Below are 66,557 nucleotides of genomic sequence, written 5' to 3'. Positions count from 1 at the left end.
TGCGGTGCGGTCGCAAAACACAGGCACTAAACTTATTACAGTGAACAGAGAAGTCAGTGAACGAACGGACAGATCATAACTTTGGGAAAATAAAGAAAGCAAAATTTTCACTCGATGGAAGACTTGAACCAAGGACCTCTACTTCCACAGCGGCTAACGCTAATCACGGGACCACGGCGCTCCTACGCTGACAGTGTCTTTCGTGTTGCCTATCTTCCACGTGGACTACTCAGTTGGTATATTTTGCTTACTTTTTTCATAGTTCCACACAACTTCTTCCTGTTTTCTCGATTGATCTGTGTTCAGTTTTTCAAGGCCTATCCACTGTGCCAAATTATAACTGATTCTGAGGGGGGTGCGATGGGGAGGTTCCCTTGTAAGAAAAGAGACATACTCGCGCCCGAGGCCACGCTAGTTAGTACTGCCCGCTGCGGACGGCGGCCAGTCGCGTACTCTGCGCCGCAGTGCGGCTGGACGCTCATCTACTGGCGAAGCAAATTGTCAGCATTCCAGACAGGTCGGCTGGCGAGCGCGTGTTACGTACCGTATGGCTGCGCGCAACCCGTAGATCCTTACAATATTATGTATTTAGTATTTTCTACTATGTCCACCATTTCACTCAGCCATCAAAGTATACACTTGAGTTTGTAGTTTTCATAAAAGCAGCCCGTTCTCAAAGCTGTACTTGTAGAACCATACAAGAATAAGACGACGTATAGGAGTGTTTGATTAAAGTGTGACTTGTGTGTGGTTATCTATCAGGACTGACGTGGTACTTGTGTATAGTGTTATACCATAATCTTCCAACAAGAACTGTGTTTCAACAAAGCAGTTGCTTCTACCATACAGCTATTACCAAATACTTTCATTCTGCAGATTCAGTAAGGTGTCTGTTAATGCAACTGTGTCGATTTTTCTACCAATTAGAACCTCTTCCTTTTACTTCAAATCCTAAAATAGACACAAATATTACAAATAGTTTAATTACAACCAGCATTAAATAGAAAAAAATGTCTGTTCTACATAATTAAGGAACAGACAGGGTACTCAAGGGTAGAAGAGAAAATGTAATCATTTGCATTGGCTTAAATAAAAGATAAAATCAAGCTATTAGAATCATAAAACAGTTGGTCCTATGTGTCTTAGCCAATGTGTGTGAAAGATAATGTTGGAAACTCACATGTTGATCACGATTTCAGTAATCCTACTTGCGACCAAGATAGTATATGAAAATAAAATCTCAGTAATTTTTTCCTGTGTTCACATAAGGTCGCAAACATTTTTGCGGCTACTTAAAAAGATGTTATAAATTCCTTGAAAGCAGTCAGCAATGGATTATTACAGCACTGTTACCATGTCTTTAACAACAGAACACAAAAGCAGGACAATGCTGATGTCATTCAAATAGAATTACGATGGGTACACGTGCATAAAACGACGCAAAACGCTAGTTTTATGAAATTGTTGTGAAAATTTTAGTACAGGAAGCAGTTAACTGTTGATGGTGCACTATAAATGATAACTTCAATTAACGTTTCGAATCCACACGAACCACAATAATTGACATAAATCGAAGATTAGTACACTATTATTGCAGATAAAAAATCAATTGCTGAAATCCTTTCATGCATATTTTATGTCTTTGAAAAGTCTTTGTACTCATTACAATAATTTTTAAACTTAATTAAGATACTGATAGTGATAAAAACAACATTTAACTGTATGTTTCGTGTCAACGTAAGCCACAGCCCTCCACTGACTCATTTGTCCTAATAGTGCTATTCCGACATACCCTGTCGGACAGAACCTCTGGTAGTGGTGTTCGAAAATCGTTCGTGGAAACGTTAGTGTCAATGAAATTTTGGACCAGGCATGGAGGTGTGCTCAGATAATGTAATGGGTAAACCACCCGCTAACGATAAGTAGGAATTTGCTACACCTGGGATCGATAAAAATGATTTTCAGTGAAATTCGCCAACAGCCATTCAATATGACATGGCACAAATGCGCTTTGTGGATTTTATCAACGTAATGTGATAATGAATTTAATGGCTGAAGTCGGTTTCAGGTCTCTGGTCCCGAAGATCACTTGTGCTATCACGTTTCTGTAACCATATGCAATGTAAATATTGATAAATCAAAACATGTCTTTACAGCTCAGTATTTATTTCATAAACAACTGCTGCCAACATCCATTTAGTTGGTATCCACAGAACTAGGAAGTATTACAGGTTTGCATGATGTACCATAGCTTGGTTTCTCTCAATAATTCATTTAACGAGAGAGAAGTGAGGTCATAAAAACTAAATATAAAAATATATTTAACAATAGAATTAAGTTGCTTGAAGGCCAGCTCTATTTTCGTTTATACTAGTACTAATGTAAAAGAGTTTTTCTGTTGTATATTAAAATTGTGTGAATCTAAAGGCTTAGCCTAAACGATTCATTGGGTTTCAAAGCACTGTTTATTTGCAACTATACAACACACAGAGACGGGTGATACATGGAAAGGTAGATACATCCACCATGTTTTTGGTACATTCTACAAATATTCAATATGTGCATCCTTGGTCACCTGACAAATATCCCAATGTTCCACACATACTTTCACTAGCATGTCTCCGCCAACGTCGGTCGCAGCATCAAAACTTTATTCTTAACATAATCCAAGAGGAAGATATCACATCGCGTGAAATCCGGCTGAACTGTAGCGGGGGGAGGGGGAGGGAGGGGGCATAGCAACGCAGGAACATCACACAGACCAGCGCGCTCTGTCAAGCGATGTGGAAGATCTCTGTTGACAAAGGCATGGACAGCTGTGCTCCACTGAGGTGAAGCTCCGTCCTGTTGACGGATGGAAGTCGAGAAGTCAGCAGTCAGTTGTGGCAACAACCACTACAGCAGCATATCCAGGTGCACGGAACTTGTCGCCATCTGCTCTATGAAGGAAAAGGGGCCACACATCTTTGTCTAAATTGTGACACAGAGGACATTCACTTCTGGTGAATCCCTTCCCAACTGCACATGGACATGTAACAACACAGCACACCACATTCTAACATTGTGACAACTTACGTTTCCTGACAGATGGAAAGTCGCCTTGACGCTGAACATCGATGTCCTTGCAGTCGCCATCATCTTCCATAGCTTGCTACATTTGCGTACAAAACTACATTTGGCAGGCATAATCATCTAGGGTCAGCTGTTGTAACAGTTGCAAATGGAAGGGTTTGAAAGGCAAACCACCGCAAAACATTCTAAACGGTTTTCGGCGGAATGCCCAGTTCACAGCTTGCATAAGTGGTTGATTTTTGTGGGCTGTACACAAAGCCCTGTTCACACATTCCATCATTTCCTCTGGAACTCACAGTCGCTATATGCTTTTTCCTTTACACAGACAACCAGTATCACGAAACTGGCGAAACCAACGCAAAATGCACTGGTGACCAGGTGTAGCTTTTCTACTCGTATATTTGCGTATGAATACACGCTTTTAAACTTGGTGAGTGTGTCTATCTTTTCATGTATCGTCTATCTTTGTATGCCATGTACTTGTCAGTAAACAGTGCTTTGAAACCTAATGAATCATTTAGGCTGACTCCATATTTAATGTGGTAGTGACCATACCAGAGACGACTATAATTTTTACACAGATGTCTGCCATCTTAGCAAAATAAAATCGGCGAAATTTTTGCGAAGCTTAAAACGACTGGGAATTTGTGTATAAAATGTCTTATCTTAAAGGCATATTTACGCTGATTCAAAAAATGGTGATAGATTTTGCGAGGCTGTAATATTTCCGAAGATAATTTAGTATTAAGTTTATATTTTAGTAATATTGACTCAACTGATGTGTTTCGAATATAGTTGTATTTGTACAGCTGCCCATGCAGCTTCAACGCGATACCACAGTTCATCGAGAGTAGTGACTGGCGTATTGTGACGAGCCAATTGCTCGGCCACCATTGACCAGACGTTTCAAATTGCTGAGAGATCTGGAGAATGTGCTCGCCAGGGCAGCAGTCGAACATTTTCTGTATCCAGAAAGGCCCGTACAGGACCTGCAACATGCGGTGGTGCACTATCCTGCTGAAATGTAGGGTTTCGCAGGGATCGAATGAAGGGTAAAGTCACGGGTCGTAACACATCTGAAATGTAACGTCCACTGTTCAAAGTGCTGTCATTGCGAACCGAGACGTGTAACCAATGCCACCCCATACCATCACGCCGGGTGATACGCCAGTATGGCGATGACGAATACACGCTTCCAATGTGCGTTCACCGCCACGTCACCAACACGGATGCGACCATCATGATGCTGTAAACAGAACATGGATTCACCCGAAAAAATGGCGTTTCGCCATTCGTGCACCCAGGTTCGTCTGGTGAGTACACCATTGCAGGCGCTCCTGTCTGTGATGCCGCGTCAAGGGTAACCGCAGCCATGGTCTCCGAGATGATAGTCCATACTGCTGCGAACATCGTCGAACTGTTCGTGCAGATGATTGTTGTCTTGCAAACTTCCCCATCTGTTGACTCAGCCATGCGGACAAGATGCCTGTCATCTCGACTGCTAGTGACACGAGGCCGTTGGGATCCAGCAAGGCGTTCCGTATTACCCTCCTGAACCCACCGATTCCATATTCTGCTAACAGTCATTGGATCTCGATCAACGCGAGCAGCTATGTCGCGATACGATAAACCGCAATCGCGATAGGCTACAATCCGATCTTTATCGAAGTCAGAAACGTGATGGTACGCATTTCTCCTCCTTACACGAGGCATCAAAACAACGTTTCACCGGGCAACGCCGGTTGAGCTGCTGTTTGTGTATGAGAAATCGGTTGGAAACTTTCCTCATGGTAGCACGTTTTAGGTGCCGCCACCGGCGCCAACTTTGTGAGAATGCTGAAAAGCTAAACATTTGCATATCACAGCATCTTCTTCCTGTCGGTTAAATTTCGCGTCTGTAGCACGTCATCTTCGTGGTGTAGCAATTTTAATGGCCAGTAATGTAACTCCCCTCAGAGAATATTGTTTCTATGTGTTACAACAAACTTAATATTCTTTTTATATCTGGGTATATTTCCGGCACCGCCTTCGACGGACACTTCAACGGGGAAAGGAGGTGTAAGAGCATAGTGGCATCAGAAGTAACATCCACTAAACAGTGAAAAGTTGTTCATCGAGTATAAATGTTGATCTAAATGAACATAAACGATGGGCTAGTTCTTTTCATTCCAATAACTGAGTAAAACATCGCTAAAGTCTTTAAAAACAATCTATTGGGCGAACTGTTCCTGATTAATCAAACTTGCAAAAATTCTTACACTTAATTAGAGAACTTTCCACAGGTACACACTTACCTGTACATGAGCCAGACTCCAAAAGACGGCCACACTATATTCCGATAAATTTCTTTCAGCCCTTCGGCATGTTTGGCTTCTAGATCTTCATGCTCAGCAATACATCGCACCTGCACCTGAAATAATCCGTCTTCTAGGGATGATTCAACTTCCGCGCACTGCTCCTCTAGCTTATATTGTCTGCTACTACAGTCGTCGCTAACCTTTTGTTACAATGAATCACCATCACTTGAATCCAAACATACAGTCTTCTTACACTTTCTCTACCTTTTGTTCTAGCTTACAACCTCAAGAAATAACACTTCTATTATATTCCTTTGTGAGTGAGAATTTGTTTTAATTAAGATCATTTTTAAGATCAGTAAACATGTGGTACACACTTCGAAACAATTGGTTCATACTTCAGAATAACTGCTCTGAGTCTTATTGCAATGCTAGTAAACATTCGGTGCAAAGTTTCCAAGACTGACTGCAACATAATGTTATTACGTACTCGCACTGCCTACTCTAAGTATCTAGACATCTGACACTGTTTGTGCATCAGTTTTCAATTACAGCTTAGCACTAAACTCAAATACAGACCCACACTTCCCTTCAAAAGTATCGATTATTATACAGAGTCCGCCAGTAAAATGAATACACCCTTTGTCAGGTTCTGTCGAGAGATCGATATTGTTGTTCGATTTGAGTCATGAGTGTGTTTAGTACGGTCTTTGGCTCAACAGATGTTAGTACTTTCATCTCGATGTTCAGAAAACACAATGGTTGGGGCATGCTTGACATTCGAGTAACGAAAATGTATTGTGAAGTGGTTTTTCAAGTTTGATAATGCCGTTGAAGTGCAACATCAATGGAGACGGGAGTTTGAAACAGAACTAACAACCTGCTTAACAATTAAACGTGTCACTGTCAAGTTTTAATTGCATAGGACGATTTGCGATATCCACAAAGGAAGGTCAGGAAGACAGCATACAGCTACAAGTCCTGCTTCGGCGGCTCTCGTGTTGGAAACGTTTGTTAATTTTTCACAAAAGTCTGCTACGCAATGTGCAAATGAAGTGGGGGTTAGCAGTACTAGTCCAGAATGAGATTTTCACTCTGCAGCGGAGTGTGCGCTCACATGAAACTTCCTGGCAGATTAAAATTATGTGCCGGACCGAGACTCGAACTCGGGACCTTTGCCTTTCATGGGCAAGTGCTCTACCAACTGAGCTACCCAAGCACGACTCACGCCCCCTCCTCACAGCTTCACTTCTACCAGTACCTCGTCTCCTACCTTCCAAACTTTACAGAAGCTCACCTGCGAACATTGCACTCCTGAAAGAAAGGATATTGCGGAGACATGGCTTAGCCAGAGCCTGGCAGAAGTGAAACTGTGAGGATGGGGCGTGAGTCGTGCTTGGGTAGCTCAGTTGGTAGAGCACTTGCCTGAGAAAGGCAAAGGTCCCGAGTTCGAGTCTTGGTGCGGCACACAGTTTTAATCTGCCAGGAAGTTTCACAGCAGTACCAATGTACGAAGAATTCTGAAATCTGCAAAGTGGAAAGTTTACATTCCACGATTACTGCACGCGATTAATGATGACGATCCTGATCGCCGAATGCAATATTGCGAAGGGCATCAGCAAATGGTGATTAATGAGGAACAATTTGTGACGAAGAAGAGTGGAGTGACAAGGCACAATTTAAACTTAGTGGAACCGTGAAACGGCATAACAGTTTGTACTGGGCACCGGAAAATCCGCATGTTTATGTGGATAAAACAGTCTATCTACCAGGGGTTCACGTGTGGTGTGGACTATCATCTAGAGGCTTAGCAGGACTCTTTTTCTTTTATGCTACTGTCACTGGAAAAGGGTACCTGGAAATGTTATGCACCTCAATTTTGCCAGGTATACGTGCGCTTTATGGAGCTGATGAAGTGGTCTTCTACCAACAGGTCGGTGCGCCACCACACTACCACCACCTAGCTGTACGAGCTTTCCTAGATGACAATTTTCCGGGGCATTGGATTGGACGAAGAGGGCCCATTGAGTTCCCTTCACGGTCACCAGATCTAACACCTATGGACTTGTGGGAAACTGTGAAAGATAACGTCTATTGACACAAGCAACGCATGCGAGAGGAACTTCGCCAGGGGATTACAGCGACACGTGCAGCGGTTTCCACTGACGTAGTTGCCGCGACCGCTCATCGTTCTGTTATTGCGTATAGCCGCCAGCGGTGAACATTTTGAACATTTAAAGTAACCATGTGCTAAACTAAAGGTTATACAACATGTGCGATCAATTATTATATGTAAAATAAAACATAAGTAATACTTCTCCTTTCTTACAGTGGGTATACATTTTTCTGGCGGACTCGATATTTTGGGATTTTCTGCAAAGCTCGATAGCAACTCGGTTTTGGAATCATCGTTATATCATAATTCGGCAGTTTTTTTTTTTGATCAGAGTAAACCATTTGATCAACAATTACATAAAAAGTCTTAGTTTTTACCTTAGACCTTATTCCGGGCGCGATTTTACATCATCCTTACCCGTATCTTCCACGCCGTACTCTGACAGCTTACATACGACTGCAGTGCTATGTACTCTGGCCAGAGAGTTTCGCTTTTGTTCTGAAGCTGCTAGACTTCTGCGATGCCGCTACTCTTCTCTAAAAATCTTGCGTACAAGTACATTAATACCGTGCTTCCAAAAATCAGGTCACTACACTGAAACTCCAAACAAACAAATGCCATTATTACTTTATTTTGCAGGGCGCATGTACTAAAATTATGACATTGCAGGATTTGTCTTTGTTCTTGATAGCAGAAGTATTTGTTCATTAACACGCGGATATATAAGAATTTCAAATTCTTAGCAGAAATATTGGCAACTGTCATCGGTTGATGGCTAAACGCTCGTCCGCTTATGATACTTCCATTTTACCGTTAAAAAATACTTTCTCAAATGCGACTGTGTTTCACGTACAGAATACGGTTTCAGACTCTTGCTACAATTCATAATAAAAAAACTAACATTCCAGTCATTCTGCATTTTCACTTTTCTTCCCCACTCGAGATACAACGTGAATTCTATTGTTGTTGCTTCCAACGTTACGAATTTCTAGAACATAAGAAAAAAACAGAGCTCATCTGAATAAAATTACTTCTATGGTACGTAGACTACAATAAATTGTTGTTCCTTCTCCATTATTAATGAAATCTAAAAAGGCGCTTAGATTAAATATTTATGAATAATTAAAATTTTCCCATACCAAGCGTTATGGTCTTCGAACTTTGACTTGAAGAGATGTAATCAGCTTGAAATTATCCTTTCCATTTGTCGTTGGATCTGATCAAATTTCGGGGAATTTTAGATTCGTGAGCAAAATCATTTCAACCTGGATAACGGTACATTGTGATTTTAGTGTGACCGAACGATCTTGCACAATGATTTATCAAAATAGGTGTAATCTCATGCATCTGTACGACCACTCCAATTTAAATAGATCGCAGTTTTTCCACATATCATCAAATTAATGACCACAGTTCCGTCGTCTACTTCTAAATTTGCAGCTACGTCTACATAACTACCCTGCAGTTCACAATTAGGTGTCTAGCAGAGGATTCATCGAATCACCTTCACACTATCTCTCTGCCGTTCCACTCTCGAACAGTGTCCGGGAAAAACGAACACTTAAAAACTTTCCAAGCGAGCTGATTTCTCTTACTTCATTACGGTGATCATTTCTCCCTATGTAGGCGAGCACCAACTTAGCTGGGGACTGAAATTTCATGAGAAGATCATGCCGTAACGAAAAACGCCTTTGTTTTAATGATTTCCAGGTCAACTCGCCTGTTATATCCATGACACTGTCTCTCCTGTTAGTTATGTGATCTACCCATCTAATCTTCAGCATTCTTCTGTAGCACCACATTTCGAAAGCTTCTATTCTCTTCTTGTCTAAACTATTTATCGTCCACGTTTCACTTCAATACATGGCTGCACTCCATACAAATACTTTCAGAAATGACTTCCTGACACTTAAATCTATACTCGATGTTAATAAATTTTTCTTCTTCAGAAACGCTTTCCTTGCCATTGCCAGTCTACATTTTGTATCCTCTCTACTCCGACCATCATCAGTTATTTTTCTCCCCAAATAGCAAAACCCCTTTACTACTTTAAGTGTCTCATTTCCTAATCTAATTCCCTCAGCATCACCCGACTTAATTCGAGGTATTGAATAGAATTGGGGAGAAGAGGAGTTTGTGGCACAACTTAACTCGAAGAAGGGATCGGTTGGTAGGACATGTTCTGAGGCATCAAGAGATCACAAATTTAGCACTGGAGGGCAGCGTGGAGGGTAAAAATCGTAGAGGGAGACCAAGAGATGAAAACACTAATCAGATTCAGAAGGATGTAGACTGCAGCACGTACTGGGAAACGAAGCAGCTTGCACAGGATATAGTAGCATGGAGAGCTGCATCAAACCAGTCTCAGGAGTGAAGAACACAACAACAACAATATTTGATTCTCGATGGATTTTACAAAGCACGAATGTATTCTCATTTCTGAAAGAGTTTTGATTATTATCTACGGCTTTGATTGCGCCAAAAGAGGAAAATCCCAGTCTGTTTTGTTTGAGTGGCATTATCTGTTGTGTCAGCACATATGCGGCACAAAGCCGGGGAACGAATTAGGGCGGCTAACAGATGGCACAGGTGCTTCGTCATCGTTCTCTCCACCTGCACGACTTGCAGTAATGGACGCGGTGTACAACTAGAGTACCGTCTGCAAAACCTACTTTTCGATTGCGCAAGAACATGTAACATAGTTTGGAATAAGCTAGTATCTTGTCAGTTCGACATAATATAGAGGTGCAGAGGAATTTTAACACCCTCGAAACAAATATTACATATACCGAATTCATTTGTTTGAGTTGTTTCTAAAATAATGTTACTTTGCACTTGTAACATTAAACCTGTGGAAGTGTTTCGATGCACTACTACGTCTGAATTGCTGTGCTGTTCGGCTGATGTTTCGTAATGTCCGCTAAAGCTTCCTAACCGTTTATCGCAAATTCGTGGTTGGATCCTTTGTAAACGGCCGACCTCCTTTCCTACTCTCCACCAATATGCGCACCAAAGTGCTCTGTCACCTAACGAACTCGCCGTCTACCGGACGTTAAAATATAATCACGTTTCTTCTTTAAGTCATGTTCCGATTGCAGATGTTCATCGGGAAATGAGAACGGGTACTCGCTTAGCGAGATCTTGACTACCCGACACCAACACGCTACATGTATCAACAGCTGGACCTAGTGTCAAAGGCACAAGGAGAGTTCTGCCGCCTCCTACCCACAATAGGGCAAGAGAAACCAAACTACATCTACATTATTACTCTGCAGTTCACTGTTGAGTTCCTGTCAGAGGGTTCACCGAACCACATTTAAGCTATTTTTCTACCGTTCCACTTTTGAACGGCGTGCGGGAAAAACGAACATTTAAACCTTTCCGTATGAGCTCTGATTTTTCTTACTTTATTGTGATAATCATTTCTGCCTATTTAGATGGGTACCAACAAAACATTTTGAAGCTCTGAGGAGAGAGTTGTAAACTGAAATTTCGTGGGAGGATCCTGCCACAACGAAAAACGCCTTTGTTTTAACGATTGCTATTTCGATTCGCGTATCATACCCGTGGCACTCTCTCCCCTGTTTCGCGACAGTACGAAACGAGCTGCCATTCTTTGAACTTTTTCGATGTGCTCCGTCCCTGCTACCCGATGCGGATCCCACGCTGCTCGGCAATACTCCAGAAGACAAGCGTAGTGTTGAGCGGTCTCTTTAGTAGACCTGTTGCATTTCGTAAGTGTTCTGCCAATAATTTGCAGTCTTTGGTTTGCTTTCCCCACAACGTTATCTACGTGATCGTTTCAATTTAAGTTATTTGTAACTGTACTCGCTAAGTATTTAGTTCAATTTACAGCCTTTAGATTTGTGTGATTTATCGTGTAACCGGAATTTAACAGATTTCTTTAGCACTCACGTGGATGATTTCACGTTATCATTATTTAGAGTCAGTAGCCAGTTTCCGCGCTAGCATACATCTTGTTTAAATCATTTTGCAATTCGTTTTGACCATTTGATGGGTTGACAAGACTGCAAATGACAGCATCATCTGCAAACAATCTAAGAGGGCTGCTCAGACTGTCTCCTAAATAGTGTATGTAGATCAGGAACAGCAGACGGCCTATAACACTTCTTTGGAAAACGACAGGTATCACTTCTGTTTTACTGGATGATTTTTCATCATATACCACGAATTGTAACCTTTCTGACTGCAAATCACAAATCCTGTCGCGTAACTGAGACGATACTCCATAGGCATGCGGTCTGACAAGAAGTCTTTTCTGAGAAACGGTGTTAAAAGCCCTCTGGAAATCTAAAAATACGAAGTCAATTTGACACCCCATGTCGATAGCACTCATTACATCGTGAGAATAAAGAGCTAGTTGTGTTTCACGTGAACGATGTTTACTGAATCCGTGTCCATGGTTGATACTATAGCAATGTGTAGTAGCCTAATAACCTGTTATCAGTGTTATTCTACGTGTAACTAATGTTCATAGTGCGTTTTAGCGGCAGAACGCATGTCTTGTACCTTAATTCATATACAGGTTTAGAGTGCAGTATTACGGTAATTCGCCTCCATCTCTTCTGTGGCATCCGCCGAGAGGTCGGATATAGACTTGTCTTCTGTGGGCTCGTGTCTATTTATAGTTTATGTTTTGGGTATTACCAGGATAATACGCCAAATACATGTGCTAAACCCTCAGTAGCAAACGTATTGCAACCCTGGGCAAGCCACTGTGGGGGCTGTCGTATGAATTCCATATTATCATACATACACTGGTTAAATGCTCAGCATTCTGGAAAAGTAAGGACATTGTAGAAAATACCGTTCTTGTGCAACACAACTAGTTCTTTATTCTCATGAAGAAATGGGTGCTATCGACAGGGGATCTCAAATTGATAGCATATTTTTAGATAGGTTTTTGAGACCGTGCCTCAGAAGAGAATTCTAATCCAATTGCGTACCTATGGAGTACCGTCTCAGTTGTGCGAGTGGCTTCGTGATTTTCTGTGAGAAAGGTCATGTTTCGCAGTAATCGGGGGAAAGTGATACAGTAAAACATAAGCAATATCTGGCATTCCCCAAGATAGTGTTATAGGTCCTTTGTTGTTCCTAATCTACATAAACGATTTAACAGACAATGTGAGTAGCGCTCTTAGATTGTGTGCACATGAAGTACTCATTTACCGTCCAGTAAAGTCATCAGAAGATCAAAACCAATTGCAAAGTGCTTTAGAGAAGGAATTTGTATGGTGTGAAAAGTGGCAATTGACCCTAAATAATGAAAAGTGTGAGGTCACCCTCACGAGTACCTGCTAAAAGTAATTCGTCACTTTTCGGTTGCACGATAAATGACACAAATCTGAAGGCCGTGAATTCAAGTAAATACTTAGGGGGTACAATTACGAACAACTTAAACTGGAACGATCACATAGACAATGTTGTGGGGAAGGCGAACCAAAGACTGTGATTTACTGATACATCATTTAGAAGGTGCAATAGAAGCCTACATCTCACTTGTCCGTTCTGTGCTAGAGTACTGCTGTGCGGTGTGGACATGGAAAAAATTCGAAGGGCAGCTCGTTTTTTACTGTCGCGAAATAGGGGAGAGTGTGTTATGGGTAAGATACACGAACCAGTGGTGGCAATCATTAAAACGAAGGCATTATTTGTTCCGGCGAGATTTCTTTCACGAAATTTAAATTACCAACTTTCTGCTCCGAATGCAAAAACATCTTGTTGACGCCCACCTACATAAGGAGATTATCGCAATGAAACAAGAGGAATCAGAGCTCTCACGGCACGATTTTCGTTTTCTTTTTGCCCACGCGCTGTTCGAGAATGGAACGGCAGAGAAATAGTGTGAAAGTGGTTCGATGTACCCTCTGCCAGGTGCTTAGTTGCCAGTTGCATGGTAGTCACGTGAATATAGACGTAGATTACTATCAGAACCATTTCCGATGAAATTAAGTCCACATCGACTCACTGGTTTTAATCTGTAGATCAACTTACTAGGAGCTGCGAGAAAGCCTCGTTTCTTCTCGTTCGCCTACGGTAGCCGTTAAAAACTGGTTTTAGAATTGAAAACCCCGTCAAATACTAAATCCGTTATAATAATAAATGAAAAGCACCAGTTTGCTTTCGTTCTACAATATTACTTTTATTGCTAACCGGTTCTCGGCTTACAAGGCCATCTTCAGAAATTTACTTGTAAGCCGAAAACCGGTTAGCAATAAAAGTAATATTGTAGAACAAAAGCAAACTGGTGCTTTTCATTTATTATTATAATGTTGTTATACCAAGAACCGACGGAAGATTCTGTTAATATGACTATATCCGTTCTATAATCGTGTTCTTAGTGGCAAAGAATCTCAAAGCTAAAGATACCAATTGCGAAATTTGTACTGTATACTTACGGAATCTCGTCGTCATCGTCTTCCTTACAAAGCACAGCCTACTGCCTTTACCCAACTGTTTTTCTATTCCGCTTGTAGTTCAGGATCTAGGTGAATCCTACGACTTGTCATTCTCATGAGGTCTCCAATTTTCATGATACTTTTGAATCTTTTTAGTGCTGAAAATATATAATTCTGTTCAGATATCTTCATTTATACATAACCATGTCTCTTCACGTGCAGCCCTTCGTCCTCCCGAGGCGGAATTCTATTGTATTTTTTCTTAATTTTTTGGTAACGCCGTTTTCGCTTCCATAGGGTAAGACAGGAGCCGCCATCACTTCATAAATTTCTTGGTGATCTCTTATTGTAGTTTATGGCTCATTACTCTGCTGACTGTACCACTGGGAACTTGAAATCTGTCATTTTCAATATTGGAGTCAAAATCAAAATGTAAATTGCAACCCAAGTAAGAGAGTCGAGATACTTGTTCTGAAACTGAATTATCTAAAACAGTTTTTGATCTGACTGTATATTTCCCTTGGATTGCCAATACTTTCGTTTTATTACCATAAATTTTAAATTGCTTGCATATTTCTTTCAGCTGGTATACTGATCATTGTACGTCTTTCTCATTCTTGTGAATGATAACGATAACCTCAGCAAACAGAAGAACATTTGTGATCTTAATTCCCTTGTTTGTATTACATTTTCATTTACAAAGAGTGAAGTCACTGTAAATATCAGAATGAATAGCAGATGTCACGTCCTTTCTTACACCTTCGTTAATACCTATTTCTTCTAATACATACCTACCTATGTTTGTTACAAAGCGTGTATTTTTAAAGACTTTTCACTACCTCTGTTAGGTGATAAAGGTTATCCACATTCAGGGGCAATCTTCCTTTGGCTATCATGACTGACGTGGTCGAAAGTCTGCTCAAGTCCAAAATGGCCATATGTGTTTCTGGATTAACATCACTGTGTTTTTCTAAAATCTTCTTCATTACAAACACATTGTCCATGAGTGTATGATATGATATAAATCAATTTCGTTTCCCAGAAATAACAGCTTCTGTAATATTTTTCTTGTGGTCATTAACTATCGTTGAGTATAGCTAGTAGCCAGAGTTGAGAAGAATGACGCCACGATAGTTTCAGTAGATATGTTGTGCATCATTGTTGTCCTTCGTGTAGGAGTGAAAACACGAATGTTCACGGCGCTGACAGAAGTTTAAGGTGGGCCGTGCTATTTGCCATGACGATTTTCTGGAAGTTTTGGCCCTAAATGTGAATGAAGTTACGAATTTGATAAATGTATTCAGTCTCTGTAATATCGATAAAATCATATTCATTTTAAAACTGTGTTTGACACCGGCGATGTCGGTCAGAGAAGTTAACTTTGCATTGTCAGAGTACGTCGGATAACAGCAGTAGCAGAGTGTGTTGAACAGTCTGGCAAAGTATTTGATTTGAAAAGGATGGAAGCTGGTCTGCTGTGTTGTGGAGGCAGCATTATTCAAAAAGGATTTTGTATTAATATGTTTTAAGGAAAGATAGAGAGAAAATGAAATTATATTGAATGAAGTTTTAAGGTAATTTAGTTTTTTTATATTTGTAACTGTGTAGCTTCTTGTTGCTAGAACATTGCGTATGGTTGAAGTTTGCTGTAGAAATTTTGTAATGGAGCATATGGTCCTGTCTTATAGTTGAAACAAGTGTCAGGGGAGGCAATAGTATACAGGGGAGTTATTAAGAAATATTTTGCTAACTTGTCTAGACGTGAGGACCTTACGAAAAAGTGTATTGTTGTTGTAGCTTAATGAAGCACAGTTAAACTTGTAGCCTTTCTTCTCATTTAACAGTAGTTAAGATTAGTTTCCCATTTTCATTTACTTGCTCAATCGCATTGCACATCGCGAACTGTGCACTGACAAGCGGTTATGAAAAATGGTAATATACTATCTTGCACTGCACATAGCAAGTACGATTAATGAAATTTGATTTTTAACAGTCACATCATTATTCCTGGTAGCAACAAGTTGCGGAGCAGATGAGCGTTCAGTGCGCACAGGTAGGCCAGTAAATTTAAGTACCACCAAAGTTCATGTTCCAATGTAAGGCACGGTGTTTGGCAGAGTGTATTTGTGAAAATAATATCAGTATCACTTCAGAAGTTTTGTACCAGTAAAAGATCTTGTGAATTTTCATCCAGTTTTATCAGGAAGTCAGATGCGTTAATTCTTATGTTAATTTGCTGTTTAATTACAATAACAGTTCCAGTACAGTGATTTTTTATAAGACTAACGATAAAGATTAGTAATATTCAGGGCCAACGTTTTTAACTGAGTAAATTTGTTTTGCACTGAGATGGTGTATGTAAATTTCATTGAAAACGGATTGCCCTCTCACAGACCAATTGTTTGATGTATGGGCTAGTGTGTATCTTGCATCGTGTAGCGTGAGATCCTCAAATTTCCCTTTAAAAATAAATTTTCACATAGTTACGAACTTCACATTGACAAACACGAGGTTCAAAAAATAAGTTGCTTCCAAAAGTGATCGTCCGTTTTCCGTGACCAACGAAATGATGAGGAAAACTATCCAAACAATTCGTGGTAACCGTCTTTTCAGGATGTATCATTTGTTGGACAACTATTTGCATGTTTCTCGAATTGTAAGTAGTTTGTTGCCAATAGTTCTGTGCTCGTTGGGTTAACAGTCATGTGGTAGAATTATATTCAGAGGGAGTTAAGTAACTCATGAAGAGATATGATAAATGCTTAATTCTGACTGGTGATTATGTAGAGAAGTAATGCAAACATCTATTGTAAATCCCCACTAATTCCTTCCCTTCCCGACAAAAAAATAAATAAATAAAAAATTGAAACGTATGTGAATTCCTAAGGGACCAAACTGCTGAGGTCATCGGTCCCTAGACTTACACATTGCTTAAACTATCTTACACCACACACACCCATGCGGGAGGACCCGAACGTCCGCGGTAGGGGCCGCGCAATCCGTGACATGGCGCATCAAACCGCGCGGCCACTCCGCGCTGCTTCCCTTCCCCTCCTATTCACCTGTAGGCCGGAAAGGTTCCGGATGGTAAAACCATGAAAACATTGGTATAGGTTTAAATGTTGATGTGTCACTTAATAATCGTTCTTCTGTTTACACTCTTGAAATAGCTAACTAATTCGTATGAGCATGAAGATTTATTACGTAACTGTCTACAGATGTGCCTTCTGAGCGGAGGTTTAATTCACACTCAATCTTTTTCCAAACATGTTTAAACATCCGATGACTCGTGATTTCATCTACTCCGAGGCTCCCTTTTAATCCAAGCGCCGTGCCCCGCTCAACAAGTGTCTCAAACAAACAACAATGCAACACAAAACAAATGTTTGACCATATAAAAATGTCCTTTGCATTAAAATGACTCTTTCATGTATTTTTTAAACATCATTAACACTATTATAATATTCGCTGTAGAAACGTTTTTTTTTCATTTATATACGGCAACGAGGGTTCTAACTAACAAAAAAATTGTTTTTTTTTTTTAATTTTACTATTCACGCTTAAATATTGTACGTGGTGGGAGATTATGATTACTTTTATATAGCTATAACAATGAAATCCTACACGAAGCTGAAATGCAGTCGTACTGCACCTTTTGTTCATAAATGGTTATCAAGAATACTTTCTTTCGTATGAAATGTTAATGACATAAAACACTGTAATATTCCATAATTTACTACGTAAAAAGTCTTAAACTTAAGAAAAGAGGGGCCACAGGCTACAGAAACTTCATACGTCTAATGATTACGCGACTAATCCAGAATTACATTTCGCAAAAAATTCTGTATCTTCACAGGCCGACAACGATTAACATACGTATCTGTGTTGCATACAGGGACACAACAATTTAGAAACCAGCTCAGTTTGCTTTCTCAAGCTTACATAATGAGTTACGCTAAATTCTATCTCTTTGATCGCTTAAAAAGGTATTAAAATGCGGTAGTGTATTCATCAAGTTTGTTAAATGTTTGAATTTGCTTTGCAAACTTCAACGCATTTAATCCAGTCGCACATTTTTGTGATATCATTACATATCTTCTGAACTCTGGCTACTAGCTATACTCAACGATAGTTAATGACCACAAGACAAATATTACAGACTAAAAATACACGCTTTGTAACAAACATAGGTAGGAATTTATTAGAAGAAATAGTTATTAACGAAGGTGAAAGAAAAGGACGTGGCAATCTGGTATTCAGTCTGTTATTTACAGTGACTTCACTCTTTGTAAATGAAAATGTAATATAAACAAAGGAATTAAGATTACAAATGTTCTTCTGTTTGCTGATGATATCGTTATCATTCAGAAGAATGAGAAAGACGCATAATGTTACATTTCAACTTAACTACTACGTCCACGGTTTGTTAGATTCATTATTACAGCTGCAGATAACTATTTTAGAAAACATTTATGTGATCCCGACTTTCTACAATTCGGACTAGGACTGGCCCCAACTATACAAGTTTCGCTGTAGTTTTAAGACTTTTCTACTATTTAGTAGATACAATTTCAATATTTCATTTATATCTGTAGCCACTTTCTGGGTTACTCTCGTATTATGTAAACACCAAGCATGGTCTGGAGCACGCCAGAAGTCACTGAGGTACGAATTACCAAGCAAAACTTGGTTTAATCTGAATAGAGTTGAAATTCCAGACGTATTTCCCCAAACAAATGGGAAAAGTTCGCACCCGCTGGACATGGCTTCGGCTGTGGACAGATCAGAAGACACGTTGTGAACACGTGGCTCACGCTTCGCCTTGAGCTTTCAGTATATCATTATAATGCGGGTTCGAGTCAGCACGGATGACAGAAAAACTAGAACTGTCCAAATCACGGAAGTTTTTACCGGAATCTACTGTTTGCTGTATTAACAAAGCATTTGAAGGCACGCCGTATTACTTACATCCTTATTCACCGGAAAGTGGCAACATGCTTGCAGAATTACACTTGAGACACACCGTAGTTCCTACCACATGCTGCCAGTTCTCTTGCAGGAAATAGTCGTCCAGTTCGTTCTATTTCTGTCTTTCAGTCAGTTTTTCTTGACGACGGTTTTCGTTTTCCGGAGAGTCTGAACACCGGTACGTTGAAACGGATTCTGTCCCGCATACTGCAAAAGCAGATGGTCGTATTTTAGTTCGTCTATCGCCTCGTTTTCGCTCGCTTCCTCTATCAAAAAACACTTGTCACTATTGCGTTGTCACTTGGTTGCTCAGATTCCGGTTCATTGGCATCTCTATTTAACCAGCAGCGGATGTTCCGTCATCTTAGCAACCAGAAATTTGTACTCTAAACGAATATATTCTTCCTAATCATAACAAAATACCTTAAGGCTAGTTCTATATTTGTTCAAAAATCGCGGATGATTCTCAAGCCCGATTATCCACAGCCAGATAATCGGGAGCTTGTCTTGCAACACACTTTCTCAGTGTAAAATACGACACCATGCTGACCCTTTGCGTGATTGTTTCTTACACTGATCTTAGACTACATTCAGTTTTTATTTATTTATTTATTTATTTATTGTTTACACACACGTCTATTTGTAGTTAACTGTGTTCAATCACGTACAGTGAGGTGACAAAAGTCATGGGATAGCGAGCTGTACATATATACAGGATGAGTCACCTAACGTTACCGCTGGATATATTTCGTAAACCACATCAAATACTGACGAACCGATTCCACAGACCGAACGTGAGGAGAGGGGCTAGTGTAATTGTTTAATACAAACCATACAAAAATGCACGGAAGTATGATTTTTAACACAAACCTACGTTTTTTTAAATGGAACCCCGTTAGTTTTGTTAGCACATCTGAACATATAAACAAATACGTAATCAGTGCCGTTTGTTGCATTGTAAAATGTTAATTACATCCGGAGATATTGTAACCTAAAGTTGACGCTTGAGTACCACTCCTCCGCTGTTCGATCGTGTGTATCAGAGAGCACTGCAACATACATCGCGTTTCTACAGAATGATCTGCCAACGTTGCTCGAAAATGTCCCACTGGAAACGCGTCGACGTATGTGGTATCAGCATGATGGTGCACCTGCACATTCCGTAATTAACACTAGGCTGACCCTTGACAGGATGTTCGACGGGCGTTTCATAGGACGTGGAGGACGCATAAATTGGCCAGCCCATTCTCCTGATCTTACACCTCTGGACTTCTTTCTGTGGGGTACGTTGAAGGAGAGTGTGTACCGTGATGTGCCTACAACCCCAGAGGATATGAAACAACGTATTGTCGCAGCCTGCGGCGACATTACACCAGATGTACCGCGGCGTGTACGACATTCATGACGCCAGAGATTGCAATTGTATGCAGCAAATGATGGCCACCACATTGAACATCTATTGGCCTGACATGTCGGGACACACTCTATTCCACTCCGTAATTGAACACGGAAACCACGTGTGTATGTGTACCTCACCCATCATGGTAATGTACATGTGCGTCAGTGAAAAAGACCAATAAAAAGGTGTTAGCATGTGGACGTAATGTGCTGTTCTAGTCTCTTCTGTACCTAAGGTCCATCACTGTTCCCTTTGGATCCCTACGTAATTCGGCGCTCTCCGATACACACGATCGAACAGCGGAGGAGTGGTACTCAAGCGTCAACTTTAGGTTACAATATCTCCGGATGTAATTAACATTTTACAATGCAACAAACGGCACTGATTACGTATTTGTTTATATGTTCAGATGTGCTAACAAAACTAACGGGGTTCCATTTAAAAAAACGTAGGTTTGTGTAAAAAAACGTACTTCCGTGCATTTTTGTATGGTTTGTATTAAACAATTACACTAGCCCCTCTCCTCACATTCGGTCTGTGGAATCGGTTCGTCAATATTTGATGTGGTTTACGAAATTATCCAGCGGTAACCTTAGGTGACTCACCCTGTATATGTTCATATCCGTGTGAATCCCATAGGGGGATAGGACGACATATACAGACGGCGGTAGTATCGTGTACACAAGGTATAAAAGGGCAGTGCAATGATGGAGCTGTCATTTATACTCAGATGGTTCATGTGGAAAGGATTCCGGCTTGATTATGACCACGCGATGGGAATTAAAAGGCTTTGAAACCGAAATCGTAGTTAGAGCTAGGCACATGGGGCATCGTTAGGGAATTCAGTATTCCTAGATCCACAGTGTCAAGAATGTGGCGATATGACCAAATTTCAGTTATCACCCGTCAGCACAGACAACGCAGTGGCCTTCACGTAACGACCGAGAGCAGCTGCATTCGTGTGGAGCTTTCAGTGCTAACAGATAACCAGCACTACGTGAAATAACCACAGACATCAATGTGGCAAGTACGACAAACATGTCTGTTAGGACAGTGAGGCGAAATTTGGCGTTAATAGGCCATGGCAGCAGACAACCGACGCTTGTGCCTTTGCTAACAGCACGACAATGTTTCCAATGGCTCTGAGCACTGTGGGACTTAACTTCTGAGGTCATCAATCCCCTAGAACTACTTAAACCTAACTAACCTAAGGACATCACACACATCCATGCCCGAGGCAGGATTCGAACCTGCGACCGTAGCACGACAATGCCTGCAGCACCTCTCCTGGGCTCGTGACCATATCGGCAAGACGGCTGGAGAAGCGTCACCTGGTCGTACGAGTCCGGATTTCAGTTGGTGAGAGCTGCTGGTAGGATTCAAGTGTCGCGCAGAGTGCATGAAGCCCTGAACCCAAGTCGTCAACAAGGTATGTGCAAGTTGGTGGTGGTTCCATAATGGTGTGGGCTGTGTTTACATTGAACTGAAACGGACATTGACTTGGAATGGTTACGTTCGCCTACCTAGAGACCATTTTCAGCCATTCATGAAGTTTGTGTTCCCAAACAACGATGGAATTTTTATGGACGACAATGCGCCATGCCACCGGGCCACAGTTGTTCGCGATTGGTCTGACGAATATTCTGGACAATTCAATCGAATGATTTGGCGACCCAGATCGCCCGACATGAATCGCATCGAACATTAATGGGATATAAGCAAGAGCTCGGTTCGTGCACAAAATCCTGCACCGGCAACACCTTCAGCATTCTGGACGGCTATAGAGGCGGCATGGCGCAGTATTTCTGCAGGGGACTTCCAACGGCTTATTGAGTCCGTGCCACGATGAGTTGCCGGCCGGCAATAGGAGGTCCGACACCGTATTGAAAGGTATCCTGTGACTTTTGTCACCTCAGAGCAAATCGCGCTGACTTAAATTATTGACTGTGAATAAAAGTATATTTCTGTTCGTCTCATTGCGTATTTCTTTCATTTACCTTCCGTACTGTACTGTAGCAACACTTTGTGAAGAGTTGCCCCAGAATTTGGCGAGAGTACGAGGTGCATTCAAGTTCTAAGGCCTCCGATTTTTTTTCTCCGGACTGGAAAGAGATAGAAACATGCGCAAATGAGGCCGCGTTCATTGTCAATATGTCCCAGAGATGGCAGCACCGTATGGCAGATGGAATTTTACCGCCAGTGGCGAGAATGAGAACTGTTTTAAATACTTAAAATGGCGGCGTTTTCCTTACTTGAACAGCGTGCAATCATTCGTTTTCTGAATTTGCGTGGTGTGAAACCAATTGAAATTCATCGACAGTTGAAGGAGACATGTGGTGATGGAGTTATGGATGTGTCGAAAGTGCGTTCGTGAGTGCGACAGTTTAATGAAGGCAGAACATCGTGTGACAACAAACTGAAACAACCTCGGGCTTGCACAAGCCGGTCTGATGACATGATCGCGAAAGTGGACAGAATTGTTTTGGGGGATCGCCGAATGACTGTTGATCAGATCGCCTCCAGAGTTGGCATTTCTGTGGGTTATGTACACACAATCCTGCATGACGACCTGAAAATGCGAAAAGTGTCATCCAGGTGGGTGCCATGAATGCTGACGGACGACCACACGGCTGCCCGTGTGGCATGTTGCCAAGCAATGTTGACGCGCAACGACAGCACGAATGGGACTTTCTTTTTGTCGGTAGTGACAATGGATGAGACGTGGATGCCATTTTTCAATCCAGAAACAAAGCGCCAGTCAGCTCAATGGAAGCACACAGATTCACCGCCACCAAAAAAATTTCGGGTAACCGCCAGTGCTGAAAAAATGATGGTGTCCATGTTCTGGGACAGCGAGGGCATAATCCTTACCCATTGCGTTCCAAAGGGCACTACGGTAATAGGTGCATCCTACGAAAATGTTTTGAAGAACAAATTCCTTCCTGCACTGCAACAAAAACGTCCGGGAAGGGCTGCGCGTGTGCTGTTTCACCGAGACAACGCACCCGCACATCGAGCTAACGTTACGCAACAGTTTCTTCGTGATAACAACTTTGAAGTGATGTCTCATGCTCCCTACTCACCTGACCTGGCTCCTAGTGACTTTTGGCTTTTTCCAACAATGAAAGACACTCTCCGTGGCCGCACATTCACCAGCCGTGCTGCCATTGCCTCAGCGATTTTCCAGTGGTCAAAACAGACTCCTAAAGAAGCCTTCGCCGCTGCCATGGAATCATGGCGTCAGCGTTGTGAAAAATATGTACGTCTGTAGGGCGATTACGTCGAGAAGTAACGCCAGTTTCATCGATTTCCGGTGAATAGTTAATTAGAAAACAAATCGGAGGCCTTAGAACTTGAATGCACCTCGTACATTTGTAGAGAGAACTAGCTATTAATTTACACAACAAACGGATGTTAAATTGCAAGACAGTGGTGGAATTTGCATCTCATCGCCTCTCAGACGCACAGTGATTCAGCACAGTGAGTCTGACGACCTTCCATCTGGGACCCAATACAGATAGCGATGACAACGCGCCAAGGCCTCGCGGCGCGGCCGCGTTATATAAGCGGCGTGCAGCGACAGCGCTTGCAGTAGGACACCGGCAGCCATGGTGAAGGCGCGCAAGATCGTGATCGCCCGCGTGTTCCAGGGAGAGCCGCGGCTCCAAGACTTCCGCATCGAGGAGGAGGACCTGCCGGCCCTCCGCGATGGCCAGATACTCGCCGAGGCAGTCTACATCAGCGTCGATCCCTACCAGAGGGCGTACAAGAACATGCACCAAGTCGGCGCCACCATGATCGGCTCGCAGGTGAAGTTGCTGTCATATGCCTCCGTTGCTAACCAATTCTAATTAACTCGTACTAATTACTGTCCTGACAGAAGAACACCATTGCGAATGACAAAATTATTACAGGTACGCCATATTGAAGAACACAAGTCCACACACACACGCTCACAAATAACATCACTGACTTTCCATTGGCACCCCCTGTTTCTGTTCACCACTGATGCAAAAATAAAATAAAAACGATTTGCTGTGCTGAAGTCAATGAATCAATTTACTTTTGGGTAATGACAGATGATAAAACTTTGCAAAAAATGTTGTACATGAACGAGTTCAATTTTTTGAAAGATAAAAGCCTTTTCAGGCGTTTTGACAGATACTCGTATTTCACTTTTATCTTTTTTTTTTATTACTTGATTTAAGTTTGGAAATTTGTGGTAAGCTCCTATGCGACCAAATTTCTGAGGCCATCGGTCCCTAGGCTTACAAACTACTTAATCTAACTTAAACTAACCTACGCTAAGGACAAACACAAACACCCATGCCCGAGGAAGAACTCGAACCTTCGACGGGGGCAGCGGCGCGAACCGTGGCAGATTTAAGTTGCTTACAGGCGATGATGAATGAGAATAATATTATCACATGCTTATTTCTAATAAGTAACAAAGCTGAAGTAATCAGATCGATACGGAAACTGCTTTGTGAGTTGGTATTAATCTCAAATGATAACATTATGAATAATTAGTTTGTTGGTGTACGCCTTTTTTTATTTACTTGATCATAAAATGATAGACATAAATCTATCGTTAACTGAATGCGATTTTTGCCGTGGTCCTTTAGTTACGATCAATTTTATCTTCTCCTTCTTCTGTCCTTCAAGGCTGAGTCGTTTGTGCCTCTTCCGGCTTCACCTTTTACTGCCACCTCTTTCTGGGCCATCGTACGTCCCTTCTTCCTCTTGGCTGGTACAGCGTGGCCACTCATTCTTTGTTGGTGATGTTAGCATACAGTTTTATTTTGTTCAGTCTTTTCATTAGCGTTATAAATATTTAGTTCGTTCCTAACAACTTCATTTCTTATGCGGTCTTCACTGGGAACAACTCTCACTTCCCTAAAAAAAATCTCATTTCTGATGCTTGTGGTTTGCTTTTATCTCGTTTTTAAGGATCCATGACTCTCTTCCCTACAACAGTACACGATCAATTCATATGTCGTTAAGTAAACCATCAGTCTCACTGTATAAGAAAGTTGCCATTACTGTTTTACTGTAAAAGTCATCTTGTTGTGAACTGCTACTTATCACACACATTAATTCGACATTTACAGATGTTTATGGTCTATAAGAAATATCCAAATTCCGTGTGTTTAGAAAAATAGGAATAGTCTGACTTGTATTTATGTTATTCTTAATATCGTTGACAACTGGCAAGTGCGTTATACGATCTTTAGTCAACAGTTACTTTATGTAATACCAATCGCTGTGACTAACTGACACTAGTTCAATCACTCCTTGTCCATCGACATATTTCATAAGCTTTATGTAACAAGAAAAATTTAATTTCTCTGAACCGACATCTTGCATTTTCCTAGAAGACGTGTTGTCAACAGAATCATATCACTCTTTTGAATACATAGCAGTTGATAAGAGTACAGCAGCCCTTTGGTTCAAGGTTTAGTTTCTTCTAACTTACACTACAGCTTTCAGCCGCTTGTGCAAACGCAGAATAGTATTAATTGATGTGATATCTACGTATAAAAAGCATTGTTAGATCACTAATTCACCTGAAGACGAATGGAACGACAGGTATCAATGACCTGGGGGGGGGGGGGATATTTTTGGGTTCTGGAGAAATGTAGGATCATACGAGAAAATTTATCTGGGCAGATAGATTCAAAAACGGCAAAACAATATTTATAGCATTTGTATATTTAGAAAAAAACAATGACATTGTTGACTGGGATACACTCTTTGGAATTAAAAAGTTATCGAAAATAAAACACGCGGAGGAAAATGTATTTAGATTGCACAGTAACCAGACTGCAGCTGCCAAGAAGAATACGAAAAGGAAATCAGTAACTGCCTCTCCATCATATTATTCAGTCAGTACACTGAACAAGCAATGAAGGAAACTCAGGAGAAATTCGGAAAGCAAATTAAAGTTGAAGCAGAACAAATAAAAAACGCGTCAGTTCTCTTGACAGCATTGCAGTTCTACCAAACAGTGCAAAAAACTTGGAAGATTATTTGAACAAATGGATAGTGTCTTCAAAAGAAGTTGTAAGATGAATATCAACAATAGCAAAGCAAAGGTAACGAAGTGTAGTGGAATTAAATCAGGCGATGATGAGGGAATTAGATTATGAAACAAGATACTAGAAGTAGTAGACGACTTTTACTATTTGGACAGCAAAATAAATTACGATGGCAGAAGTAACGAGAATATGAAATGTATACTAGCAGTAGCAATGAAATCTTTTCTAAAAATAAGAAATAGGGAGTGGAAACAGTTGTCGGGTGTGAGGTCGAATGTCGTTGTGAATTTCGACAATATTTCATCAAACGCAACCGAATGACATCTTCAGGTGCGACTAATACATTGCTGAATAATGAATGTTATCACTGTCATAACTCAGCAGTGAGTTCGACGCACCTGCAGATGTCGATCAGCTGCGTCAATGAAACATTGTGCCTATTTCACAACGACAGTCGACCTCTCTTCCGACAACCTTTCCTACTAATCCGTCGGGTAAGCCTCAAGCAAAGCAAGAAAAACGTTAATACCGTGCACAAATTTGAAAGTCAGAATGTCTTCCACGACAGTATTTGCTGGATTGTAGTAACCTTATCTGTAATCGATTCGTGTAGAATAAACAGAGCAGACATGAATAGAATAATGTCGGATGTTACGGAGAATGCTTAACATTAGATGAGTAGACTGGATAACTGATGAAGAGAAACTGAATCGTGTTGAGCAGAAAAAAGTGCATGAGCAAAACTTAACTGTAAGATTGGATCATGAGGCATCAAGCAATAGTCAGTTTGGTAATTCGGAGAAGTGTGTTGCTACAAATTGTAGAGGGCGGCCAGTGTTCGGCTATGGAGTTTCATGCGGACAAAGCTTGCATTAGGTATGCAGAGATGATGAGAGTTAATCAGAAGGTCTAACAGATACAGACGCATCAAATCAGTCTTTGGAATGAAGACCCCGAAACAGCATATCATTAAATATTACTGTGTTGGCAGACTATATTTTACCATACACTACAGTGTGACGTTAATATTACGAATGTAAATCGATGGAAAGCACTGTGTGATAACTATTGAACTGTATGAAATGAAATCGTCATTACTTCTGAACGGTTTGCGTTAGCACGTTCAAACTGTACGGTTGGCCGCAGGGCACGGTGGGAATTAGTACTCAGATGCATGGTTTGGTTTAGCGAAGAAGCGCACTTTCATTTGGATGGGTTCGTCAATAAGGAACATTGGCGCATTTGGGGAACTGAGAATCCACAATGCGCGATCGAGAAGTCTCTTCACCCTCAACAGTTGACTGTGCGATATTCCTTGATGCCAAGGTGACTACCGAACAGTACGTGAAGGTTTTGGAGATGATTTCGTCCCCATTACCCAAAGTGACCCTGATTTAGACAAGATGTGGGTCATGCAAGACAGAGCTCGATCCCATCGAAGAAGGAGAGTGTTTGACGTCCTCGAGGAGCAGTTTGGGGACCGCATTCTGCCTTTGGGATGTCAAGGGGCCACTGGCATGAGCCTCGATTGGCCGCCATATTCTCGGGATCTGAATACATGCGATTCCTTTTTGTGGGGCTATATTAAAGACAAGGTGTATAGCAATAACCCCAAAACTATTGCTGAGCTGAAAACAGCTATTCCAGAGGCCATCGACAAGATCAATGTTCCGACACTTCAGCAGGTCATGCAGAATTTCGCTATTCGTCTGTGCCGCATCAACGCCAATGAAGGCAGTCTTATCGAACATGTCATAACCTATATCCGAATATATGTAGTAACGTTTAAATGTTGAATAAGGTGTGTGCACGCTGTAGTTTGTAACTAAATTACGTTTTTTCATATAGTTCAATAATTCTCACGCTGTAATTCCTTTCTGTTATGCAGTCTGCAGTAGATCTTTCTCGAGCGCTTTGTAGAGAACTTGGGTGGCAAGAAATCAACAAGTGATTGAGAACTCTGAAGAAACTTTCAAACGCCAAGATCGCTAGTAAAGCTGATACAATGTCCGGAACATATAAAATGATCAATAAGTCACGCCTAAGACAGTAACAAATTATCAGCATTTGGCTGTGATTTCAGTTACATTCAGACTGCGTGCCACCTGTTTTATAGCATCCACACTATCATGAAACTCACAGGTTATTATATAAGTCACAAGTAACAACTAAAAGCAAGGTTATTCTACTAAAAGAGGCATTATAACTTTCAACGTCATACGCCATCTGTTGACCGACGTTCGTACTTCGTTCTGAGAGTCTTGTGTCTCAGGCTATCGATGTATAAACTGTCTATGGTCGAAGAAGTGGTCCACGTATTCTAAACACAAACTCGAACTGTAGTGCATGGCAAATTGTGTTATTCTCAACATCCACCATTAATATTCACACTTGTTTCAATACTAAAAAATTGAAAGCCTGAGGAAGAATACATTTAATCCATACTTGCTATAGACTGTTTCGTTGGGGCAAAATTTTCTCTGTGCACAGTCGTGTCCAGTTCTCAAGTAACTTTTGTTTATCGTGTAGTAAAAGTTATGTAGTAGTCCTGTCCATTATCTGAGAAACGTTTTCTGACTTTACCTTGCAGTTTTAGATTTTTTGATGAAAAGTGCGATAAACGTAGCAAATTGGGTGAACGTAAACATCAGGCTACACTGTAGGTCAATCTTTTACCACAACTTTTATTTGCCATTTTCATTCGTTAGCTCCGCCAATTCACAAGCAAACTATCGCCTTCCAACCTAATCCAAACATCAGGCTACACTAGAGATCAGTCTGTCTCAGTCTGTCATTACAACCAAGATTTTGTGGAGTTCTAATATCACACTCTAGCCTGTCAGCAACAACTGAGGATGAATGGTTCTAAATACGAGTATTAACAATATCATATCACCTAACATTTTGTCTCGTCGGTTATCGAAAACGCTAACGTTAGGTCTAAACAAGTAATCGCCTTTACAAGCGAGAACATATGGCTTCCGTCACGTTGTTACAATCCACCTGGCTAGGTATACCAGTTAGCAACGCACTTGTCAGTGACTGTTAGTCCTTACAAGTTACTAATCACAATGTAATAGGTCAGACGATAGCAACAGAAATATTTTAATGTTGGTGGATTGTGGAGGGATGTGTTTTGGTCTTCAGTCCTGAGACTGGTTTGATGCAGCTCACCATGCTACTCTATCGTGTGCAAGCTTCTTCGTCTCCCAGTACCTACTGCAACCTACATCCTCCTGAATCTGCTTAGTGTATTCATCTCTTGGTGTCACTCTACGATATTTACCCTCCACGCTACCCTCCAATACTAAATTGGTGATGCCTTGATGCCTCAGAACATGTCCTGCCAACCGATCCCTTCTTCTAGTCAAGTTGTGCCACAAACTCATCTTCTCCCCAATTCTATTCAATACCTCCTCATTAGTTATGTGATCTACCCATCTAATCTTCAGCATTCTTCTGTAGCACCACATTTCGAAATCTTCTATTCTCTTCTTGTCTAAACTATTTATCGTCCACTCCACGTTTCACTTCCATTGTGGAGGGATACAGGTTGTGAATTCGCAAAACCGTAACAAAACACTACTAAAAATACCAGTTATTGCAATTAACAGAAATCACAAAGAGAAGTGTGTTAATCTCTGCCCACAGGTGGCCCGCATCGTGGAGAGCCGTGCGGCGGGCTTCCCAGTGGGGCGGTACGTGGTCGGCTACTGGGGGTGGCGCGACCGCACCGTGGCCGACGTGGGGCCGGATGCGCCCTACTTCATGTCGCCGGTCATGCTGGTGCCAGACCTGGGGGAGCTGCCCCTCTCCCTCTCTCTGGGGGTGCTGGGCATGCCCGGAATCACGGCCTACTTTGGACTGCTGGAGATCTGCAAGCCTAAGGAGGGAGAGGTCGCCGTAGTCAGTGGGGCAGCAGGTGCTGTGGGGTCCGTAGTCGGGCAGATAGCGCGCCTCAAGGGGTGCAAAGTAATTGGCTTCGCAGGATCAGACGCTAAGGTAAGACACCGCTTCCATTTGCGATTCCTGCACCTATGACACTGTGGTGTGCGTACTGTAAGACCTTCAGTACACACACCATCAGATTATTTGACATGTCGCTCTAACGAAGTAGTTGAGTGTCAGCAATATGTCTCGTGGTCTTATCGTGGCGTGTTTATCTTCTGCCGTTAGGTCGGACGATAGAAATGCCACTTGCACGCTTAGAGTAGCAGATTTACGGTGACCAACCTAAAACAGAACTTGATTAATTTTCACACACATTTATTAAAATAATAACAAACATAAAAATTACTTAACTTGGTTCTGGATGCTAGTTACAATTGACAATCTGAAGTTCCTTTGGTATTGGTACGTTAGTCTTATTCTCGCATATATCTCTGATACTTGACAAAAGTGTGTATACATTTATCTTCATGGCTATGTACAGGAATATAGTAATCTTATTAGGCGCAGACTGAAACTTGACTATAGACTGGTACAGACAAATGTAGACTGGTACAGACTAATGCGGACTGGTACAGATTAGTGCAGACAAATGCAGACTGACTAATCGGAGGTCTGTACACTCGTTATAATACCACGCGCATTCGTGTATCACTGCGCGAGTGTGATCCGCGAGTAGAAAAAGTTCTACTTTAGCAGCAATCTCATTGGCTGCGTTACATATTAATACACAGATCTGTGGAAGCAGAATTTGGTCCGTCTCTATGGCAGCGCCATCTCGTAGTGCGGAGATGGACGAGCGCTGCGCCTGCGCCGTTGTGCTTAGCGGGGCGCGCTCTAGTGGGAAAGTTGTGTATGCGCTGACTACGTGGAACTATGTACACAACAGACGCAGGTGAGGTCAGTGCAGCATAATCTCATCAGATCAGTGACACTTGTTCGTAAGTACTGCTGAGTTTTCCTCAAAATCCTTACATTCTTCAGACATAGGAAGGCTGCCCAGAAAGTAATGCATCCCATTTTTATCTCAGCTGAAAACAATGCTACGAATGGGAAACGTTACGTATGTATTATTTGAAGTCTCCTGAGTGAGCGCGCCAAGTTTCCATCTCTTCAGACAGATAGCGTAGCTGCAATACAGTTTCAAAGTGGCGTCTGAGGGTGACACACGTTACAAGCAACGTGCCGCCATTGAATTTCTCACTGTAGAGGAGAAACAGTGGGGAATACTCACAAACATTTGTGCAAAGTCTATGCAGCATCTGCTGTCGACAGGAGTACAGTTATTAGCTGGGCACGGAGGGTGAGGTCATCAGAAGGTGGTTCGGTGAAGCTCGACGATTTGCAGCAGTCGGGGAGACCATCCACGGCTGTCACACCTGACATGTTGCAGCGAGCTGATGTTGTCATTCACGAGGACAAATGGACAAATGGTTCAAATGGCTCTGACCACTATGGGACTCAACATCTGAGGTCATCAGTCCCCTAGAACCTAGAACTACTTAAACCTAACTAACCTAAGGAGACCACACACATCCATGCCCGAGGCAGGATTCGAACCTGCGACCGTAGCAGTCGTGCGGTTCCAGACTGAAGCGCCTAGAACCGCTCGGCCACACCGGCCGGCTTCACGAGGACAGACGCATTACGACTCGGTAGTTGGCGCTGCATCTGTCAATCAGCAAAGGAAGTGTGGATGCAGTTATCCGCATTTTTGGATATTCAAAAGCGTGTGCAAGATGGGTCATGCGGTGTCTAACGGTGGATCACAAATCGCACAGAAAAAAACATTTTGTCTTGATTTGCTGCAACGTTTTGAAACTGAGGGGGAGGCCTTCTTGTCCCAGATTGTGACAGGTGATGAAACCTGGGTTCACCATCTTGAGCCCAAAACAAAACGACAGTCGATGGAATGGCGCCGTTCTCTTTCCCCGCAGAAGAAAAAATTCGAAGCACCTGCTTCCGCCAGTAAGATCATGATCATCGTGTTCTGGGGCTGTTAAGGTGTGATTCTCATTGATATGATACCAAGAGGCGGTACCATTAATTCAGGAGCATATGTCAACACATTAACAAAACTGAAGACGCGCTTCCGGCGACTTAGGCGCCACAACAATCCAGCAAATGTTTTGCTGCAACACGATAACGCTCGGCCCCACACAAGTATGAGGACTGCTGAACGCATCGCAGAACAGGGTTGGACAGTGATACTCCATCAACCCTACAGCCCTGATCTATCCCCTCGGGCTTAACACTTGTTTGGGCCAATAAAAGATGCCATTCGTGGAAGACACTTTGAGGACAATGAGGAGGTGATTCACACAGGGAAGCACTGGCTCCGTCACCAGGACAAGGACTGGTACCGACAGGACGTTTTGCGCTGGAGGAAGACCATAGAACGGGATGGAGATTACGTGAAAAAATAGGGTATGTAGATAAAACACCATTCTTTCGTGCGTGTAATTCTCATTATGTCCAAAAAAAATTATTGAAGAAAAAAAATGCGGTGCATTAATGTCTGGCAACCCTCGTACAAAGTGTAAATAAAGACATGTGCATTACCTGGTCAAACGTATTCGGACACCTCTATGTAATGGGAAATTGACGACTAAATGTCGCTAGAGGCAGACGTGCCAGTATAAAAGGAAGTGGGGAGAGAAGCAGCGACAGCAGGATTTATCAGTCGGGAGAGCTCTGTTACTTCGAATTTGAAGTCGAAAAGCGATGGAACAGCCACAGTAAGCCGAGACCAGGCAGGGCTCACACACTGAGAGACAGGTACCATCGAATATTGCGGAATGTGGTTATAAAAATCGCGTGAAATCAGCGATAGATTTCACTCGTCAGTTCCAAAGTGCTACCAGCAGTACGGCCAGCACATTGGTTGTGCACAGGTAGTTAACAAACATGGGGTACAGTCATCGAGCAGCTGCTTATAGGCCACACGTTTCTGCAGTCAGTACAAAGCGACGCTTGGAGAGCTGTAAACAACAACATCACTGGATAGTGGATGAAACTGATGATTTGGAGTAATGAATCACACTATACCTTGTGACAATTCCGTGGGAAGTTTCCGGTTTCCTGGATGCCTGGAGAACGTTCCTGTGATCAGCTATTACCAACAGTAAAATGCGGAGGAAGTGATTTTATGCTACTGGGGTGTTTGTCATGGTTATGGAGTGGTCCCCTTACTGGGTTTAAGAAAACACTAAATGCGGAAGGATACGAACACATTCTGCAATATTGCATACTGTGTACAGTAGAGGTACAGTTTGGAGACGATGAATGTTGTATCAGCGTGACACTACACTCTGCCACAAAGCAGCGTCCGTGAGCCCATGGTTTGTGTACAATAACGTTCTTAAAATTGACTAGCCTACCCAGAGCCCCTATCTGAGATTAGTGAATCACCGTTAGGACGTCGACTTCGCACCAGATCCCACTGTCCAACTTCACTATCTTCTTTCGTTACTAGGAGGACTTCTCGCAAAAACTGGGGCCTAAGCCCCAGGGGTATGCACTGGATATACAACACAGTGGTTAGACCTAGGATTTCCTATGGGGCCATAGTGTGGGGAAAGAAGGTAGAACAGCGGGTTGCTGCTAAAGAGCTTGCTAAGGTGCAGAGATTGACCTGCTTAGCCATGTTGTTGTTGTGGTCTATGTTATTTGTTAAGAAGAAAATACTCATGTATATGAGCCATGCTGTTGTTGTTGTGGTCTTCAGTCCTGAGACTGGTTTTATGCAGCTCTCCATGCTACTCTATCCTGTGCAAGCTTCTTCATCTCCCAGTACCTACTGCAGCCTACATCCTTCTGAATCTGCTTAGTATATTCATCTCTTGGTCTCCCTCTACGATTTTTACCCTCCACGCTACCCTCAAATACTAAATTGGTGATCCCTCGATGCCTCAGAACATGTCCTACCAACCGATCCCATCTTCTAGTCAAGTTGTGCCACAAACTCCTCTTCTTCCCAATTCTATTCAATACCTCCTCAGTAGTTATGTGATCTACCCATCTAATCTTCATCATTCTTCTGTAGCACCACATTTCGAAAGCTTCTATTCTCATCTTGTCCAACCTATTTATCGTCCATGTTTCACTTCCATACATGGCTACACTCCATACAAATACTTTCAGAAACAACTTCCTGACATTTAAATCTATACTCGATGTTAACAAATTTCTCTTCTTCAGAAACGCTTTCCTTGCCATTGCCAGTCTACATTTTATATACTCTCTACTTCGACCATCATCAGTTACTTTGCTCCCCAAATAGAAAAACTCCTTTACTACTTTAAGTGTCTCATTTCCTAAACTAATTCCCTCAGCATCGCCCGACTTAATTCGACTACATTCCATTATCCTCGTTTTGCTTTTGTTGATGTTTATCTTATATTCTCCCTTCAAGACACTGTCCATTCCGTTCAACTGCTCTTCCAAGTCCTTTGCTGTCTCTGACAAAATTACAATGTCATCGGCGAACCTTAAAGTTTTTATTTCTTCTCCATGGATTTTAATACCTACTCCGATTTTTCTTTTGTTTCCTTTACTGCTTGCTCAATATACAAATTGAATAACATCGGGGAGAGGCCATAACGGGCGGAATTAGCAGCACACCAACCGCTGGAATGGAAGCCATGCTGGATATGCCTCCACTTCACCTTTGGGTTAAGATGGAGGCAGCAGCTGGGGCATACAGACTTAAAACTGGACAAAACTGGGTCTCATTCAGATATCCAGAATCACACACTAACGTAGTGAGTGAGGTAAATATAGGTATGGCCAGGGAAATGCCCACCGACTATATAATAACTCCGAACTGCTTCGACAAGCCTTACAACATAATAATTGGAAGTAGGGAGCAGTGGAAGAAAACAGTTCGACACCATACGAGGGACATTGTTTGGTTCATCGATGGGTCGAAAACAGATCAAGGCGTCGGGGCAGGGTTGTACGGGGTTCTACCAAGACTGGAGAGCAGCATCTCCCTAGGGAAGCTGGCCTCTGTATTCCAAGCCGAAATTACTGCAATTAGGGCATGTGAGGAGGAGAATATGAGTAGGTGCTACAATGACCGTAGCATCTACATCTATTCAGACAGCCAGGCAGCCCTGAAATCATTGGCAGCTCCTGCAACAAGATCTAAGATTGTTGCAGATTGCCACAGGGCTCTGGTGGAGCTAGGGGGAAGCAATAGGGTAAACCTAGTGTGGGTCCCTGGCCACTCAGGGACCTGTGGCAATGAACAAGCCGATAGATTGGGTAGGTAGGGGGCAACAACTCCATTTATTGGACCGGAACCTGTCTTGACAATCATCAAGGCTATGATCAAATTAGAACTACTGAACTGGCTTAGGAAACAGCATGTAGGATATTGGACCATGGTCCATAAACAAAAACATGGTAAGGTAATGATGCCCAAGCCATGTTTTAAAAGAAGCTCTGTAATCCTGGGATTTAACAGGAAAGAGATCAAACTCATTACTGGACTGATGATCGGCCATGGGAACTTCAAAAAACACCTACACACAATGGGTATAATGGAAGAGGACCCTAAATGAAGGATCTGTGATGAGGGTGAAGAAACTGCATCACACCTAATCTTTGAATGCATGGCATTGGAGAGTAAAAGATTCAGAATCTTCGGGACAACTAGACCTGAAGAAATTGTGTCTAACAAAAAACTGGTAGAGGGACTCTTTGCACTACTTAAGGGCACTGGTTGGCTTTAGTAGATATACAGGGAGCGATACCGCACGATAAACCTAGTTTCGGTGCGGGCAGTGGCGGGTTAGACCTAAGCTGTTTTAGCTCTCCTGTTAAAATCAATCAATCAATCTTCTTTCGTTTCGGTTCTTGAGGAAGAATGGGATGGCGTTTCTTCACAAATACACACCTCACTAAAAGTGTCCCTAGGAGGTTTCAAGCTGTCATAAAGGCGAAGGGTGGACACCTCCCATATTAATGTCCATTAATAGGTATCTGGATGCTTTTGATCAGATGTTTAAGGTCGCACCTCCATTCAACGAGATTATGTTGGCTATTTTCAAAAAATTGTATGATGTGTCACTCGTACAAAAGCGTATTGTTTGGTTGGTCGGTATAAAGAGAGCTTGAGAGATGAAGTGTCGTATTTGTTTACTATCGGTGAATATACATATGAAAAATAAGAAAAAGAGAATGAAACTGGGCGTGCGTTCACAGCCTCCACTCTTCTCTGGAGACGTCTCAAGGATAGATGTTGATGAGCAGTACTCACGTGTCTTCACTCCGTACTGTACTGATGAACTATAAACCGTTTGCACTCAGTCTCTCAAGCACAACAGCTAATTTTAAAGCTCGAAACTCATTCTTCACGAATATTCTAACCACGTACTATCTGGTCGAGTCTTGGCGCATTATCATTGTTTCAAAGCCACAGTGTAACACTGACCCGCTAAGGACAGTAGAAAAAAATGAATAGTTATGTTTCATTAACGATAATTACGTAAGTAAATTCAGAAAAATTACACTCTGTGGTTGTTTCAAAACCCCGACAGACAGTTCATTGTACGCACTCATCGCAGGCTTGACTTATGTCACAGTACTCGTACTTCTGCTGTGTCTGTGTGTTCTTGCACTGCAAACGTCTACTGTAAACGGGAGATCTTATGGTTATTACTGTCTTTCTTTGAAATTAAAATATCGACAAAAATATACAAAATAGAAATGTAATACAGAACGGGGAAGCATGCAGCGACGCAATATTTTTTCCACATTAATGATCTGATCTCATCGCCACCTACACGAAATTTTTGGGGGTAATATAAACATAAGTGGTTAGTTACAAGGATGTACCGGAATCTGTTGTTAGCTATTGAATAGAGCGTCGAGTAACAAATCCAGAAGTTGTCATCGTGAGGTTGAAGCTCTTCTGTCTGTGTTCGTTTACAAACAAATAATACATGTATACAGAGCTCTCTATAATGGAAGTGTGTTCCCCGCCCTCAAAGAACTATCGGACAACACCGACCTATAAGCTCCCCCTCCCCCCCCTTTCCCTTACACACACATCTTTTTAAAGAAAATACATAGAAATAAATGAAAATAAAATAAATAATTAGATAAAAAAGTAAGTAAATAAATAAAACCCACACCCATTCACACACACAAAACACACACACACACACACACACACACACACACACACACACACACACACACACACATACATACATGCATGCACGCACACAAATCTTCCAAATAGAATTAGTTAATGTTAGGTCGACCATAACATCCCAGGCGTAAAATTTCGAAGTAAATAACTTTTCCACATTAAGATCTATATGGTGGCAAAAGACAAGCCGCGAAAGAAAACAAGTGCAATAAAAAAAACATAAAAACCCAGGAAAACCACTGCATATAAACAATACTTTGTGTTTCAGATTTGTAAATACTGTCTTCAAAACCCAAAGTTATATGTTTACAAGTACATAGTAAAGAGCAATTTTTCCTGTTTAATAGAAATAAAATAAAGGCCCACTGATGATTCTCAATATTCAGCGAAACATATGTGGTAAACAGGAGAAAAGGTGAAACTGAGTGTTTGTGAAGGTGGACCCCCTCCAAAAACTAATGTATTCAGAAGTTAATAAAGGAAGAATGTAGTTGAAATAATAAGACACTAAACAACGCAGTTTTACCATTCCAGTAAAAATGAAAAGCAAGGCAAAAATTATTGTATGATAAACATATGCCACCATAATCAGATATCTATTAAAGCTGCAGAGGAGAAGTGCTAATTATGACCTATTTGTAGCAAAAATTGTGTCGTTCATCTGGAATGATTTGGGAAAACGAGTGCAAATTCGAATCAGGAGGGCCGGCCGTTGTGGGCGCTACAGTCTGGAACCGCGCGACCGCTACGGTCGCAGGTTCGAATCGTGCCTTGGGCATGGGTGTGTGTAATGTCCTTAGGTTAGTTAGGTTTAAGTAGTTCTAAGTTCTAGGGGACTGATGACCTCAGCAGTTAAGTCCCATAGTGCTCAGAGCCATTTTGAACCGAATCAGGAGGAGTGGATGTCATTATAGTAACTAGCTGTAACTTCTTTCCACAATGTGAAAACGTCTTCTTGTAGCGATATAACTGGCCTCTCTTCCGCAGGTGAAGTGGCTGAAAGAGGAGTTGGGATTCCATCACGCATTTAACTACAAGACGAATGACGTCACAGAGGCGCTGAAGCAGGCGGCACCTGACGGCGTCGACGTGTACTTCGACAACGTGGGCGGCGAGATGAGCAGCGCAATCATCAACAGCATGCGAGAGTACGGTCGCATCTCCGTGTGCGGCGCGATATCTGGATACAACGAGTCTAATCTCCCGAAGGCTACCATCATCCAGCACGCAGCCATATTCAAGCAGCTCCGCATGGAGGGATTCATGTACATCCGATGGCACGACCGCTGGGGAGAGGGCATCGGACAGCTGATGCAGTGGATCAGGGAGGGGAAGATCAAGTACCACGAGACTGTTACCGACGGCTTCCAGAACACTCCCAAAGCCTTTGTTGGCATGCTGCAAGGAGAGAATCTAGGGAAAGCTGTTGTTAAAGTCTGAAGCGTGAGGAATACTACCGTACTGGATTTGGGTGCATAAGCGGGGACAAAGACATTTTGTTACAGTATTTTGTGCAGTGAACTACAAAAGGTAGCTGGATGACTGGGACAGAACATTCTTTCAGAATTTGTTTGTGCTTTCATTTTGCCAACTAGATTTTACGTCATGATACACTTTTTGTAAGCTAAAAAGAAATAAATTTTATAGAAAACCTTTTGTGTGTTGTGTCCATTACTAAACTCCACAGTCAGATTATATGTTCCAGCATGTAGTTGTCGCAAAAACAACATAACTTAAGTGCTGTACACCAGCAACTGTATAAGAGGATGAAACGATAGAAAATATTCATGTAGCTGGTTAATGTTTGTGTTCTTAAGTAATAGAACCCAATATGAAGTCCTTGACAGAGAGTGTTCATCAGAGACAAGGGGATCGTCAGTAGTGCGCCAGGGTAGTGTGATAGGACCGTTATTATTTTCTACATACATGAGTGATGTGGCAGACAGGGTGGGGAGCAATTTGTAGTTGTTTGCTGATGATACAGTTATGAAACGTCCCATTAGAAAAATTATACATGACTGTGCTTAAACTGACACACAATATTTTTGGCGCAACGCAATCTGACTATCAAAACTCCCTACAAAAGAATGGCCCTGACTAACATTAAACTATACCTTTCACAAATCACTAAATCACTTACCTCACAAAAATCTTCTTTACTCGAACTACTGCAATACAGCGAGCGCCACTACCGCCAGCTAAATAAAAGATTCAAACTACGGAAGGCGCTAACTACTGATAGGCATAGTTAGCAAATGAAAGATTTTAATAGAAAACAAACAATGTATTAACCTTAATAGTCATAATATATATAGCAGTTCATGACATCCAGTCTTACAAATTTCAAAACTCCACCATCTCTCTCCCCACATCCACCACTGCTGGCGGCTCACCTCCAAGTGCGCAACGCTACGCACTGTTCACATCCAACTGCTCAACGCTACAATGGCGAGTATTACAACAATGCCAACCAGCCACAGCCTGCACACAGCACAGCCAGTGATTTTCATACAGAGGGATACGTGGCAGCGGCGTTACCAATACAAGAACCTAAACATCCTACTCACATAGCCCCCATACTCCCCACAAAAAATTTTACAAATTGTTTTGGGCAGTGGCCAATAATCATTTGATTAAATTTTTCATAATTACAATAACAAAGATATCAAATGCACACACTTATTGATACAATGTTGGTCAAAAGCTAAAATTTTCTCGCAGTCCATAAAGACAGTCCTGATCATTCAAAAATGGCTCTGAGTACTATGGGACTTAACATCTGAGGTCATCAGTCCCCTAGAACTTAGAACTACTTAAACCTAACTAATCTAAGGACATCACACACATCCATGCCTGATGCAGGATTCGAACCTGCGAACGTAGCAGACGCGTGGTTCCGGACTGTAGCGCCTAGAACCGCTCGGCCACCGCGGCCGGCTCTGATCATTCATCACAGTAAAATTGCAGTGTTTTCTCAAAGTCTGAGCAGTAAAGGAGAATTCACACGAAAGTAGTGGATTTCCATGCAGTCTTGAAGTAGTGTTGTTCTACCAACGGAAAGACAGTGCTGACTCTTGACATGCAGACAGGTAATGTGCCACAACAGAGCAAACCCACAGCAGAGTCAGTCGAAGTTTTGAAGAATATTGGTAGGTAGGTCGTCACAGAGCAGACCCACTGTATTCCTGGTAGAGGTTACGGTATTGGTGGGCCACCAAAGGTGCAAACCCACTGCAGTCCTTGTAGAAATGATGGTATTGATGGATCATCAAAGGTGTGGACCCACTGTAGTCCTTGTAGAGATGGCCAGCAGCCATCTGCTGCGGCTGTGCAGTTGCACAATCACCATCGAAGAATCTTGCGGACAATATAGCAAGTCCATAACCACCACTTGTGCGCTCACAAAGGTTTTGGAATTGTCCTTAGAACCAGTAATGCTGTTATCCAGTCCCTTGCTGAATTATTAACACACATGCAAACACTAACAGTCCCTACTTCTCACATATTGTCCATATACTATGACCAACAGAAACGTGTGCAGTGAAATGGAACTTACAAATTAATAATATGATGAACTGGGGTCAATTACAATTTTATAACATAAGAATACAATTACAAAGGTACAAAATACATCATTAAAGAACATAACAATACAGATAACATTTGTAGTAATAGGGGCTTTACAAAAGAATCGAAATAACATATACATCAGTGTTACAGGAATTATGACATAACTACATACATAAAAGATCAGAGTAACTTTCGAAACATCAACTTCACACATGAGCATTAAAACAAAACAGAATAAATAATGTCTAAGCATCTTTACAAGGTAAATAACATATTATCAGAAAAATTCCACAACTTAAATCTTATTAGCTAAACACATACAGACAGAAAAAACACAAATTCACATAGTGTAATAACACAAAAATACAGGACAGGGTTTGTTTTCAGTGTGACATTTGGTACTGCAGTCCACCCCAAAACTTCATTCCATATATCTTTCCTCTTATTTCAATATTTGTTTCCACCAAAAAAATTATATCCAAGCATGCTTTCTGTATTTATATGTTCACATATTTCTTACCTCATTATTTATTTTCCATTATCGTACCTCATCATTTATTTCCAAGAAAATCCTACCTAAACCTGTTGTCCCTAAACCCTACTTTTTTTGTTCATATCCTCTTTCAAAATACTTTTTTGGCCAAACCATTTTCTTACAGCATCTCAATGCATTTCTTCCAATTCATCACAACTTGTTCTCTTATATGGCCTACCCCATCTTAAGCTAACTTAAATCTACTGAGCTCAGATGCTAAACTAAGGGACGAGGCAATGCAGCAGCACAAAACAATTAACACAAACAGCAATGCCAAAAATGCAAATTGGCAAAGCAAGCAGCAGTAAATCTAAATTAACAGAGAAAATGCAACATTACAACTATTATGAGCCAATGTGCAGCAACAAGAAAAATAAATCAGTAGTAAAACTGGCTTAACAGAGTAACACAAAGTGAAATTCAGTAGCACTATGCCTGGCAAACAGCAGCAGCAAATGCTATAACTTATATCTAAACGTGACAGAGCTCAAGCACAAAAAATAGTAGACTAAAGACAACAATGCAGATAAGGGAAATGTCTATTCACATCTTAATATCTATGTCATTAAAGTGGTGCACCACAACTTATTCTACAAAAGAAATTACCAAGTACTTGAAAAGAAAATTATGTATGCAATTCCTGTGAAGGGAAATGTCTTTTTGTGCTCCTTCGTTTTTTTTTTTTAAGTACATCATAAAGTTATGATTTACTGGATCTGTAGGCATAAAATTAGTACATCTATAAAATTTTATTTTAACCAATGCTTCAGTGCAGCTAGAAACTAGATATTAAACAAATTGAGCAATCTCTCAACTAGAAATACAATACATATAAATTGTTTCTCATCATTTCATTAGGCATTTTAGTAAATATCATAAATTAAGAGCTCCACAGTGTAATCATATGTTTTCAAGTTTGAGCATGTTGTATTTGTGATGCTTTCGACAAAGAAATGTCAATAGCGAGGATAATGGCCTCTTTTTTTTTTACTCCACCTGTGCCTCTGAAAGGCACACACTAATGACTTTTTTCCACATGACTGTCGCTCGGATGGGCCTCCATGGCACATTACGTAAAGGTCATGTACCTTCTTTACAGAAATATTTACGGCAGCAATTTCCACTACAGTGACAGTCTCATGTAAAATAAAAAAAATCAAAGGTTAGAAATTTGCATTAGAAGTGTGTAGAAACAAAATCTCGTATATAAAGTACTATTCTTGGTTTCCAACATCCTTTTTTCACAAATCAGAGTTCCTAGCCACTACTCATTATTCCTTACCTTATTACACATATACATATTCGTCGACACTTCAATATTTCATCATAATAAATACATATCATAATAAACACCTCTCAACAGCATAATACACACCGTCGTCGTAATAATAACATCATAACACCTCAGTCAAATCTCAAAAACGTCGTAGCTTCCTCCAATAATTTCAAAACCTAAAAAAAATTCTCTGCTCATTTCAATAGTGTCATCTACCTCAAATGTACTTTAAAAATCATGATCCCATACAAATACATCATTGAAATCTCTCATAGCATCACAATGGTTCTGAAAAAATATGAACAGCTCACAAAGTACAGACAAAATACAATTTCGTAAGTGTGAAGTTATCCAACGGTGTAATTACGTAAACGTCTGTCACTGATGTAGTAAAATAAATGTTTGTCTCTCTCAGTTAAATGGTCAGATAGCTGTGTAATTTATGTGTTAGAGAAATATGGTACCGATGTGAAAAGTTGTATAAGCAAATACCATATTAGCTAGGGCTCCTTGTGCTTGCCAAACACATGGTACACAAAGTAAGCGTGTACCCCCCTGAGTATTAATGTAATTATACCCTCAGGTGTTACAAATTACAGCAGTGGAATGAAATGTATCACGGAAAACTTTCTTTGTAATTCAAAAATCTTTAATAATAAATGTTTTAAGTACATAATTAATCACTCAAATACGTGTCCTGTAGCGCTAAATGTGCGTCTTGCTGTAAGATAATCTCTGTGGAAGTGTCGTAGTTATTGTCCTATGAAAGCTAAGTTCTGCAGAAGCCAATGTACTTACCTCATGATAAACAAAAGTGAAATGCTTTGCGTATAGATATCTTAGTTATTACGCTTATTGCCATGCTGAAGAGAATACTGTGCTGTAACGTATTGTTGTGCTACAGAAAAGGCTGTCTCGTTGTAGCTATACCACAAAAGTTACTACTAAAACATGTTTTCCTTTCCAGAAGAATTCAGAAAAACTGTGCAGATATAAAACAGAAACATCGCAAAAGCAACATTGTAAATTGTCACTCATTAGTAGCATCGTGATAAAATCCTGTAGCTGTCACATAAAGTAACCACTGTGTCATCTGGTATTTCGCAGAAAGTATTTTAAATCCAGAATGTATTTTCAACTAAACCAAAATGTTGCATTAAAATCTCATTAGCAGTACCAGTATACGTTCTAAGTATGTAAGCCTTATAGTCGTTACGTAATCATGCAACTAACAAGCAAGAATGTACACACATAATAACACTGTGACGTCTGTTCACTATAACAATGCATTCGTAATTTCTGTTTAAATAAGTTCTCTTGGTTCTTGATTGGATATTTAACTTCAAACATTGTTGCATGGTAACAGTTTCTAAGTCTGACAATGCATACTAGAAATGTGAAGTGAAAAGTTTTATGGCAAAGACAAAGTTAAAAGGCAGAGTATCTCTCAGTAATTGGTTTTACACGTGAAATATGGTGTAAACCTCTACTCTTCCTAGTATCCAGAGTTTCAGTTTCAACGCAATTATCATGTGGTATACGTCGGTAACAAATACTGGAATTTATCTCAAGGTTAGTTAATGTTATTTTTCTGAAGCCCAGCCGGCGCATGTGGCTGCCTGCGGTGCGAGTCATTGTCTGTTTCTTTGTTGGCGCGCGTCGTTATTGGGATTTGGAGACCTAACTTCTACAAATTCACCTTGTCGAGAGGGCCCTGCTCTGTTTGAATCCCGCCAATTCTGATGCAATTCAGCACTGTAGTTACGATCATATCGTCTGTCATCATGTCGGTAGATTCCACAGTTTCTTTCTTGTCGGTCACGTGGTGGAGAATTTCTCCCTGAATCGTAACTGCGAGCTGAACTGTTGCGTCTGAAGTTATTCTGTCTCCCGTGATAATAATAGTTCTGGTTGCCATATTGTCTGTTTCTATGATTGTCTCTGTCATATTCATTACTACGGAAACGCAATCTTTCTCTGTAATTATTACTACTCTGCCAACGGTTATCATACGGGTGGTGTCTGTTTTGTCACGATTTGTGTTGTGAGAATAGCCTTGCCGTGTCCAGTTATTATTTCTTTCATCGCGGAATTGCAACGGATGTGACCTGTAATTGTTGTGCTCCTGTTTTCGCGTTCCGTGATTGTCAGTGTTAATTTCCAGTTCTTGGAACAGTCCCTGAAAAGCTTCAATGTCGTCTTTGCAACGTCCTGCCAAAATAATATGTCGTAAATGTTCAGGTAATTTGATTAAGCAAATGCGGATGAGTTCTGAGGAGCTGTATGGGTTGGACAGGTACTGATTCTTGTGCAACATGTCTTCAAAATATTTCACAAGACTGGAGAATTCAGATTGTTCGAAATTTTTCATCATTATGACGCTATGTTTTACTCGGTCTTGTGTAGCTTGAGACCAATATGCTGAGAGGAAGGCATGATAAAATTCTCCTTCACTGTGGCAATCGTGAATGACCGATCGCATTCTTACAGCTGGTTCATTCTCTAAATAGCCACACATAAATTCTAATCTGTGCTCTAATGATCAGTTGGGAGGAAAACAATGAGAGAATTGATGAAGCCATGCTTGTGGATGAATGTCGTTGTCAGAATTCTTAAATGTTTTGAATTTACGTGTAGTAATGAACAGCTTATAGTCAAAATCATCGTGTCGGCGAGTCGCACATCGCTCATTGTTACTTCGTTTCGGCGGTTCCATCTCAAAATCCAATGCGCCTTGTAAATTTCTTTCATAATTTCTGAAGTGTCCTACGTTATTATTTTGTGGTTGTTCCGTATTTCTATGTCCTTCTTCCCGTACTGGAGTGTGAGTGTCCTCTCAAGTATGTAATTCTTGTGTTACCTGTGTCAGCTGATCTTGTACTTCCCGGATTTCTCTTTTGTACTGTGTATTGATTTGATTTTGATTTTGTTTGAATTTTCTAATTTGTTCATACTCTTCAGTGTCGGTGAAGGCTACCAGTGTTGTGTCATTCATATCATCATCTACCTTTGTAGATAAGTTAGTGAACTGATCTGAAAGTTTGGCTACTTTATCCGTTAGTGAAATTATTTCCTCTGTGTGTTTTTCTGAACCAAGTTTCAGAGTGTCCATTTGTGTTGAAATCGTATCTACTGTGTCCTTTAAGTTTTCCTGAGTTTTTGCAAGTTGCGTAACCGAATCGGTAGATGCAATTGCGTCAATTTTAGCTTGCAAGGTCTCATGATTTTCATGAACAATAGTTTGCAGTTCTTTTATGGCTGCTTCGTGATTCTGTAATGCATTTTCATGCCGCAAAAAAATAGGTTGAAAATGCTCACAAATTTGTGTTTTACGTCATTACAGACTTTTTTACATTTCGATTCAATGTTATGTAACTCAGTAGTTAAATCTTCACGTGTTTCTTCAAGTGTGGTGTCTAACTTCCGAAGATTTTGTTCCATTTTGTCTAACTTTTGAAGCTTTTGCTGTGTTTGTCTCTGATTTCGTTCCATTGTGTCTAACTGTTGCTGTGTTTTTCTCTGGTGTTGTTCCATTGTGTCTAACTTTTGAAGATTTTGTCCCATTTGTTTCTGATTTTGTTCAAGCGTTGTATCTAACTTTTGTAGCCTTTGTCCCATTTGTTGCATTAACTGTAATAACAGTGCACTGGTATCTGAAACATGTTCCTCAGTGCTCTTCGGCAGTGCATTTGAACCGGCAATATTAGCATTTTGAAAAGCAGAAAATGTGTCTTGATTTAATTGAGAAAATGATGAGGACGCAAAACCTGAATCTACAGTGTTTGCAAGATTGTGTCCTGTCATTTCGGAATCCTGAGGCGAGCTGTTGCCGACCGATCGATCGATAATGCTTCCCTGTTCACTAATTATTTCACTGCCTACACCACTGTTTGCAGCCCGCTCCATTTCCCTATGCACAATTACCAAATTACTTCATTACATGGTGGCGCTAACACACTGCTTTCGTCTTCACTGTCATTTCTCAGTTTACTTTGGAGCCTAGTATTACGTTTTTCACACGCCATTATTGTCACAATATTTCACACGGCAACACAGACAGACACAATTTGAAGAGCAAAATAAGAAAACACATTAACATAACATTAAAAATAGTATCTCGTTAATTGCAAGTGCAGCTGCGAAATACTTGGTGTAAATCTACATGCATGCCACAACTGTTTTACTGTACAAGAATGAAAAACTACAACTACAAAGGAAATTCGCTCTACAATTATGCGCTAGCAATAAACAAAGGCTGCACTAATTGCACAAACTACAAGAAAAAATCAGAAGATTCCAGTGAGGTATCCTAGCAGGGTCGCCATATGAAACGACCCCTTAGAAAAATTATACATGACTGTGCTTGAACTGATACACAATATTTTTGGTGCAACGCAATCTGACTTTCAAAATTCCCTACAAAAGAATGGCCCTGACTATACCTTCCACAAATCACTAAATCACTTACCTCACAAAAATCTTTACTCGAACTACTGCAATACAGTGAGCGCCACTACCGCCAGCTAAATAAAAGATTCAAACTACGGAAGGCATAGTTAGCAAATGAAAGATTTTAATAGAGAACAAACAATGTATTTACCTTAATAGTCATAATATATATAGCAGTTCATGACATCCAGTCTTACAAATTTCAAAACTCCACCATCTCTCTCCTCACATCCACCACTGCTGGCGGCTCACCTCCAACTGCGCAACGCTACGCACTGTTCACATCCAGCTGCCCAACGCTACAATGGTGGGTATTACAACAATGCCAACCAGCCACAGACTGCCCACAGCACAGCCAGTGATTTTCATACAGAGCGCTACGTGGCGGCGGCGTTACCAATATAAGAACCTAAACAGCCTACTTACACAGTGTGTAAGATAAGATGTCATGGTCGAAAGACTATAGAAGGAAACAAGGTGACTTACACAAAATTTCTTCTTGGTGTGATGAGTGGCAGCTAGCTCTGAATGTAGATAAATGTGAGTTAATACGAAGGAGTAGGAAGAACAAACACGTAATGTTCAGATGCAGCGTTAGCAGTGTCCATCTTGACTCTGTCATATCCTTTAAACATCTGGGCGTACCTCGCAAAGTGATGTGAAATGGAACGAGCATGTGAGGATTGTGGTAGGAAAGGAGAATGGTCGACTTCAGTTTAGTGGGAGAATTTTGGGTAAGTGTGGTTCGTATGTCAAGGAGACGGCACATAGGACGTTAATGTGACCTATTCTTGAGTACTGCTCGTGTGTTTGGGATTCCAACCAGGCCAGATTAAAGACAGCATCGAAGCAGTTTAAAGTCTGGCCGCTAGATACGTTACTGGTGGGCTCGAACAACATGCAAGTTCTATGGACATGCTTCAGGAACTCAAACCGAAATCCCTGGAGGGGAGGCGACGTTCTTTTCGAGGAACACTATTGAGAAAATTTAGAGAACCGCCATTTCAAGCTGACTGCTGAAAGATTCTACTGTCGCCAAGATACATTTCGCATAAGGACTACGAAGGTAGGAGATGGGAAATTAGGGCTCATACAGAGGCGTGGTTGTTATGATGAAGTCCCATACTCCTTGAGAGAGCATAGGGGAATGATGCGGGAGATCCGCATCGCCCTACTAGGCAAGGTCCTAGTGGAGGTGGTTTGCCATTGCCTTTCTCCGACTGTAATGGGGATGAATGATGATGATGAAGACGACACAGCAACATCCAGTCATCTCGAGGCAGGTGAATATCCCTGACACCGCCGGGAATCGAACCCAGGACCCCGTGCTCGCGAAGTGAGACTAGAGGCATATTAACAGCGTTTTTCCCTCGCTCTGCTTGCGAGTGGGACAGGGTACACTCTCCCACGCAGCGTACGGCGTCCTGCAGAGAATGTATGTAGATGTAAGTATTAGTAATGTTATTTCAAAATCTCTCGGCAATGTAGCCATCGGAGCCAAGAACAGTTTCTTCTGTGAAGTGTGTCATAAGTATTGAACATTGTGCAAGTCCTCTCGTATTGAATTTGAGAACGTAGTCTTTCGCTGACAGCACTGTTGTATAAAACATTCTCGGACTACTGCCGCCTCAAAAGGTAAAACCTCGAACTTTCGACGCTTGCCACCATCGTCAGCATTCACCAAGGAAAGGAAACGTGAAAACGTTGAACATTCACGTGATGAGTCAGCAACTGCATTCCTTCCCTTCTGTGGAGATACATCCAACAAAATAGGCAGAGACCTGGGAAGACGAGGTACAAGATATGTTTTTACGATCTCCTAAAAAGATAAAGCAGATGCTACGCCCTTTTAAGGAAAGTCTTGGTCGCAGGATTCCTGAAATTTACAACATCCATGTGAATGCGGGAGGAAATACATCGGCCAGTCCCTGCGCACTGTTTCCACAGCTGTGTGGAGCGTCAACGGCATACAAGTATCAAAAATCGCGAGCTGGAGAAATCCGCAGTTGCTGAGCACAGCTTCACAAACAAACATAAAATACTAGAATGAGATTTCCACTCTGCAGCGGAGTGTGCGCTGATATGAAACTTCATGGGAGATTAAAACTGTGTGCCGGACCGAGATTCGAACTCGGGACCTTTTCCTTTCGCGGGCAAGTGCTCTACCAACTGAGCTACCCAAGCACGACCCACGCCCGTCCTCACAGCTTTACTTCCGCCAGTACCTCGTTTCCTACTTTCCAAACTTCACAGAATTTCTCCTGCGTACCTTGCAGAACAAGCACTCCTGAAAGAAAGGTTCCCAGGAGAGCTTCTGTGAAGTTTGCAAAGTAGGAGACGAGGTACTGGCGGAAGCAAAGCTGTGAAGACGGGGCGTGAGTCGTGCTTGGGTAGCTCAGTTGGTAGAGCACTTGCCCACGAAAGGTAAAGGTCGCGAGTTTGAGTCTCGGTCCGGCCCACAGTTTTAATCTGCCAGGAAGTTTCGTCTTAAACATAAAATACTGTTTGACGAAACAAAAGTTTGACTCTATAATTGAAGACGCTGTGTGAGGGAGGAGGAGGATATTGGTGTTTAACGTGCCGTCGACGACGAGGTCATTAGAGTCGGAGCACAAACTCGGATTATGGAAGGATGGGGAAGGGAATCGGCCGTTCCCTTTCAAAGGAACCATCCCGGCATTTGCCTGGAGTGATCTAGGGAAATCACAGAAAACCTAAATCAGGATGGCCGGAGGTGGGATTGAACCGTTGTCCTCCCGAATGCGAGTCCAGTGTGCTAACCACTGTGCCACCTCGGTCGGTGAGAATGTGTGAGGGAACCTTTAACCGTGATGGCTGATATAATCTTAGCGGTGAATGGAAGCGAACTCTCGATGCAGAGAAGAGCCACAGTTATTCGTCGTTATGTTTGCAGTACGGCGAGAGCGATGGCGCCACCAGCGCGTACGTTGACACCATCTGCGACAGTATGACGTAACTACCGACCAATCAGAAGCCGTCTTTGGGCTATATAAGGCCACCGCAGCGCGATTTTGAGAGTCACTTGCTCCTGACGACGACGATGGTGGAAATCGTCGAAAGCTCGAGGTTTTACTCTGAATTGACGAGGCGAGAAGTCCGAGAATGTTTTATATACCTATTAACTATAGCGACTTTTCGACCTATCGTGGACATCGCCCTCTTTCCACGAATACCGGGTTAGGTATACATTTTTCAACTTTCTCCCTACATGTTAATCATCAGAGTGACAACTGTCGGTTCTACATATTATAGGACAGAAGGAGATAGCATCGATGAGTGCCGTGATAAGTTTGTAATGGACGAATTGGATCTTGTAGTCAGGATACTAGGTTCATGAAGCACCCGCGTGTAGCTAATATGGGGACACGAAAAAAGATTATATACACTCCTGGAAATGGAAAAAAGAACACATTGACACCGGTGTGTCAGACCCACCATACTTGCTCCGGACACTGCGAGAGGGCTGTACAAGCAATGATCACACGCACGGCACAGTGGACACACCAGGAACCGCGGTGTTGGCCGTCGAATGGCGCTAGCTGCGCAGCATTTGTGCACCGCCGCCGTCAGTGTCAGCCAGTTTGCCGTGGCATACGGAGCTCCATCGCAGTCTTTAACACTGGTAGCATGCCGCGACAGCGTGGACGTGAACCATATGTGCAGTTGACGGACTTTGAGCGAGGGCGTATAGTGGGCATGCGGGAGGCCGGGTGGACGTACCGCCGAATTGCTCAACACGTGGGGCGTGAGGTCCCCACAGTACATCGATGTTGTCGCCAGTGGTCGGCGGAAGGTGCACGTGCCCGTCGACCTGGGACCGGACCGCAGCGACGCACGGATGCACGCCAAGACCGTAGGATCCTACGCAGTGCCATAGGGGACCGCACCGCCACTTCCCAGCAAATTAGGGACACTGTTGCTCCTGGGGTATCGGCGAGGACCATTCGCAACCGTCTCCATGAAGCTGGGCTACGGTCCCGCACACCGTTAGGCCGCCTTCCGCTCACGCCCTAACATAGTGAAGCCCGCCTCCAGTGGTGTCGCGACAGGCGTGAATGGAGGGACGAATGGAGACGTGTCGTCTTCAGCATTGAGAGTCGCTTCTGCCTTGGTGCCAATGATGGTCGTATGCGTGTTTGGCGCCGTGCAGGTGAGCGCCACAATCAGGACTGCATACGACCGAGGCACACAGGGCCAACACCCGGCATCATGGTGTGGGGAGCGATCTCCTACACTGGCCGTACACCACTGGTGATCGTCGAGGGGACACTGAATAGTGCACGGTACATCCAAACCGTCATCGAACCCATCGTTCTACCATTCCTAGACCGGCAAGGGAACTTGCTGTTCCAACAGGACAATGCACGTCCGCATGTATCCCGTGCCACCCAACGTGCTCTAGAAGGTGTAAGTCAACTACCCTGGCCAGCAAGATCTCCGGATCTGTCCCCCATTGAGCATGTTTGGGACTGGATGAAGCGTCGTCTCACGCGGTCTGCACGTTCAGCACGAACGCTGGTCCAGCTGAGGCGCCAGGTGGAAATGGCATGGCAAGCCGTTCCACAGGACTACATCCAGCATCTCTACGATCGTCTCCATGAGAGAATAGCAGCCTGCATTGCTGCGAAAGGTGGATATACACTGTACTAGTGCCGACATTGTGCATGCTCTGTTGCCTGTGTCTATGTGCCTGTGGTTCTGTCAGTGTGATCATGTGATGTATCTGACCCCCAGAATGTGTCAATAAAGTTTCCCCTTCCTGGGACAATGAATTCACGGTGTTCTTATTTCAATTTCCAGGAGTGTATGAAATCTGCTTACGCAGGGCAGAGGGGATCAGGATGTGGAAATGGGCCAAGATCAATTACTGTTAGTTACACAAGAACACACAACTTTATTCCTTGAAAACCAATGTACAGTTATCTCTTTAAAACAACAAGGATCAGTTCATGGCTGTGGGCCCAAGTAACTTCTCAATAATAAAGTTTAAATAATCTCTTTTAAAACACAAGGATTTAGAGAAACGGCTGAGGCCTTAATTAAGTAAAATTAAAATAACCTTAGATAATTCCTTTTAAGGCACAAGAATTTAGACAAATGGCTGAAGGACTTACTTAAATAAAATTAAAATATCTTCTCGGCTAAAGGCCTAAATAATATTTCTGATCAGCAAAGGAAATTCTTAAAAGGCAAGGAAAATTTAAATTAATTCTTCAGCTGAAAGCCCAATAATATTTCATTATAATAAAAGGGAACCTTTAAAGACAAGCATTTACACAGTACAATGGAAAACCATCTTAAGAAAACTTGAAATATCTTGACACATGAAGGCCCAAACAATTATTCAAAACAATTAAAGACAACCTTAAGATAAGCATTTACACACTAAGGGTGAAGGCTGTTTTAAAATTTCAAGATAATTAAAGAGAAACCTTACAGACAGGAATTTACAGAACGCCACAGAATTTAAAACAAAAGGCCTAAAAGCAGAGTAAACAAGAATTTTAAATAAAACGTGGCTGATGGCCTAATCTTAAAATATTTCACATAAGGTTCGGCTGAAGGCCATATACTGAACACCAAAACAAACTAAATAAATACACGGTTGAAAGCCTCTCCCAGTACTTGAGACAAAAGAAAATGACAATTTCAAACAACGGCTGAAGGACCGACCAACAACCTAATCTATCCCCTTCCACTCGACCAACGGCATCACAACCGAAAATATCAGCGAGGACGAAGTTATCAGCAGCACTATGTCTTGACAATTGGCGTGTAAATACAGCTAAGGCACAATAACCACTCAAAAATATAAACAAACACCAAAGGCTGACGAACTACACGCCGTGCCGGACAGCATCAACATGGCGAGGAAACACACACTCGTTGCTCTGTCCCAGCCGACCGACTGCCTACTCCAGTACGCAGACAGCATTCATAACTGCTAAGTGGAAGTCACAGAAGCTACACACAGTTCCACGTAAACACTTACACCAAGAACTCCGATAATCCTAAAACCAATCACTGTGGAACAGTAAGGAGAACTCACAAGTTGACACACAAGGAGCTTCCATAAGCGGTCGGCGACCAAATACACGTCGTCCGATGAGGCGACCGACCGAACGACCAGCCGATGTCGTCCCCACTCAAGTTATGTCTGTCGGCAACAGTCGGGGGGGTCTTGTCTGTCCGGAGCTCGCTGCAGCTCCATCCCGACTCCCTTGATGTCCGTTCGGAACTCGGAGACCCGAGCACACCGGCTCGGACCCAACCATGCACAGGGAACACTTGCCCATTGGCCACCAGACATCTCTGCACAAGGGTGGAACCGACCCACGTCCGGCAAGATGACCAACTGACGAGGCCCAGAAACGGTCAAAAGATGAGACGACCGACCGAACGACCAACCAACGCTCTTTCCCGCTCCAGTCTCCTTCCGTCGGACAGTATCTGCGTGTCGCCAGTGATCGGCGAGTACTGACTGTCCGCACCTCACTGGCACTCCGCCCCAACTGAACTCCCGACACACCATGAGCCGGAAATACTAGCGGTCGCTTCAAAGATAATACGACAGTGCATTTATCGATAAGCGCTGCTGCTGCCACTCACGGGCAGGTAAAACAGGAACTTAGTGACACCAGTAAATCAAATAAGAAAACGAGGCGGCAGTACCATAAGGAGAAGATAACGAACAATAAACGGCATGAACACGAGCCGCGCAGGGCTCAATATAAGCACTTATGTTAGTAACGAGTACAATAATGGTGACCAAGAAAACAACCGTTGAAATCCACACCAGTTTACTCTTGTGGACACACAGGGCCACAAACCCAGTTGGATCCTCTTAAAAATATGAAATACGTTTCTTGAAATGAGTACCTGATAGTTACACACATATTTCTTAAAGCACTTCTGACATGTACTGATTAACATAATTCGACAGATGAACAGTGGGTATGTACGAAACAACATAAAATTACAGCAATTATCGTACATGCATATAAAAATCATGATTTTCAAATAATTATTTTGAAAAATATGTTTCATGTAATAAAACTATGAAAAGGATAGATTCCTATTCACCATATAGAGGAGATGTTGAGTCGCAGACAGGCGCAATGAAAAGACTGGTATACGTTTAAGCTTTCGGCCAAAAGTTCTTCTTCCAAAGTAGAAAACACATACGCATTCACACAAGCAAAACTCTCTCTCACACACAGACATTATCACCGTCTCCGGCCCCTGTGGCCGGGCAAAGATATTGGTCATGGGCATATGAGTTGTGCTTGTGTGAATGTGTGTGTGTTTTCCCTTTCAGAAGGTCTTTTAGCCAAAACTTAAATGTACAGCAGTCTTTTCATCGTGCCTGTTTGCAATTCATCTTCTCCTCTATATGGTGAGCACCTTTCAATTCTTTTTACCATAATATCGTTGTTCTTTTATCCTGGCTTCCCATTATTTTCTGTACTAGATTGTCCTTCATGGCATGCTACAATTGGGAAAGTTAAGTTAATCTGCTTTATAAAACTTAACTGCGGTAACTGTTGGAAGTCATCACTCAGAATCAACATAGTATGTATAGCTACGGAGTGAGCATAGCTTATTACGCATGTTCTCAACATCAAACCGTGTTAGTCACGAGATTTTGGGTAATATTACAAGTATTCACCTTGTTTTATATACGTTTCTGCACGTCTGAGTTTTAGTAACAGGTATGGTGCTGTATTGTCGTTGCTTCGGAAGTAAAGCGACGTATGTGAAAGGAGGACCAGTTACTTTTCATAATATGTACAGCAAATGTATAACTAAACCTCATATTCATATGAAACACTTTACATGTTGAAAAATATCGAGACACCGTATTGTAAAATCTTGTATTGTAGAGACAATTTCTGCGATTTTACGGTCATGTGCTTATGAGACAAATGCGAGATAAATTTGCAAGTGTGTTTGAGTAAACTGCCATTCAGTATATACATATTGGTACTACGTTAATATGCTGAAAAGATTTGTACATGACATATTAATTTCCTTAATTTATGCAAGTTCTCAAAATCTTATGTGTATCTAAATATTTCTGCATGAGACAGCTTGCTATACAGAGTCATTGTAACGTTATTAATTAGATCAGATTCGAGAACATGAGTCAGAGCAATAGAAAACCTAAAAAAAACTATTGTTGGTTGCCACTCCTTTTATTACTCCACAATTCGATCATTGACCTCGTATTTTTTATTTTTTGTTTTGCATGAGAAAAAGATGTTATAGATATTTTACTTGTGCATACAAAGCAGAAGGTTAAATGAAGATAAATTGAAGATAATAGTGGACAAGTAGGTGCTGCAAGTCGCTTACCGTATTTACTGTAACAACTCCATAGTTCCAAAGGCGTTGTTTTTCCGTGACACCTCGGCGTCATCTACAGTGTCATTGTAAAGTAATTAATTAGTTCAAGTGGGTCTGAGCACTATGGGACTTAACTTCTGAGGTCATCAGTCCCCTAGAACTACTTAAACCTAATAAACCTAAGGACATCACACACATCCATGCCCAAGGCAGGATTCGAATCTGCGACCGTAGCGGTCGCGCGGTTCCAGACTGTAGCGCCTAGAACCGCTCGGCCACGCAGGCCGGCTAATTAATTAGAACAGAGATTCGACAATATGAATAAGTGCAATAGAAAACATAAAAGAATTGTTTGCTATCACTTCTTAACCAGTTAATGAAGAAACGTAAATAAAGTGGAGGCTGGGGTATGATACTTCGGCGAAAACGCACTACACCATTGCTCTTCACATCATTAAGCCAAATTCAGTTTCTGGTTTTAAACTTGTCTGTAAAGCGGCGACACTCACGGTACTTCTTAAGGTGATCTGTCTGTAGCAGCGAATTACTAACACTCAAAATACTCTGAGCGCTACACGGGCTAAAATGCCCCGTCCCAAGATCACATGACTTGAACTACAGCAGATGTTGCGGACAGAATTCTTGTTCTGCCTATCCAAATGCTCACTCCGTCGATATTTGCACTCTATGAGAATCAATGTCTCTGCTAAAAAATTCGGCTTTGGTGTTGTTACTATTGACACTTTCCGTGTATGTCCTTTTGCTTAGTTCAGCTTTGTCATTATTAGTGTTACGTTCGTTCAGCGTAAAAATAAAATTCATTATTTAGTTTCAGGCCGTAACTACACTTTCATTTATAGCTCAAATAACAGCAGCAACTGACGTAAGCCAAACGATAGTGTACAACTGCTCCAGTTAAAATTCAGTTTTTATGATTCATGTATATCTTATATCTCTGGAAGAAGTATACACCCACCGTTGATGTTTATATATTCTTTGAAGCGGTTTGCTAAAACTGATATGAGCTTTATTTACTTTTCCATACATATACAACTCAGTCATTTAAGTATGAAATCTCTGCGTGTCCGAAAAATCTGTGAATATTCTTATTTAATTTTGCAATTGATTCATCAGCAGTTCGATAACCTGTACCAGGTAACGGCCTCGACATGTCTTTTCCAGGCCAGTCTGGCCCCTGATACATTTGTTTATTTCTTTGTCTTTCCTACTGATTTCCAGCACGTATCTGGTAGTGATTTTACTCTTAGCGTTTGGTAATTTATTGAACTTTTATTTAGACCGTATACTGCTACGTGTACACTACTACTTTTTTTAAATTTTTTTAATTTGCAGGTTCATCTATTTGAGAAAGAACAGTGACGAGAAAGAATGATGGCTTCTTGTTAAAACACTAAGGTTGTCGTAGAACTTATTGATTGTTTAGTTGCTTAGATAACCAGCATCGTGTTTAATATAATGCTCATCTAAAACACAGAAGCTCTTAATTTTGTGGTGTCATTCCAAGATAAACTTAAATGCTATCGAATTTCCACCTTCGTACTTACTTTCATTAAGTGAAATTAAATAGTTTTCATTCATTTACCCTAGTAAATTATTTTGTTCTTTAAGAAAACTCATTACTCAATGCAAACATCCTTCATCGATGTGTTTCAAAACTAAACATACTGTTACTTACATATTGTTTGCCATGTAAATACTTTTTCAATAAGTATTCAACTGACTGATTTTCATAAAGACACAAGTGAAAGTACACTTTTTTTACAAATAAAATACTACAGGATACACATAATACGCAATTCTTATTTTTCACCTTCTCAGTAAATTAAACTGGTTTATTCACCACTTTAGAATACAATACATTGCCACTTATTCAAAAAACTCGAAGTAGTGGGAAACATATGTGTATTGCCCCATGACTGGAACGTAATTGATTAAATCACTTATATTTTATTTCAATGAATTGTCATAATAGCTGCAGGAGATTTAACATAGGTTCGGGCTACTTCGTGTATAGACCACAGTCGACCTGGTGAAGATTAAAGCTGGTGGCGTGAAATTCCCATTTCGTTCCAAGAACAGCTGACATATCTTCTTGTATCTCTGTGTCGCTCATGCAACAAAGTAAACACAAAACAAACACTTTGTATTTTCACACTGAGGTGCCAGAGAAACTGGTATAGGCATGTGTATTTAAATAGAGAGATACAGGCAGAATATGGAGCTGCGGTCGACAACGCCAATATAAGACAACAAATGTGTGGCGCAGTTGTTAGATCGGTAACTGCTGCTACAATGGCAGGTCATCAAGATTTAAGTGAGGTTGAACGTGGTGTTGTAGTCGGCGCAGGAGCGATTGGACACATCTCCGAGGTAGCGATGAAGTAGGGATTTTCCCGTACAACCATATCAAGAGTGTACCATGAATATCAGGAATCCGTAAAACATCAAATCTCCGACATCGCTGCGACCGGAAGAAGATCCTGCAAGAACGGGGCCAACGATGACTGAAGAGAATCGTTCAATGTGACAGAAGTGCAACCCTTCTGCAAATTGCTGCAAATTTTAATGCTGGGCCATCAACAAGTGTCAGCGTGCGAACCATTCAACGAAACATCATCGATATGGGCTTTTGGAATCGAAGGAACACTCGTTTACCCTTGATTACTGCATTACACTAAGTTTTACGCCTCGCCTGGGCCCGTCAACACCGACATTGGACTGTTGATGACTGGAAACATGTTGCCTGGTCGGACGAGTCTTGTTTCAGATTGTATCGAGCAGATTGACATGTACGGATATGGAGTCAACCTCATGAATCCATGGATCCTGCATGTCAGCAGGGGACTGTTCAAGCTGGTGAAGGCTCTGTAATGGTACGGGAGGTGCGCAGTTGGAGTAATACGGGACCCCTGATACGTGTAGATACTACTCTGACAGGTGACACGTGCATAAGCATCTTGTCTGATCACCTGCATTCATTCATGTCCATTGTGCATTCCGACGGACTTGGACAATTCCAGCAGGACAATGCGACACCCACACGTCTAGAAGTGCAACAGGGTGCCTCCAGGAACACTTCTGAGTTTAAACACTTCCGCTGTCCACCAGACTCCCCAGACATGAAAATTATTGAGCATACGTGGGATGCCTTGCAACGTGCCGTTCAGAAGAGATCTCCACCCCCTCGTACTCTTTCGGATTTATGGACACCCTGCAGGATTCATGGTGTTAACTACCTCCAGTACTACTTCAGACATTAGTCGAGTCCACGCCACGGCGTGTTGCGGTTCTTCTGCGTGCTCGTGGGGGCCCTACCCGGTATTAGGCAAGTGTAACAGTTTCTTTGGCTCTTCAGTGTATATTAAGTAATTATTAATATAAAAATCAGTAACACTGATATGTGACGTATAATTTATTTGCTGTTTTGTAGGTGGAAATATTGACAGTGATACTGCCCAAAATTCTGTATCGCTACAGGCCGCACGTTTCGACTTTAACCAAATTCTAGTTGGACTGCCAGTACAAGCGATTCGTGGCAGTTATTCTACGATAACATTTGTAAGGAAGTATCAGTATTTTTCACTTTTTTCCTGTTTGAGTAAAACGACTTTTTTTATAAGAACAAATACAATAATCTGACTATGATGTATGTTATTTCTTATGAAGAAAATACTCATGTATATGAACCATGTTGTTGTTGTTGTGGTCATCAGTCCTGAGACTGTTTTTATGCAGATCTCCATGCTACTCTACCCTGTGCAAGCTTCTTCACCTCCCAGTACCTACTGCAACCTACATCCTTCTGAATCTGCTTAGTGTATTCATCTCTTGGTCTCCCTCTACGATTTTTACCCTCCACGCTACCCTCCAATACTAAATTGGTGATCCCTTGATGCCTCAGAACATGTCCTACCAACCGATCCCGTATTCTAGTCAAGTTGTGCCACAAACTCCTCTTCTCCCCAATTCTGTTCAATACCTCCTCATTAGTTATGTGATCTACCCATCTAATCTTCATCATTCTTCTGTAGCACCACATTTCGAAAGCTTCTATTCTCTTCTTGTCCAAACTATTTATTGTCCATGTTTCACTTCCATACATGGCTACACTCCATACAAATACTTTCAGAAACGACTTCCTGACACTTAAATCTATCCTCGACGTTAACAAATTTCTCTTCTTCAGAAACGCTTTCCTTGCCATTGCCAGTCTACATTTTATATCCTCTCTACTTCGACCATCATGAGTTATTTTTCTCTTCAAATAGCAAAACTCATTTAATTACTTTAAGCATCTCATTTCCTAATCTAATTTCCTCAGCATCACCCGATTTAATTCGACTACATTCCATTAACCTAGTTTTGCTTTTGTTGATGTTCATCTTACACCCTTCTTTTCAAGACACTGTCCATTCATTCAACTGCTCTTCCATGTCCTTTGCTGTCTCTGACAGAATTACGATGTCATCGGCGAACCTCAAAGTTTTTATTTCTTTTCCATGGATTTTAATACCTACTCTGAACTTTTCTTTTGTTTCCTTTACTGCTTGCTCAATATACAGATTGAATAGCATCTGGGAGAGGCTACAACCCTGTCTCACTCCCTTCCCAACCACTGCTACTCTTTCATGTCCCTCGACTCTTATAACTGAAATCTGGTTTCTGTACAAATTGTAAATAGCCTTTCGCTCCCTGTATTTTACCCCCGCCACCTTCAGAATTTGAAAGTGAGTATTCCAGTCAACATTGTCAAAAGCTTTCTCTAAGTCTACAAATGCTAGAATGGTAGGTTTGCCTTTCCTTAATCTATTTTCTAAGATAAGTCGTAGGGTCAGTATTGCCTCACGTGTTCCAATATTTTTACAGAATCCAAACTGATCTTCCCCGAGGTCAGCTTCTACCAGTTTTTCCATTCGTGTTAGTATTTTGCAGCCGTGGCTTATTAAACTGATGGCTTATTAAACTGACAGTTCGTTAATTTTCACATCTGTCAACCCCTGCCTTCCTTGGGATTGGAATTATTATATTCTCCTTGATATGAACCATATTAAATCATAATGCTTAAGTTCGGTAATTAAGTTATCTTTGTAAAGCAATATGCGTCTTTTCTCTGACATACACTCCTGGAAATTGAAATAAGAACACCGTGAATTCATTGTCCCAGGAAGGGGAAACTTTATTGACACATTCCTGGGGTCAGATACATCACATGATCACACTGACAGAACCACAGGCACATAGACACAGGCAACAGAGCATGCACAATGTCGGCACTAGAACAGTGTATATCCACCTTTCGCAGCAATGCAGGCTGCTATTCTCCCATGGAGACGATCGTAGAGATGCTGGATGTAGTCCTGTGGAACGGCTTGCCATGCCATTTCCACCTGGCGCCTCAGTTGGACCAGCGTTCGTGCTGGACGTGCAGACCGCGTGAGACGACGCTTCATCCAGTCCCAAACATGCTCAATGGAGGACAGATCCGAAGATCTTGCTGGCCAGGGTAGTTGACTTACACCTTCTAGAGCACGTTGGGTGACACGGGATACATGCGGACGTGCATTGTCCTGTTGGAACAGCAAGTTCCCTTGCCGGTCTAGGAATGGTAGAACGATGGGTTCGATGACGGTTTGGATGTACCGTGCACTATTCAGTGTCCCCTCGACGATCACCAGTGGTGTACGGCCAGTGTAGGAGATCGCTCCCCACACCGTGATGCCGGGTGTTGGCCCTGTGTGCCTCGGTCGTATGCAGTCCTGATTGTGGCGCTCACCTGCGCGGCGCCAAACACGCATACGACCATCATTGGCACCAAGGCAGAAGCGACTCTCATCGCTGTAGACGACACGTCTCCATTCGTCCCTCCATTCACGCCTGTCGCGACACCACTGGAGGCGGGCTGCACGATGTTGGGGTGTGAGCGGAAGACGGCCTAACGGTGTGCGGGACCGTAGCCCAGCTTCATGGAGACGGTTGCGAATGGTCCTCGCCGATACCCCAGGAGCAACAGTGTCCCTAATTCGCTGGGAAGTGGCGGTGTGGTCCCCTACGGCACTGCGTAGGATCCTACTGTCTTGGCGTGCATCCGTGCGTCGCTGCGGTCCGGTCCCAGGTCGACGGGCACGTGCACCTTCCGCCGACCACTGGCGACAACATCGATGTACTGTGGAGACCTCACGCCCCACGTGTTGAGCAATTCGGCGGTACGTCCTCCCGGCCTCCCGCATGCCCACTATACGCCCTCGCTCAAAGTCCGTCAACTGCACATACAGTTCACGTCCACGCTGTCGCGGCATGCTACCAGTGTTAAAGACTGCGATGGAGCTCCGTATGCCACGGCAAACTGGCTGACACTGACGGCGGCGGTGCACAAATGCTGCGCAGCTAGCGCCATTCGACGGCCAACACCGCGGTTCCTGGTGTGTCCGCTGTGCCGTGCCTGTGATCATTGCTTGTACAGCCCTCTCGCAGTGTCCGGAGCAAGTATGGTGGGTCGGACACACCGGTGTCAATGTGTTCTTTTCTCCATTTCCAGGAGTGTATTTCACTTCCCACTTCTTTCTTTACCTTTCTTCCTCCTAGCCACGATCTGTTAAGACGTTTCTGTTAAAGTAAGTTCCTTCAAGTGAGAATTATTACTCATTTCTGTTCAAACATTGTGTTATGTTCTTTTATTTTGCAACACTAATACCTCTGGTATGTTTTTTTCAGGTTTTACAATGGAAGTGCGGGTGAGTCTTATTTTATGAACGGAAGTAACCGGCTTTGGCGATATCTGCTTTGCTGTCATTGCGACCACATCACCCACAAAACTACTGTTGCCTGCCTGGTACTTAACTAACAGAGTCCGATTGCCCCGCGCGAATAACATTGGTGCACGAGATATTCCAATCTTGTACGGTCGCGAAAACACGGAGTCAAGCCAGCTATTTCCAAAGAGTGAAATCTCGTGTCTCATAGGAACTCAGTCTGTAGAACTTTTGTCTGCTTAACTCACGCTCTGTAAAGGGTGAGATGAACATAGCACAACTCTGACAAAAAGGATGCCCTTCATCGATCAGACAGCGGGAATAAATTCTTCAATGAACGACACACAGACTGAGACGAGAAAGAGAGTAAGCTGAATAGTAGCATCTTTTACCTTGAATGCAATAAATTGATGATTTAAGCGCAAAAATTGGTGCCCCAGTGATCCGCGCCTACAGCAAGCGAAGGGAAAATCTAGGCGTACCGCTGCTACTCGAGGTCAGGTAGTCAACGCCGTCAATCGGTTCAGCAGATCGTTTATTGCTGCTGCTGAGAGACAGCCTCTTTCCGACATTGTTCCATTATTTTCACCGGGATTGTTATAATAGTGAAGGCTTTTGGTACGCTGAATTCCCGTCACCTTTGTTCTGCTACTAAGGAATATTAATTTGCACCTCAGGCAGAGAACCCGATAGAGTGGGCACTAGAAAGATACGTGCAGAGTCAACAAAGGACTTGGAAGAGCAGTTGAACGGAATGGACAGTGACTTGAAACGAGGATATAAGATGAACATCAACAAAAGCAAAACGAGGATAATGGAATGTAGTCGAATTAAGTCGGGTGATGCTGAGGAAATTAGATTAGGAAATGAGACACTTAAAGTAGTAAAGGAGTTTTGCTGTTTGCGGAGCAAAATAACTGACGATGGTTGAAGTAGAGAGGATATAAAATGTAGACTGGCAATGGCAAGGAAAGCGTTTCTGAAGAAGAGAAATTTGTTAACATCGAGGATAGATTTAAGTGTCAGGAAGTCGTTTCTGAAAGTATTTGTATGGAGTGTAGCCATGTATGGAAGTGAAACATGGACGGTAAATAGTTTGGACAAGAAGAGAATAGAAGCTTTCGAAATGTGGTGCTACAGGATAATGTTGAAGATTAGGTGGTTACATCACGTAACTAATGAGGAGGTATTGAATAGGATTGGGGAGAAGAAGAGAAGTTTGTGGCACAACTTGACTAGAAGACGGGATCGGTTGGTAGGACATGTTCTGAGGCATCAAGGGGTCACAAGTTTAGCATTGGAGGGCAGCTTGGAGGGTAAAAATCGTTGACGGAGACCAAGAGATGAATACACTAAGCAGATTCAGAAGGATGTAGGTTGCAGCAGGTACTGGGAGATGAAGGAGCTTGCACAGGATAGAGTAGCATGGAGAGCTGCATCAAACCAGTCTCAGGACTGAAGACCACAATAACAACAGAGCCAGATTGGAGTCTGAATACTGAATAGAGACCAGCCAGATCCAAGTACGACACTGATCTGTGCCCACCGTACAGAATCTGCCCTGAATGACTTCACTAAGGATTTCAATCGAGCCTTTTCTGTGTTATCGAGCTCTTAAGTCTGTCTTCGTGGGCACAAGCTGTCAACTACCACTCTTCAGACCAAAACTTGCGGTAATATTTAATTTTTCATTATATTCGCCATTATTTTCGAAGGATAATTCCATTTGTGAGTCCATAGCTGGTACCACTGTTACATCTCATTTTCTGTCCGTGCATATGTAATTTCCTGTGGTTATTGTCCACAACGCGGTCGGCCTCTGGTGGGAGGAGGCTTTCTGCAGCCTGGAGTGAACGGGCTGAACTCTCCCTAATCCTTCTACATGGCTCCATGATCAGAACCTATATGGCTGGCTTACAGGGAGAGTAATTTTCCGGCAACGGCCAGAATTTCCAACGTCCATTGCAGAATAAGTTCTTAAAGTCATGCCAGAAGGCAGGACCTCACAGAAGCGCTGAAAGCATTAGCAGTAAATGGACAATGAGAATTTCGTGAATGACGCCACACACACACACACACACACACACACACTCACACACACACACACACACACACACACACACACACACACACAAGGCTAAAGGTTAAATAATAATATAGACATTTTTGAGGGCTCGCAAAATAGCGAAGTCGGCCGTCATCCCTCGTGGGGTTCAAGTGCAAGTCGTGGACTCTCTGGGGCGGGGGGCAAAAGTTAGGTTTTAAAGTATGTACACCATTGGCCATTAAAATTGCTACACCAAGAAGAAATGTAGATGATAAACGGGTATTCATTGGACAAATATATTATACTAGAACTGACATCTGATAACATTTTCACGCAATTTGGGTGCATAGATCCCGAGAAATCAGTACCCAGAACAACCACCTCTGGCCATAATAACGGCCTTGATACGTCTCGGCATTGAGTCAAACAAAGCTTGGATAGCGTGTACATGTAAAGCTGCCCATGCAGCTTCAACACGATACCACAGTTCATCAAAAGTAGTGACTGGCGTATTGTGACGAGCCAGTTGCTCGGCCACCATTGACCAGACGTTTTCAATTAATGAGAGACCTGGAGAATGTGCTGGACAGCGCAGCAGTCGAACATTTTCTGTATCGAGAAAGGCCTGTGCAGGACCTGCAACATGCGGTCGTGCATTATTCTGCTGAAATGTAGGGTTTTGCAGGGATCGAATGAAGGGTAGAGCCACGGGTCGTAACACATCTGAAATGTAACGTCCACTGTTCAACGTGGAGTCAATGCGAACAAGAGGTGACTGAGACGTGTAACCAATAGCACCCCATACCAACACGCTGGGTGATACGCCAGTAAGCCGGTCGGTGTGGCCGTGCGGTTCTAGGCGCTTCGGTCTGGAAACGCGTGACCGCTACGGTCGCAGGTTCGAATCCTTCCTCGGGCATGGATGTGTGTGATGTCCTTAGGTTAGTTAGGTTTAAGTAGATCTAAGTTCTAGGGGACTGATGACCACAGATGTTAAGTCCGATAGTGCTCAGAGCCATTTGAACCATTTTTGATACGCCAGTATGGCGATGACGAATACACGCTTTCAGTGTGCGTTCACCCCGATGTCGCCAAACACGGATGCGACCATCATGATGCTGTAAACAGAACCTGAATTCATCCGAAAAAATGACGTTTTGCCATTCGTGCACCCAGCTTTGTCGTTGAGCACACCATCGCAGGCGCTCCTGTCTGTCATGCAGCGTCAGCGGTAACCGCAGCCACGGTCTCCGAGCTAATAGTCCATGCTGTTGCAAACGTCGTCGAACTGTTCGTGCAGATGGTTGTTGTCTTGCAAACGTCCCCATCTGTTGACTCAGGGATCGAGACGTGGCTGCACGATCCGTTACAGCCATGCGGATAAGATGCCTGTCATCTCGACTGCTAATGATACGAGGCCGTTGGGACCCTGCACGGCGTTCCGTATTACTCTCCTGAATCCACCGATTCCATATTCTGCTAACAATCATTGGATCTCGACCAACGCGAGCAGCAATGTCGCGATACGATAATGTGCAATCGCGATAGGCTACAATCCGACCTTTATCAAAGTCGGAAACATGATGGTACGCATTTCTCCTCCTTACACGAGGCATCACAACGTTTCGCCAGGCAACGCCGATCAATTGCTGTCTGGGATGAGAAATCGGTTAGAAATTTTCCTCATGTCAGCACGTTGTAGGTGTCGCCACCGGCGCCAACCTTGTGTGAATGCTCTGAAAAGCTAATCATTTGCTTATCACAGCATCTGCTTCCTGTCAGTTAAATTTCGCGTGTGTAGCACATCATCTTCGTGGTGTAGCAATTTTAATGGCCAGTTGTGTATTACTTCGGAAGTCTTAAGTTAGTGATACTTTTACATCAACAAGGCCTCTTTTCCAGTAGAGAAAGCCTTCATATCATTAAAAAGCACGCTCCCTTGTGTGAGTGTATAATTTGTATAGTTCTGCTTAGACACCTTCCTAATTTGTTGGCGAGAGGTGCGTGTTAGTGAGCGTGGACTCGCTGGATTTAGGTAGCCCTCAGAGCGTAGATGGACTTGGCTAGCGTTACATCATGCCAATAAATGTTACTTGTTTTTGTGCAAATTTGAGTGGTGCTTTT

At 42.2% G+C, this 66,557-nt stretch overlaps 1 protein-coding gene across 1 annotated transcript; it reads left to right on the top strand.

Moving 5' to 3' along the window:
• Positions 1–23,866: 23,866 nt before the first annotated feature.
• LOC124622312 (prostaglandin reductase 1-like) lies at positions 23,867–39,075 on the top strand. The gene is made up of 3 exons (XM_047147990.1): positions 23,867–24,080; positions 29,961–30,311; positions 38,407–39,075. Exons 1-3 carry the CDS (start codon positions 23,880–23,882, stop codon positions 38,857–38,859), a joined length of 1,005 nt encoding a protein of 334 aa, XP_047003946.1. The 5' UTR covers positions 23,867–23,879; the 3' UTR covers positions 38,860–39,075.
• The last annotated feature ends 27,482 nt before the right edge of the window (positions 39,076–66,557 follow it).

Source organism: Schistocerca americana, chromosome 7 (genome assembly GCF_021461395.2).
Source record: "Schistocerca americana isolate TAMUIC-IGC-003095 chromosome 7, iqSchAmer2.1, whole genome shotgun sequence".
NCBI lineage: Eukaryota > Metazoa > Arthropoda > Insecta > Orthoptera > Acrididae > Schistocerca > Schistocerca americana.
This window is presented reverse-complemented; position numbering and strand designations above follow the sequence as displayed.

What these genes read in the sequence shown, in the direction of transcription:
- LOC124622312 (XM_047147990.1), top strand. Translation starts at nt 23,880, where the DNA reads ATGGTGAAGGCGCGCAAGATCGTGATCGCCCGCGTGTTCCAGGGAGAG. An exon ending in CCACCATGATCGGCTCGCAG is followed by an intron (nt 24,081 to 29,960) that starts GTGAAGTTGCTG and finishes CTCTGCCCACAG; the next exon opens with GTGGCCCGCATCGTGGAGAG. An exon ending in TCGCAGGATCAGACGCTAAG is followed by an intron (nt 30,312 to 38,406) that starts GTAAGACACCGC and finishes TCTCTTCCGCAG; the next exon opens with GTGAAGTGGCTGAAAGAGGA.